Source organism: Lycorma delicatula, chromosome 9 (genome assembly GCF_047948215.1).
Source record: "Lycorma delicatula isolate Av1 chromosome 9, ASM4794821v1, whole genome shotgun sequence".
NCBI classification, from domain to species: domain Eukaryota; kingdom Metazoa; phylum Arthropoda; class Insecta; order Hemiptera; family Fulgoridae; genus Lycorma; species Lycorma delicatula.
In genome coordinates this window covers 1,028,930-1,101,018 of record NC_134463.1, presented here as the reverse complement: position 1 = coordinate 1,101,018, position 72,089 = coordinate 1,028,930, and the positions used below count along the sequence as shown (strand labels likewise).

Sequence of the window (72,089 nt, the reverse complement as noted above, 5' to 3'; positions counted from 1 at the left end):
ACAAATTAGGTAATGCAATCACACAACTGAGACGCATGACTGGCAACGGGAGTCAAACTACAATCAAAGCCCATGAAAGGGAACTTAAAGAAATATATGAAGACTTACAAAGACTGTGTGAAGAGAAAGCGGAGACATGTAATCAGACCACTCAGACTGAAGGTCATTATATGGATGTTGATCTATCAGACGAGCAATTGATAGAGAGACTGCCCTCCAGATGGTCAAGGTGGGTGATGAACAGGATCACTCAGGTTAACGCAGCAAAACCTGGAGAGGGTAGTTGTCACGTTGTAGACTTGAATGGCATAAGACCAAACACATATATGCAGGAGCAACACCTGGTGCAATGTTTCTTCAGGAATCAACGATACTCGAAGACAGTAAGGTCACAACTAATGGTACAAGATACACAGTCATCTATTACTCCAGTTGCGGGGATAAGGAAATGGCGTCACACGTACTTAAGGCACTAAGAAGAGTAGCGGGTAACTCTGAGTCTTCAGTTTTCGTGATACCAAATGGCCCTCCAGGCATTTTGATTAGGAAAATAGTAATATATATTTTAAGGAAGGGGAAGACCTTACCAAGGATGGTCCTCCCCAATCCAAGTGACAATGCGAGACCAAGATCCAGATCGGCGTCTGTAAGGCGAGGAATCCCACCGGTCGCCGAGAGTAAAACCATTGTTGTACAAGGACAAGGGAAAACATACGCTGATCTATTAAAAACTATGAAAGAGAAAGTTAAATTAGAGGAGGCTGGAGAAATTCTTTCTATAAGAAAGGGTAGAGATGAACAGCTAGAAGTTAGGGTAAGTGGAGTACAGAAGGCAGGGGAGTTTTCTGCAATGCTGAAGGATAGAGCAGGGGATCTTCAGGTCGATATACGTAACAAGGGAGACCGTAGAACAGTTGTACACATTAAGGACATGCTTGGAGATACTACGGAAGCTGAGCTAAAAGAGGCAATTGAGAAGGTCCTAGGAACGGGTGAGAGATTTCAAATAACCTCTATGAGAGACGCATACGGTAGTACCAAAAATGCTACAGTAATTACTACTCAACCCAGCGCAACAAAGTTAATAACAGCAAGACTGAGAGTAGGCTGGGTTTGCTGTAGGGCATATATCCGCATCGAAAACGAAAAATGTTACCGGTGCTGGAGCATGGGGCACGGTAGAAGAGAATGCAGGGGCCCTGACCGCACCAACTTATGTTTCAACTGTGGTAATACGGGGCATTTCATCAAAGACTGTAGGCAAGCAATGAAGTGTACTTCTCGATCGCAGAAGTACAGAACACAGAACCGGGAGTGTGAGCTGCAATAAACATAATGATTAAAATATTATTAAGTAATAATAATAGAAGCCTACTATCAGGAGACCTGACGCTGGAAATAGCCACAAGATACAATGTCGACTTTCTGGTGTCTACGGAGCCTAATGTGTATTCGGCTGCCAGAGGTCAATGGATACCCGACAGGAATGGGGCTGTGGCCATCAGAAGAATACTCGATAAAGTGGATTACAACTTGTACAGCAGAGAAGACGGAATAATAGCTATTGAATTAAGTGACACGATTATTGTGGGTACATACATCAGCCCCAATTGCACTATAGAGTTTTATCAAAACCAAATATTTAACCTACAGCAGATCATGACCAGATCGCGGAAAAGAGTGGTAGTGCTTGGAGATTTTAATTGTAAAACTACTGTAGCGGGTGCCAATTCTACAAATGCTAGAGGACTTGTTGGAGGTTACGGGTGCGTGCTGTATAAATGATGGGGCTCCTACATACAGCGCAAGAGGTTACCAATAAACAATAGACCTGGTAATTGTGGATAGTAGGTTTAGAGCAGATACCGTCGAGTTTGGTGTCCTTACCGAAGAAACTGGTAGTGATCACAAGGCCGTATTGGTTAACATCAGAGATTGTCCAAGGCGGGTAAGGCAGGATAATATTATCTCTAGATTAACGGATTTCCAGATACACCGGGTGTCAAATAATGCGGCAAATAGGATTAGGAACTGTGAAAACATAGAACCGGAGAAATTTCAAGAAATAATCAAAGAGGAAATTGCTAACATACCGCAGTCCGGTAATAGATATCATCCAGTGTACTGGTGGACCAGAGAAATCGAAGACCAAAGGAAAATCATGCAGCGTCACAAAAGAACTGCTCAGAGGTTGCGAACAAGGAATAGTAATGATGAAGAAATTCGACGTGCTGCCCAAGACTATAGACAGGCCAGGAAAAAGCTTAACTTTCTCATTAAGCAATCTAAGAGGAATAAATGGCAAGAGCTCTGTAACGAACTTGACACTGACCCTTGGGGGAAAGCTTTTAAGATAATTACCGAAAGGCTAGGTAGACAGGTGCCAAAGTTCAGTAAGGAGGAAGCGGAACGACAAGTTAGGATTCTTTTCCCTAGACCTGAAAATCTGAATAGGGAAACAATTGTTTGTGAAGGTGGCAGATTCACAGAACAAGAGGTAATGGAGGCCAATAAAAAGTTGAAAAACCGGAAAAGTCCAGGGCCGGATGGCATACCTGTGGCCATCATCAAGACTATAGCAGGAATAATACCCTGGGAAATTGTAGATCTGGCTAGTTATGGTCTACAAAACTGTAATTTTCCTGGCTGCTTTTTAGCAGCCAGGACGGTTTTTATACCCAAGGCGGGGGTAAATAATGGATATAGGCCGATTACTCTTATTAATAATATGGGAAAGATGGTTGAGAGGCTGATAGAAGGCAGGCTTAGGGCAGACCTTGAGGAAAAGGGCTGTCTACATCCACAACAATATGGATTCAGAAAAGGCCGATCTATCATAAATGCCTTAGAGAAAGTTAAAAATTGGGCTTTAAATAGCAGGAGCGGTACCTGGAAGACCAGGAAAATCCCCCTCGTGATAATGCTGGACATTAGGAAAGCGTTCGGATCAGTACCCTGGTCATCTATAATTGATGCATTGCATGAGATGCGAATAAGCGAATATCTAATAAATCAAGTTAATCACTATCTACATCAAAGGTTTCTTGAGATCAAAACTTTGGAAGGTAAGGCAGTTTTCCAGATGTTTGGTGGCGTTCCTCAAGGTTCTGTGCTGGGCCCAACCTTGTGGAACATTTTTTATGACGCAGTCTTCAGACTGAATTATCCTGAAGGAGTTACTGCAATTGGCTATGCTGATGACATAGCAATCCTCGTTGAGGATAGGGATGTAGATAACTTAGAATGCAAAGCCAATCTGGCATTAGGAATTATAGATGAATGGTTACAAAGAAGCCGACTACAGATAGCCCCAGGGAAGTCCAGTTGTATTGCCCTTTCCGGCAGAAGACCTATTAGAGGTATAAATTTGAATATCAGAGGAGAGCCAATTATGCAAGTCAATGAGGCAAAATATCTGTGAGTCATACTCGATAAAAATTTGAGATTTAGCAGACACATCGATATGATATGTAGTAGGGTCACTCCAATGGTCAAAGCTCTGAGAGGACTCTTCCAGAACCGTGGAACACCAAAAATAGAAACTAGGAAATTAATAACTGCTGCAACAACATCAATTATATTATACGCGGCCCCGGTTTGGGGACATACAATTAGTATTAAACGGAATAAAGGAAAATTGATAAGCGCGCATAGACTTGCACTGTTGAGGGTGGCCGCTAGTTACAGAACGGTGTCCTATGACGCGCTTTGCGTAATAACAGAGGTACTACCAATAGACCTGCAGATTAAAAGCAGGATGCTTAGATATGAGGGACTACCACAAGACGAGATAGCGGCTCAATCGGAGCAAGAATGGCAGCTGGAATGGTCACGCTCAAGAGTCGGGGATTGGACTAGAAGACTAATCCCTGATATAGGTAGGTGGTATGGAAGTAGACGCGGAAACGTCGACTTCTATATGACACAGTTATTATTGGGGCATGGATCTTTCGGGCAGTACCTAGCCAGAATTGGAATAAGGGACACACCACAATGTGTTTATTGTGAGGAAACAGATAATGCGGAGCACACTATATTTGTATGTCCTAGATGGGCTGAAAACAGGAGGGTAATTATAACAAATCGATTAACACCGGATAATCTAATTAATTGGATGGTACAAAATCAAGAGAACTGGGACTGGTTCAGAAGGTTTGCTGTAGAGATCCTGAGAACTAAGGAAGAAGAGGGCGGTAGACTGTGATTAAGTTAAGTAGGGAAGGGTGGACAGTCTCTCCGTGGAGGGCCCGTATGCCCTGGTATGCGGGTTCCTGCGAAGGGGGAGAACTCCAGGGGAGATGGGAATAAAAGAAAAGACCGAATCCCGGCCAGCGGTGTGTCTCCCTGCGGGCGTCTAGGCGCTTGTGGGGTGGGTACCGTCGGTTAGAGGCATAAGGCGTAAAGACCGAGACCCGGTTCCCTGCGGAGGGGCTGGGGGACGGCATCGCCGGACCTTGGCCCTAACGCGGGGAATTAGAGGCAGGCAAAAAATAAAACAAAAGATCCAAGACCGGGGGGGCCAACCTGCCGTGCCGGATGTAAAGCCGGTGGGTGGGGACGCCCCCTTTGAGTAGAAGGATACTCTCCCCGACTGAGTATACTTAAATGGATATCCGGTCGGGGAGAGTAGGGGGGAAAAAAAAACGGATGAATGAAGATGATATGTATGAGTATAAATGAAGTGTAGTATTGTACATTCTCAGTTCGACCATTCCTGAGATGTGTGGTTAATTGAAACCCAACCACCAAAGAACACCGGTATCCACGATCTAGTATTCAAATCCGTGCAAAGATAACTGGCTTTACTAGGACTTGAACTCTCTTGTAACTCTCGACTTCCAAATCAGCTGATTTGGGAAGACGCGTTAACCACTAGACCAACCCGGTGGGTTTAGAATGAATATCTTTTTTTCTTTTTTTTTTATTAAACACCCCCAACATCCCCGGCCACCGCCGTTAGGCTATGCGCAGGAATGACAGAGTGTCGTGGCATTTGACTGCCCCCCTGTCTTGCCTTTCTGTGGCATCCCATCGGGGTCCTCTCAGTTTCATCAAGATGCAGTAGCCCACCCTTCTGGACGACCACTACATCCCTCCACTGAGAGGCTACCCTTCCCAGAATGAATATCTGGGTTTTAAATATTAAACGGAAGAACAACTCAGTTTTAGCTGTGCGCAAGCTCATAAACTGTTTCCTGCACCTTCTGCTTGGAAGCGCTAGTAGCAAAGATGGCGAACCTCCCTCCCTCCCTCCCTACCATCATCCCACCCTTCCTCACTGCAAAAAGCGTTTTTTTCTGCAGTTTGCAAAGAGTGAGTCTGTAATTACCGTTCAACATGCGTTCCGTTGTGATCCTCCGACTGGTAACAATGTTCATAGATGGTATAAAAATTTGAAACCACTGGCTGTATTTGCAAAGTTAAGAGTACACGATCTGAGTCTGTCCAAAGACAATGTTAAACGTGTAACAATGTCTTTTTTGCGTAGTCCTAGGAAATCCGTTACAAAGGCTAGCCACAAATTAGCGAATCACAGGACTTTACTTGGCAGTCTCCTCATTGGCATAATGGTGTATATCATTGATTCTTCCCAAAATTCTCCTCGAAAATTAAATTCTCACCAACCGCTGGATCGGTCGCCGGGAACCAGATCACAGGGCTTGTAGCCGTGGCTTACACTTTCGCCTGATCTTACCTCGTGCGATTTTTCCCTGGGGGGTTAACAAAGGATCGTATATGCCACCGTTACCAGCTGACCTACCCGAATTGAGACACAGGATTGAAGCAGCTGTCACACCAATTACTCCAGACTTGCTGATTAAAGTATGGGATGAACTCTCGTATCGGCTGAATGTGTGCCGTGTAACCAATGGTCCTGACATTGAACACTTATAGGAAAAATTGTGAGTTGCTATTTCATTTCCTGTATAATATATTATTTTAAGTAAAACTTAATAAATATTACTAACTTTAAAAACTCCGATATTCATTATGAAAATCTTTTTTTGTTTTATTCTTACTTTTTTTTTTATAAAATCGAGTTTCTCTAGAATGCGTATATAAATACTTTTAGAAAAACTTGTAACAAATTAAACGTCTGTTTAAATCAATAAGCATAATATTATTTATATGAAGGTTTATACGCAGAATCACTACTGTAACAGCATATTGATGGAATTTATATTTTATATTAGATATAATTCGTAATGTTTTATTTTTACTGCAAAAGGATGAAAATGTGTTGAAGAGATGTATGTATCTCTCCGACATAGGAACTCATTTACCAATTTTTATTTGTAATTTATTAAATTCTTCAATCCTACAAGTGACACAAATTAATTTAAAAAGAATTTTTATTTTAAATTACAAAATAATATCTTTAATTAAACCTTCAGCCTAAAGAAAATCCTGGCATCAAAAATCATGTTTTCTGCTTTTTATTATTTCGTAATAAATAACATTCGGCTTAGAAGTAACTAGTCTACTATTTAAATCATCTTTGTAGAAATAGCTTCATTCGTTTACCTGAAATGTAGGAGTATAAAAAATAGGTGCAGTAGTAAAGAAAAGAATTTGGCTTTTGCGAAGATTAATCTTATTTTAAAAGACTTTTACTTTTGCAAAACGATGTAAATTTTATATTGAAAATATCATCCTACGACTTTTACAAAAAATAATATGGATTGAAAAAATGTGTGAGATATATTATTACCACTTCATTTAACCTGATTTTAATTTTTTTTTTCTTCATATAACACCCCACTTTTATGGAATTTTACTGGTAGTTTGTAATGGTCACGACCGACCAACCTATATTATTTCAATAATAGGTATAATTGAAGAGCATACCGCCCACCTTATTTTTAATACACGGATTAAAAAATATGATTGAAAGCAATGGAAATGGAACGGACGCTATCCGCTATTGAAAGATACAAAGATCGTTACCATGGTAATATTACAAGGTTGCCAATGTTAACATCAGCGCGTGAGAACAAATATAAACATTGTACTCCTTTGATGTACTTGAAGTGTACAACATTTTAAGATAGATCAGTTATAGGTTTGTCAAATTATACGCCTGCTCTCCTCATCTCTCTTCCCCTACTCTATGTCATCGTACAACAATGTGAAAAGTATACGATAATATGTGTGGGAAGGATAAGAAAAAAATATCTCTGTATCCTTCTCTTTTCAAACATCAGTCCCATTTTTAAATCGTAAAAAACTGAAAATTAAGAAGTTAATAATTTCATGATTGAAATTTAACTGAAAGGTTAATTTTAAAAACTTAAATTGATGTTAACAATGCTCTAAAAGACAATTTAATTTATAAATTAGAATAACAAACTTTCCACATAAAGCGTAATAAAATTACATGTAATCATTTTAATTTTATTGGATGTATTGAATTTATAACGTTACGACTCAGGTTTCATTTGCTACTTTTTTATTAAAAGGAGAAACTTTACACTTTATTAAAGGAAGACTTAAATTACTGGAAAATATTAAATTATTACTGGAAAATAAAAATTTCCAGTTTCTTCTTACTCTTTTATAAATTCTCACTTTTTTCTTACTCTTTATAAATTCTCACTATTTTCTCACTCTTTATAAATTCTCAGTACTTTTATTAATTGAATTTGTCTAACGCCCTATTTTTATTCAGTCTTGTTCCATCCTCCAAAAACTCAACTTGTGTTTGTTACGAATGTATAATTAATTTATATAATAATGTTATATATATGAACTAAAAATTAAAAGACAATAATAAAAATAATTTATAAAAGAAATAAAGAATTTGAATGAACAAGGGAATAATAAAATATTTAGAATAATTATTCTAAATTAATTGTATTATGGAATACTTGGTTCAATACCTCGGTTAGCGTTGAACCAAGTTAGTTAGGTATTGAACCAAGGTGCTATTTTATTCTACATATAATAAATAACCGCTTATATTATTATTAAAAGTTCTAAAATAAAATAGTTACTGGTAATAATATTACATCACTTCTAATGTATATATTTTTTTAATTTAAAACCAGTAGAAACTTACGTTTATATAAATACTAAATGAACTAATTCAATTACAGTGGTTACCAATCTTTACCGCTTAGTCGAAAGGCAATCAAAATTTAAAAAAAAAAAAAAAATTAAATATTTTTTCTACTTGATAAAGAATTTTCTTTTGAAAAGTCAGTGCAATTTGTCTAATATATTTAAAAATTAATGTATGAAGTTGTTTAACACTATATTTGCTTTAATTATTATACAATGAATTTTTTTTTTCAAAAATATCTTTAAATAAAGAATAATTAAATCGGAAAAAATAACTGTTCAGTGAATCCCTCATTCATAGAAGTGTTTACATTCTAAATCGATATGAGAAGTAGTTCGGCCAAGAATTTAAGACTTAGAAAAGTGATCTTTTCAGTTTCCTTATCACCGTTTAAAAAATTGGGGATAAATAATTTTAATGTGGTAAAATTTCCCTAATTTTTGGCACTAATAAAAATTCAATATTTTTGTGAGTCATATTACATAAGTGATAGTAAGTAAACTTTTGTTTAGAAATCTCTGATTATGAATAGATTATTCTATTCTCTAGAATTTTCATTCATCCACAGTAAATACTGTTGAGGAGTAAAGTAAGCATTAGAAAGTAACATACTTTCTATCGCTAAGTCATTCTTATTTTTGTTAAAATCAGCCGATTTTTATTATTAATAATTAAGCTTCTTTAATGTTATTTATTTTGAATAAATTATTACTTTCTTAAAAATTGATTGTAATGTAAAGTAATGTCAAAAAAATTGGCGTTAGTTGTCGGTAATACTAAAATTTCTTTATTTCATGTAGATTTTACAGTTTAATGATAAACCTTTCCTTTCCGTCTCTTATTTAATAGATCAATTCTACGCAGTAGAATTTTATAGCAAGGGAACATGATTTCTCGCCTTTTATTTTGTGTCTAATTACAACAAAAAACAAAATTGGGTTTACAGAGTAATTTATTTGTTTTATATGAAACGCAAAGATATTCTTAACAAAACAAATTCACAAGGAAATCTAAGCACTAATATTTACAGAAATATATTTAATTCTACGTAAATATATATATTTATAAAACTTTTTCAAAAATTTATTTTTAGATAAAGTTTGTATTGATACAAAAGACAATAATTAAATTGTTAATCACTTTTGTAAATACGATTTGATCTAATTGTATCCCTCATGATCCTCCATGTAATTGGATCTATAGAGTGTAGTATCCCTTGAGAATCAACGTATACTATTGGGAACAAGCGGCTTTAACAGTTACGTGATGTTAAATGTACCTTGCAAACAGTGTAAATAGGCATACAACATTGAAATCGTACATCGTTTCATAGGCTTGTTGAATTCAAAATCCATATTACAAACCAAGCACCTACCTATTATAATTAATTGTAATACAAGATATCACTTCAGCATAACATCAATTCATTAATACAATTAGTAAATTATATGCTAATTATGATAATTATTAGTTTATTTTCGATAATTGTTTATTTTGTGTTGGGATACTTCGATTTTTTTTAAACTCTTAAAACAGTGGTTTCCAATCTTTTTTCAATTACAATTTTTTCCATGACGCCCTACCCTAAGTAAAAGTATGACTACTCTTAAGTAAGAAAAAAATAAATAAAACACGTGTATCTTCATTATTTAACTTTTTTTTTTACTTTATTAATAATTAATTATAAATGTCTTGGTTCAATAAATTATGAAGTTTTACAATATTTTGCGGTGCCTTTGTGAAGAGGCCGCGGTTCCCCGAGGCGCCGCGGCGCACAGTTTGGAAATCACTGTCTTAAAACATTGTATAATAAATAGCTGCTGCTCGCGGATTAGCTTGCGTGGATTTTAGATTTTTACCTAGAATAAGTTTTGAAAATAAACATTAGATTTTTCTTAAAATTTTACCAAAATTTAATGGGGATACTGGAAAATTGATCTATCTACATTGATGACTATTTTAATCTTGACAGATTGTTTCTAACGGTTGGCTTTACCCTGGAAATGTTTACTGCTGTTTTTGAAGACTGCGATGTTTAACGTTCACGAACGGTGTGTTCTTTTAGGACAGTAGAAAACACTACAATGTATCCCGTTTTACTTAAATTATTTTCATTCCCCATTTAAGGTATTCCTCTCAATTTCATTACCATATAAGGAAATTAGGAGAGGAAGCAATCGTTTCTCGTGTCTATTCTCATCCCTTCACATTTTCTTCTCTATATCTGCTGCCTTGCATTTTTGTAGTTGGTTCTTCAAAGACTAAGGGAAGAAAACCCGTACAAAAAATTACCTGGTCCTCCAGGTTGGAAGTTGAATCGTTGGACCATCAACTTAACATTCGGAAAATACCCTTTACCACTAAAGATCTTGATCAGAAGCCTTGGAACAAGGACAGCGAAAAGGGGATAAACTAAAATGAAAACGTACACTTTTTATTGCTACGTGGATCGTTAGGAACTGGTAATAAATGTACGGTAGTGTTTCAGGAGTTGGATAAAATGTCGGTGGATGCACGATTTCTCACGGAAACAAAAAAAAAAGGGGGAAGGAGAATGAAATAATTGAAAGGTGTATTAAATTATACAGTAGGGTTAATAAAGATGAAAGAGCGTATAGAGTGGTGTCTACTGGTATTCATCAGAGATTAAAGAAATATGTTAAAAACTGAAAAGAAATCGACGAAAGGATATTAGCAGAGGAGTTTACCATATATGAACGTGACAATAGTAGAAGTGTACGCCCCAAATGATGATACAGACAAATTGATTAAAGAAATATGAGGATTTTAATGCAAGGACAGGGAGAGATAGTAATAGCTTAATCGTTGGACGATGATATGGAGGAATGGGTAAACAACAATGACGGGAGGTTAACAAATATGTGTAGAGGATTTTCTTCAAAAATGTTAAACGAGTATTTCCTTCATAAGGAAATAAACAAGTTCATATGGAATCGACAAAGGAAGAACCTTAGGTCAATTATGGATTATGTTATTCAGCATCAGAATTCCACTTTAAAGGTAATGGATGTTAGGGTATACAAAGGGACACAGTGTGGTTCATATTTTTTCTAGATGCCAAAGTGTTTCTTAAGTAAAAAAACGGGTAGTCGAAGGCTGAGTAATCTGGAAAATGAGAAGTTACCTGTAGTTAGTTATTTTGAAGGAAGTGAATTTATTTTGAAGGAAGTGAAAAAGTGCATTTATCGACAAATTAAACAGAACATACTGCAAGCTGCAAGGGAAGCTTTGGGTGGTTTCCAATCTGGATGGTGTAATAAGGATTTAGACACCTTAGTGTAATAAGGTTTTAGAAGATTCAGCTTAAAAAGGAGTTGTACTTGAAATGGATTCAGGCAAGAGATATTGAAGATAGAAAGGCTTATTCAAGGATAAATAGAGAGGTTAAGAAAGGAGTTGTAAGGAATAATGATTAGGCTTGGGAGAAAAAATGTGAGGAGATGGAAAGGTGCACAGGTGACAGGAAGATAGCTCGAGCTTGGAAGTATATTAAAGATTTGCGGAAAGATAGATCAGAAAAATGTAAGTCAGTGAGTATAATCAGTTTGGGAGAGTGTGTAAAGGAGGATAACCTAGTTATTTTGGGGAAGTAATACCGGTTGTAATTTAGATTACTAAGAATGAATCGGTGAAAGATTTCCGAAGGTTAGCAAATTGGAAGGCGCATGGACCGAGAGGCATTGCTGTTAGATTGATGAAGCATAGAACTACTAAATTATTAGAATGGATTTGTAAAATATTTAAATAAGTGTTTAATGGAAGGAGATGATATACCAAAAGAATGGAACATTGGTTATATTAGTTCAGTATACAAGAAAGGAAACAAAAATGTCTGTAATAATTGTAGAGGAATTAGTGTCACTAATTCTTTGGTAAGGTTGTACGGTCGAAAATTAAAAGAGAGAATTCAAAGCAATATTGTTGATCTAGAAGAGTGTAATGGTTTTAGGGCCGAGCGTTCATGTCTTGATAATATTTTTACTTTAATACATGATTGAGAAAAGAAGAGAGAGGAACTTGGCAGTTAACAATAGTGGTACGAAAGGTGTAGAGCTTGGATCTCAGTCCGATATAGTCCGTAATCACAATACCGTTCGCTTCATCTTTAGATTTTAAGGACCCTTTATGGATGAATAGTTTGGGTGGTCTTTCGAATAAGCCGACGTATCAAAGTAACAGATCTACACCTCTCACATCCTCGTAAATGTCGTAGGTTCCGATCTCGTAGATGCAGCTGTCGGTATCCACATACAGTAGCTGTATTTTAGATTCGTATTTTGGCTTCATCACTGAACAATGAAAGTTACACATCAGTGGTTTACTTTTGTCTATCAACATTAGTTCGACGTGGATGGAATTATCGAGATAGAGGGTATCTTTCCATATTTCTACTCCGATCAAGTTTTCTTTAATACGTTTTCATATAATACGGTCTTTGAATGTCGACTCGGTGATGAGTTTGAATAGTTGTTTTCAATCAGTTAGTAGTTTGAAATTTATTCCATTCCGGACATTTTCCATGCATTTGCCGAACACCTAGTTCTTCATTAGCTTGTAAAGTTTTTCTCGAAATCATTTCCAAACGTTTTGCTTTAAAGCAGTGTTGAGATCAATGTAGCCTTTTCGCTAGACACTCTGACAAAACTGTAGCACCTTATACATCTTTTCCAAGCCATTTCTGATGGCCTGCTTTGGCACTACATACTGGGAAACGTAGTTCTTTTTCAGAAATAGTGAAGTAAGTAGTTTGCTTCAGTCGGGACCGGGTGGTTTTTTGTTCGTTCGGTAGGAATTTCAGTTCGTTGTGTTAGTTAGGGGGATGTGGAGGATATTCGACGTCGACCTCAAGCAGATAACCGGTTCATCGTCGCATGTGACATTAGATTATCCAGTATACATTCGTTTCCTCGCCCATCTACTCATTTGAACTGCGACTGAGGAAAGTGACGACGATACGTACACCAGTCGTAAAAATTATTGGAATCAATGTAAACTATATAACGATCGGGTAGTCTCGGATCACAGATGGATTTGTGATACAGGTTGTTGGATACGGCATGTTTCTGTAGCAGACGTCGTTACACCACCTTTATGCCTGATTCTATGAACGTGCAAATGTAAATTTAAATTGCGTTTTATACAGCATGGCGTTGAAACCCAGCCCTAGAGCCGATACAGAATGGGTAGCGAGTAAATTGTGTGTTCAAGCATAGCGATCGAAAGTTTTCGAAGACGTCAGCCAGTAACGGGACATCACACCTAAGATACAAGTCTGTATTTATCTAAGTTCAACAGTTGAAGCGATTCCACACATTTTATGCATGAGAGTAATCGTCAATCGGAAACGTGTGAATCGGTAAGGAAACTGTATAGCATTGTTTCGTTGGCAATGCGGTTTCATCCAGTCTAGACCAGAAGTCGGTATACTGGTAAAGATATATACCTCTTCTTGTCACTAGCGGAAAGTCGTATACACTGAAATGACTCCGGGATGCTGGAATGAGACTTTCAGTAAGTTGGACACCTGTTTGTTCAAGCTGGACGCCATAAATACGAATGTGTCCACGTACTTTACCGATATGTTTTCGCTGATCTTCTTAGTAAACGCGATGAACTTTTCCGTTGTTTTCGGTATCACGAGTATAATTTTACCGTCATAGTTCATCTTTCTGACGATAAAGTGCGAGTCATAGCCTGACAGACTGTTGATGAAGACAGGGAAACTGTTTTGCGTAGGTTTTTCGCCGGTTGCAATTGTTACAGAGTGTTGCTCTGAACCTGCCGTTGAAATGATAGTGGTCTCTCACCTTCTTAGCCTCAGAACTGAATGGCATCTTACACATTTTTCAGCAGTTATTGGCTGTGTTGTATCTCGTCTTTAGGTGTAAATACTATTTTATACTATTTTTTATTTAGTTTCATTTTATCTACCACTTTCGACGTTATATCGGCTAATTGCCGTACAAAGTACTGTGCTGCGTCAGGACCTCTGTACAGCAACGGTGTTTGAGGTAATACCTAAGGTATTACCTCATTACCTTGAGGTAATTCTAACAATTTTATCCTATCCTGCTTTGTTCTTGATTCGTAAGGAGGAAGAGACCATTATCGTGGCCTGATCTGTTTTACCGTTTTCTCTGGTAACTACACCTTTTTACAGTTTACGGTTGCACGGAGCAACAAAAAATCAGCAATAACCAGATGTTGACTGTTGTCCGCCTTAGGAAGAAGAAGAAAAGCTTTTTTCGATCGCTTCTTCCATTTTACCTATACCGGTTACCGTAATATTCCCACTGAAAATTTTTATATAATCTTCATTCCGTATAACATTTGTTTTCTGTACAAAACCACATTTGTACACTGAACAAGGATGAACGTAGTACAGCCCATCTTTTTCTTTGAATTTGTAAGCTGGCTTTCTATATCTTCCCTGATGTTAACCAGAAATGTGGTATCGTTTGCTTTATCATCAGAAAGGTTTTTGCATTGATGTAATTCCCAGATACATTTCTGCGCGGCTACTGTCCAGAAGTTGAATACATTTTATTCAGAGAGATCTATTCTGGCCTGTTTCGGTAGGACTGATTCAATATCATTCAGTAAATGTATATTCTCTGAAAACTGGAAGCGGTAGCCGACGTACACGGTGGATGCGGTAGGCCCGGTAGACTCTCTTATCCGTTCCTTCTCCCCCTCCAATACCCCGACTCAAACACCGGTCGTAGGCAACACCTGTTGCGACGTCACACGACCTTGAACTGGCCACCACCGGAACTGGTCTTTGCACCTACTAGACCGATCGACCTCTTCGAATCAACACATACCTCTGACATCACACGCTCGACCCAATATCTCTTCACTAACCAGTGATGTCATATAACCTTTAAATGCGTTTGAACCAGTCTATTACATCTACTTGCATTATATTTTTTCTCAAACTTTCAAGAAAATTAGTCGGAAAACAAAGGGTAAAACCAATTACATTCCTGCAATCCAGAAAACGTGTACTTACATTCTGCTGTAGTTTACGTTATTTCTCAAAATTTTGTTTCTTATTTTTATCAATAAGATAAATATAAAAATACGAAGGTTTTCGTTTTTTCCGTTTCTTATGAACCTTTTAATACGGACAAAACTTTACGTTGCAGTAATCCTTACCTTAACCTTGAGAAGAAAATGTGGGAAAAAATTAAAAATTAACCATCTAGAAAAAATATGCCGCATTAAAAAATTAAAGAGCAACATCCTTTCAAGCATTATTTAAACTCTTGACTTTTAGAAGTCAGCGTCAAATAAAGGGTTAGTAAGAAATTGGTAGTTGATTTTTATTTGACCTCAGACTTAAAAGTCAAAATTTACAGTATTATTATTATTATTATTTATTACATTTTAGGGCGTTTGTAAGAAGGTTTTATTATTAAACCAGTTTACTTCACAATTTTTATTTAGCTTTTTCCCTAAAAACGTTAAAGGAAGAATCTTCTTTGCATATTAACATTATTAGCCTATAATAAAATATTTATAATTGATAATACATATTAATAGTAATTTTAATTTTTATAAAAAATAATTTGAAAAATGGATCAAAATAAATAAACGTTAATGATTGTTGCGTTTATATTATTGAATTATAGTTTATAGCAATTTCTTTTAATATAATACTGTATAATTTTACTTGATATATATAAACATATACTCTAGTATCACCATATTAAATAATTTGAAATTGATGTAGAGGGAAAAGTGAGTGAAATAACTAGTATCTACTGAAATAAGATAGGATTTATAGTGGGGAGTATTTATCATAGATTACGATTATGTTTTATCATTGAAACTTACTCTACTGAAAATCTAAAAAATTATTTATTTAATTTTTTAATGCGATTAAGTAAAACTTACTCGTCTTGATCGCAGTTACCAAAAAATTCATAAAAGATATTAATTTTTATGTTAAAAATATATTTTTACTTTCTTGTACGTAAAGAAAGTAAAAACGTAAAGTAAAGAAAGTATTTTGATCGTGAAAAAAATTCGGTTTTCAGATTTCAACGGAAATATCTATTTTGACCATCCCTGAATCCATTTGGTTAGTTTCGGCGTGACGTCTACGTACGTATGTATGTATGATTAGCCGTAATATGTTGAAACTTTGGGCTTAGGACTGTTGTAACATCTAGTTTTGCACCTCCCATTTTGACTGCAATCGGCTGAACCAAAAGTGTCCAGAAAAGCAAAAAATCCAAAAAAAATTTGGATTTTGGTTTCTTAACTGCAGTAATAAGCTCTCATTGAGAGCTTTTCAACAATACATTATAAATGGTACTTATATTCATTGGTTCCAGAGTTATAACCAAATAAAATTTTAATTAATGAAATATTTTGATTTTACAAAGGGATCGGTTTGAATCAGATTTCATTCCATTTTTTTTTTTTAACCTCTCATTGTAGTAAAATTTACGATAAATAATTCAATAAAAAAAAACAAATATGGAAAAATATCAGAAGTTATTAATGAAATAAAACTTTATGTACTTTTCATTAAAAAAAAAAGTGTATATATAATTTAATAGCCGTACAAGGAAGACATGTGATGTCCACATTAGATATTTTAATAGTTTGCTTTATTTTTTATTTAAAATTACAAAAATAGTGCTTATATTTAAACGTAAAAAAGTGCTTTCTTTTAATTTTCGAAACACTATATCTTTCAGCATGTTGACATACATTCCATAAATGTTGTTGTAAATATTATTATAATTATTAATTCTGATATTTATGAGGATTTTTTTTATTTTATATAATTCATAATACTTTTCTTACAGATTTACAATACAATACAATACAAAATAGATTTGCAATAATTGAAGCTCATTTATACGATTATTCATATCTCGGATGATGTAACTTTGAGTATAACTCTAACAAAGAACTTTTCAACTATATATATATAATGAATCAACCGCGTATCAAAAATCTCTTAATCTTATAGCATTATATATAATGGTATCTTATGGTATTATATAATCTAGAACGTTATGAAGTACTAACAATCAGTAAAGAATTATATAATCTTATACATCAGTAAATTAATCATGATTAGATTATATTTAATATTTTAAGTCGCCACATAATTTCGAAATATTGTACGTGAGAATATCGAAATAGAATTTTGTATTACATGTAAGATGCCATGTCTGACTGGAATTTGAAATGAGCATTCAGGATGAAATACAGAGACGCTGCCCGTTACTTTCGGTAGGGGAGGGGGAGTAGGATGGGAGAGTACAACTTTAATAATTAAAATTTAATAGCCAAAAATACTTATTTTTTTTTATTAGACAACTCATATAATTAAAAAAAAACAACCGTGAAATTTCTTCTTATAAAGAAAAATAAATCATACACCGTTCTGTCCCCCCCCCCTCCAAAAAAAACAGACTTTCGTTATTTTTTTATTTTTCCTTTTGTTGAAAATGTATAATTATAAATGCCCAAATAATAAATCATAAATGTATAATCATTCTTTCTAAGAATTTACAACAAAAAATCTCATGTGGACACTACGTGACTTACTTGTACGCCTATTAAATTACATATACACATTTTTTTTAAATGAAAAGTACATAAAATTTTATTTCTTTAATAACTTCTGATATGTTTATTAATAAATCAGTATATTTAAATTAAAAAATTAATTAATTAATTAAAAAAAGGAGATACAGTCTGATTCGAACCGATGTCCCTTCCCCTTATAAGATCCAAACATTTCATTAATTAAAATTTCATTTGGCTATAACTCTGGAACCGATGAAAATAAGTTCCAATTATGATTATATCGTTGGAAAGCTTTCAATAAGAACTTATTAATGCAGTTAATAAAAAGTGTAAAATCCAAATTTTTTTTGATCTTGGGCTTTTCAGTCGATTCCAATCAAAAGAGGAGGTGCACAACTAGATGTTACAGTAGTCCTAAATCCAAAATTGCAACATCCTGCTAATCGTTTTTGAGTTATGCGAGATACGTACGTACGTACATATATACATACATACGTATGTACAGACCTCACTCTGAATCTATTGAAAATGAATTCGGTATTGGTCAAAACAGATATTTCCGTTGAAATCTGAAAACCGAAATTTTTCGCGATCTCAATACTTCCTTTACTTTGCACATGGAAGTAAAAAGGACTACAATAAAAAAACAGAGAAAAAAGTATCAACTCACTCATCCGTGTGACTCGCTATATGAACGGGTATGAAATATACACTAATAACAGTCAAGAAAACCTCAAATTGTTTTCAACCTTAAATTAAGCGCAACTCAAAAACGATTCTACCAATTATCATAAAATTTTCACAAGGACAACTTCAGATACACTACTACAGCATATCTAAAATTCAATGAAATTAATCAAATTTTTTTGGAGACTTTGAAACCACAAATTTACAAGGAAATCCGATTTTAAGTAAATGATATTTTCGTACTTCTCATACCTCAAAATTTTAAAAATATCTCTTTTCACCACCCTCTCAAAACATGCGACCGAAAGTAACACGGTACTTTTCTCTAAAATTCTGTAAAAAATTATAATATTATATATATATATATATATATATATTTTTAATTTATTTATTTATTATTTTTTTTTTTTTGTTATATGTTAATATATTAATATATTCCCTGAATCTTTTCGAAATACCGAAAAACTTAATGAATGCAAAACTTAATACAAAATAAAGTGAAAATATACATAACAAAAAAAAAATTGGAAATGCATACAAAAATTTCATACTCTTAAGAATATGCTATAACATATGGATCGATACTATCAGATCTAGCTGACTTAAATTCCCTATGGCAACATTCACTGCAGTAAAGAAAAAAATTTAAATATTATTGTGCCAACTAAGAACTACACTTTATTTAACCGAGATCTACATAATTTCAGTTTCCATATATTCAAAATTACTCATTTTAATATCTTATTAAAAAACTTGTTTAGTTTCAGTCGGAGACCTTACTGGAAAAACATAAAACTGATTACTAATTTTCATGAATTTTGGAAAAATTTATAATTTATATACCGGGTGATATTTAAGTATGGAAGCAGCTGTATACTGCACATATAAGAGATATTTGAAGGTAGAAAGAAATGGTGTTCTACAAAGTTAAAAAAAAATCTGCATTATGGTGGGTTTTTAATTTCTGTCCGCCATCTTGAAAAGATAAAAACATTAAGAGAGAATGATGAATATAAAGAGAAAGAAAATCTTAAAACCAAAGAAAGAATAAAAAGGAAGAAAATGTTGCAAACCAAAAAAATAAAAATAAAACGGAAGAAAATGTTAAAAATATTAAGAGAAGACAGAGGAAGAAAAGATTAACACCAAGGAAAGAATAAAAAGATTAACAGAGGATGAATATAAAGAGGGAAAATATGAAAACTAGAGAACAGGGGATGGTGAATGTAAACGAAGAAAATTTTAAAACTAGAGGACATATACACAAATTAAAATCAGAATTACATCCAAAAAAATGTAATGAACTGTAAACCGTACGGTAAGAGTCTCGCAGATATCATTTCTTCCACCTAAAAAACAAAGATTTCTGTAATATAAATAAAACTGTTTTTAACAAAATGATACTGATATCAAAAGAGGTAAGACACTAAATTTCTATTCTCAAAATGTGTTATTAATTTAGAATTTTGTTTAAAAAAAATACATGTTTTAATATATCTAATAGACAATAGTTATACAATAACCAGCAGACCCGGCAATGCTTCGCTATTGCTATATATATATATTTTTTTTTTTTTGAGAGAAAGAGAGAGAGAGTTTAAATGAACACAATTGAAAATTGATGAAAAAATTAAAAAACTGAACTTCACTAATTTTACCTTTCACTTATTCTCCTTCCCCTTTTACCCTTCTCCCTCACCCATCTCCTTTTTACCCTTTCACGTTTTCCCCTTTCTCTTTCCACCTTTTCCCTTTCCGTTTTCCATTTTCCCCTTTTTCCCTCCCTTTCCCGTTTTCCCCTTTCTCTTTCCACCTTTTCCCTTTCCGTTTTCCATTTACCCCTTTTTCCCTTTTGTCCGGGCGTAAATCGGTCCATTAGTTTTTTGGTCTTTAGCGGACACACATACGAATATGCCTTTTATATATATATATATATATATATATATAGAATAAAAAGTCTGTTTGTATATTTGTTTGTTTGTTTCATAAATATCTTGACACCGGCCCCACCTAGCGGATATAGTTTTTGCAAAAATATTTCTTTTCACGTAACTAATATTCATATTCTGAATATAAACCAAATCGGTCCATAAATACAATTTTTCTAAATATCTCAACCCCAGCGCTATCTAGCGGGTTCATTTTTTGCAGAGATAATTCTTTCCACGTAAGTAACATGTATTCTGAATATGAGGTAAATCGAACATAAATACAATTTTTCGAATTATCTCGACGCCAGCACCACCTAGCGGGTCCAACTAATTCAGAAACCTTCCCTGGCATGCGTCCAACCATTCCCCAAAGTTTCATCGCTATCGGATGAACGGTTTAGGAAGGCATAAGAGACATGCAGACAGACAAAAATTCATTTTTATATAAATAGATAAATAATAAGCAGTATTTAAGCGTTCCATTTAATGAGCAAAAAATAGAAAAATCTGTTAGAAAACTCTTACCGATTTCATTTATTAAACAAATAATCATAAGAAGTGTATTATTTCTGTAAATGTTATATTGATTGCATATAAATGAAATCGGACCGGTAAGAGTTTTGCAACAATTTTTTTCTTTTTCTTCTTATTATGTGGAACGATTAAACATTGTTAATTATCTATTATTGTATATTACAGCACTAGATAGGGAATCTTGGAGTGCTGCATCAAACCAGTCAAATGACTGAAGACAAAAAAAAAGACAAAAAAAAAATTGTATATTACGTACATTTAATATGCATTTTTTAAAACAAATTCTAAATTAATAACCGATTTAAATAATAGAAATATAGTGTCTTACCTTTTTGATACCAGTTTAATTTTGTTAAAACAGTTTACTTTTTTTATAAATTACTGGTTGTTATCTTATGGATTATTAAAATTTATTGCCTTAGAACAAATAATTGAATTTCACGGCCAATTTTTTTTGTTGATAGTAATATCATTCACTTCATACCATATTTTTCCTTTTTAATAAAACTAGTGTAACTACTTCAAGAATCGAAGATTCGTGATGTAATATTGCACTTTACTTGTAAGTGTAAACCTCGATTTTTATCGTATCTGTGGACACTTTTTATATTATTACTAGCTGACCCGGCAATGCTTAGTTATTGCTAAATTTGAGTATATATTGAAGTATAGATTAAATGAACACAAATGAAAATTTGATAAAACATTAAAATACTGAACATTACGGAATATCACAAAATTTAACCATTCCCTTTTCCCTTTTTCCCCTTCCCTCTTACCCTTTATCCCAAAAAATATTTCTTTTCATGTAACAATAAATATTCTGGATATGAGCCAAATCGGACCATAAATATAATTTTTCGATATATCTCGACCCCAGTGCCACCTAGCGGGTACAGATTAATTCAGAAACCTTCGCGGATGGGCGTACAACTCACGAATGTTTCATCGCAATCGGATGAATGGTACAGAACGCATACGGGACATCGGATGAATGGTATATGAGAACGCATAGGAGACAAACATTCATTTTTACATACTCGTATATAAAAGATAAAATGAACATTTTATTTCTCCATCAATTAGTTCAAATATTTCTAATTGCAGAATAAAAACTTTACCAATCGAATTTATTTTTATTTAGTCTTTTAATAAAACTAGTATAGTCTCATGTAAACTAATACTTATATATATTTTTAAGATGATAATTAAAAAAATTGTTTCAGCTTCAGTACTTTCATTTACATACGAGCATTTTCTATTAAAACAAGCTGTTTTAAATTTTATTATTTAAAGTACATTATCAAGTTTTTGTACGCTGCCTAGTACTATCAGTACTACTATCTAGCGGCGTGATTCGTAAAGTCATCTTATAGATCTATTACATATACAAATATGTAATAATGCTTATTAAATTATTATATTCACACTTTTAAAAGTACATAAAATTTTATTTCTCTAATAACTTCTGATTTTATTTCCTTTTTTTATAGTAATTGAATTATTTATTGTAAATCATTTTTTACAATCATGGATTAATAATTATTAATAAATCAATATATTCAAATTAAAGTTAGAAAAACTAAAAAAAGATAAAAAAGAATCTTAAAAAAAAAGAGTTGAAATATGATTTAAACCGATGTGTCTTCCCCCTATAAGATCCAAATATTTCATTAATTAAAATTTCATAACTCTGGAACCAATGAAAAAGTACCACTTATGATATATTGTAAAAAATCTCTCAATGAGGGCTTATTATGTGCGTACACACATGCCCTATGCGCTTTTCAGTGTTCGATGCATTTGCCGCTTGATTCAATAAATACTTTTTTACTGTGTTACAAATATTTTATTACACAAATCCTTTACATTTAGATACATTGATATATTTTTATTATTTGTATCCTTTTCATATTATTATTATGTACATATTTATATATTAGTTTCACTGTTTTTACATTTATTACAAATTGAAATAACCTTTAATATATTTTAGTTTATCATCTCTTTTAGGTAATGAATTATATCTTTGAACTGATCATTAATACATTTAAAAACACAAGAAACTATTTAACAATAGTATTTTATAAGTAAAATAATATAACATAATAATATACATAATTGTTTGGTTTATATAAGAAAGGATTTACATAGATTGTTTATCATAAGAAAGGAGGATATGAAACTCAACATAACTGCCAGTAAAAATTCCGAGGATTTTGGCTATGTTGCATGTATTATGTATGTCTGTAATGTGTGTTTATGTATGTAGTTAATATGTAAATTGTATATAAACTGTAAACCGTATAAAGTAAGAATAGTATGAATATAATGCAATGATTATATTGATATGTATCTACTACTTTTTTCTTTTTCCTGTCTACCCTCTGGTAATTACCTTTCAGATAATACTTCAGAGGATGAATGAGGATGATATGTATGAGTGTAAATGAAGTGTAGTCTTGTACAGTCTCAGTTCGACCATTCCTGAGATGTGAAAAACCATAATGTTGTAATAATTTGAAGATATCATTCTTTGAATGAAATATCAAAGGTACATGTTGGTAGGCTATTTGTTATTTCTGTTAGAATTACACATTGTAATTGGAATGAAAAATTCATATATAAAGAATGCAGTGTCAATTCAGTACTATATTCTGAATGAGAAAGTGTATTTATTCCTAAGATAGGAATATCACTTTTTATCAGTGGTAGTTCTAATCTTCATGTGAATTCATAAGTACAAAAATTCACTTGACTGCCAGAATCTAGTAAAACTCTGGCATGTATGCGTATTATTGGCAATACATATTAATGTCGATAAAATTATGTTTTTATTTGAATGCAATTTAAACAATGTGTGATTATGATTTATCAGACTTATCACATAGAAAAACTTATCACAAGTTAAGAACAACATTTGTCAACTGAATGACCTTTGAGTAAACAATAGAAACAATTTCTGATGTTCCAGAAATTCCTTCCATTCAACAGAAAAATTTCTTACAACAATGGAAATTATGATTAGAATTAAAAATTAGACATTGTTTATAATTAAATTTCGAATAACAGTAAAAATTACTAGCTTATACTGCTTATTAGCATTTACATTAAAATATTTAGTATACGATTTAGTTCCATTGTTATATTGTAGTCCCTTGGAAATATGTCTTGGTGGACTGATTTAATTCCATTGGTCTTCTGAATTTGAGGAATTCTATGAAATCCTTGAAAGTGGGAAATCTGACTTGAAAGTTTCTCCTTCCATAATCTGGACGTATTGTAGTCTAACTTTGATGTCAATAATTAGACAACAATAAGTTCATATGTATTGACTGGATTTTCATTGCTTCAAGAGTAGTGACATATGAAGATACTTCATTGACAAAATTGGATAAAGTATCCAAATTTTCTCGCTTTATGGAATTTAGTTTTAAAATACAATTTGTATTATGAGATTATCAAAATTTTATTGTCGAAATGCATTTTTAATAGATCTAGTACAATTGTATAATTTTCATTCGTAACTAGTGCATTTTTAATGATAGCTATATCTTTCAAGGATGTATGTAAATAATTAAATTTTTGTAAATTACTTAAATCATTTTGATTATGCACTAAATCACTAAATAAACTATAATGTTGCCAGTCAAGAATATTATATCGCTTGTAGTTGTGTTTGCTTAGTTGTTGTAACTACATTAATTTCTTGATAATGGTTGAATGCTTAACATTATCTATTAAACGTTATAGTTTACATTCGAAACTGCATAAATCGTCTTCAACCTGTACAGTGTCTGTACAAATATCGTCTTCCTCTTCAAGTTGTGTTTGAATGGCATCATATTTGCCTTGCAATCCTTGAATGAAGGTATCTTAATTTGATTCTTAGAAGGGGAACATCAACATTAAGTTGAGCTACATTATGTTTTTCTCTAAAAGTACCAATTCTTGTTACAGAGGATTTAATTGATCCTCTTTGTCTAATTAATTGTTCTCTAATCATTCTTAATTAACATTAATAAAAAAATTAAATAAAAAATAAATAAACTACTTGATAATGAAGAAAAGTTGTCTATATTTCAATTGGCAACGATAAAACTTCTGTATTGAGCCATAAATTGATATGTTAAATATTTGAGAGATAACCTGAATAGTGTGTAACTGAACCATGCCACAATAAATTAAATCTTCATGTATCCTTCGTAAAGTGGACCAAAAAAAAATGTGCGAACACGTCCCCTACACACTTTCCAATATTCGAGGCATATGCCACTGGATTCAATAATTACTTTGTTACTATGTTAAATATATTCTATTATGCATAATTCATATACACTGAGATACATTGATATATTTATAATATTTGTAATCTTTTCTTATTGTTATTATATTAGTTTCAATGTATTAACTTATATTTATTAGAAATTGAAATAACCTTTTAATATATTTTAGTTTAACATCGTTTTTAGGTAATGAATTATTTGAACTAATCATTAAAACATTTAAAAACACAAGAAACTACTTAACAATAGTATTTCATAAGTAAAATAATATAACAGCTGAACTCAACTTGGATTAGCATAATTGTATAGTTTATAAGAAAGAAGAAAGGATTTACATAGACTGTTTATCATAAGAAAGGAGGATATGAAACTGAACATATTACTGGAGTTAAGAAACATCCAAAATCCAAACGTTTTTAGATTTTGGGCTTTTTTGGACACTTTTGGTTCAGTCAATTGCAATCAAAAGGGAAGGTGCACAACTAGATGTTACAACAGTCCTAATTACAAAATTTCAACATCCTATAGCTAATCATTTTTCAGTCATGTGAGGTACATACATACTCGTACATACGTACAAACATCACGCCAAACTAGTAAATTGGATTCAGGGATGGTCAAAATGGATATTTCCGTTGAAATCTTAAAACCGAAATTTTTTGCAATCACAATACTTCCTTTAATTCATACAAGGAAGTAAAAAGAAAATAAATCTCAATAGTGATATTTACCTTAGATACTTTACATGTATAATAGCCATAAAGAAAACTGTGAAAAATGCTTTACAACAAAAAATTAATGTACCACTTTGCATGTAGGAAATATTCTCTTTCTCCATCCAGAATATTAGTATATTACTTATTATGGAGTAAAACTGAAAAGTTATAATACAATGTTGTAATTGAACGTGCTTCGTTTCATTTTGTGATGTTTCGTTTATCAGATTCAATAATTGCAAGAAATGTAATGGTTCTATTGGTAGATGAATGCATTTTTCTCATTGAAAATTTCTTTTGTTAAGATGATAAGTATTCTGATTTAGTAGCACAAGTTTTCTGATTCGGTGGTGCACAAGTTATCTGAAAAATTTTCAAATACTCCTGTTCCTCATTGCAATGCAGTTTAATCGAAAAATCTTGGGGAATAGGCTCTGCTGAAGACACTGATCGAAGTGGAAGACCACATAAACTAAACGAACAGAAGCTTCTTGATATTTCGGATGCTATGGCCAAATACATAAGTTAGCTCAGCAGCAAGATATCAGACTTGCTACCACAGATAAAGCTGTATGAAAAGAACTGAAACTTTTCCCCTACAAGGTTGTGTTCAAGAACTGAAACTTACAGATCATACCAATAGACTAAATTATTGTTAATGGTTTAAACGTTTTATTGACCAAAATTCCATAGGTATTTACAGCTATTTTTTCCTCTTTATAAATAAGAATACTGTCTCGTCTTCTTCGTTTTTTTTTCTTCTTTATGTAAAATAAATGATGTAATTCAGTTAGTTCATCACCAGCTGATTGCTTTATTTATTATTTTCATTAATTACTTTCTATTGTTGATTAAAAGTTAATACCATATACACAGTATACATGTATTTTCACTTCTTTTTTGTACAACAATGTGATACAAAAAATATATTATACATCAGAACATATAATTCATGAGTTATTTATTTAAATAGTGAAAATGAATCAGTGACACCAGATTCAGCAAAACACATCAACATTTTATCCTCTGGCTATGGATATTCAATTTTCTATGCTTTTCAACAATGGATATCTATTCGCAAGAATGGATATCTTCATATCATTAAAATTATATTTCACATTATTTTATATTTAATTTTTATGATTAATAATTTACATTATCAATATTATAAATAAGGAAAGGTTACTAGTAAAAAGAGTCCATAACAGCCTTTGTAGCAAGGATTAGTATGTTCACTGATAAATTACAATATTTAATAAACCATAATGATAATGAACAAACATCTACTGAAGACATTTCAAATACACCAATCAAATACAATTACGACTAATTACTTTGCTTTTGTTCACAGTTAACATCTTAGGAACATTTTCATACAAACATAGGAACATTAAATACAAAACATACATTAGGAACATTTAATACAAAAAACAGCTGATTTAGCAAATTTACAAAAACTCTCATTATTTACACCCTTCTCTAAGAGATGAACTATTGGCCATCGTTAAAAATCTATTACCACTGAGAATTATGTAATTGCCTTAGATTTACTAAAAACAAGATAGGAAAACAAATATTTAATCACATTTCACAATGCTTATTGCATCTTAAGATTGATTTCATTAAGGGAGAATCCCTAAATAGTAATTTAACCAATACTTTCACTAAATGTTCTACTTTCAATGCTAACAAGCAATATGAGATATAATGTGAATTATTATTCAAAATCTAATCTTAATCAATATTTATTTTGTAATTTAAAATTTTACTTATATCATTGTAAAGAATTTTTAAACTTGCCCATTAATGATTGAAAAACCTTTCTGGAAAATAATTGTTTTTTTTTTTGTGTAAGAGCTATTCTATTAATCAATGCTACTTTAAGAATCTATGTAAAATTTGCGCAAAAAACATAATACACTTATTCATATGGACAAATTTGATGATTCTAAATTAGGAATTAATAAGTTTGAAATTAATACATATTGCTCATTTAAGAATCATTCAAAAGAAAACGTAATTTTGTCAACAGCTGTGTGTAATGCCATTGATATGCATAGTAATGATATGCACATATGATGTGCCATTGATATGCACATTCATGTTGAATATTATTGGATTCCAGTAGTCAAGTGAATTTCTGCACAAATAGTTTTGTCTGAAAGCTAGGTCCCAAACTTATAAAGAATGATCTTCTTATTGCAGGCATAAACAATTCATTGTCACAATCAGAATATAGTGTCAAAATTACATTGTGTTCCACATATAGGAACTTTATTTTCAAGGTTCAATGTACTGTCTTACCGGACATTACTGACTTCCTTTATCTGCATTTGATACTTCACATTTTTGTTTACCTAGTAATATATCTCTGGCTGTTCTTAATTTTAATGTACCAGATACCATTAACATCCTGATAGGAGATCAATATTAGTCTTATGCTGCCAGGGAAATTCATTTGAAACTATAGATATCCCATTACTCAAGAAACTAAATTAGGATATAAAATTTGTGGTTGCCTTCTAAAGGAAAAAATACTGTAGCATCCTTTCTTGCTCGTAATAATGATGAAAATCTCTCAACTGTAGTTGAGCAGTTGTGGAAAACAGAAGAGATTACCACTGATAAATCAGTTAATAAAGGTTCCAAATGTGAACATTTTCAGTTTAACATTACTCAAAACAATCATGGTAGATTAATTGTAACATTGCCATGCAAATCTAATAATATTCAATTAGGAGATTCCTTTGTTAGTGCTAAGAAAAGATTTTTATCTTTAGAAAGGAGAAAACAACCCTTAGCTTAAAAGGACTATTCCACTTTCATAGAAGAATATTTAAAGTTAGATCATATGTCACTACTCAATTCCAGTGATTTGCTTATCGACAGATATGTGTTATTTACCACACTGTGCAGTATTTAAACAATCAAGTCTGACTAAATTAAGAGTTGTCTTCGATGGATCAGCGAAAACCAACAGTTTATCCTTCAATGATACATTGTTAGTTGGACCTGTGGTTCAGCAAGATCTATTTTCTATATTATTTAGATTTAGGATTCATAATTGTCATCAGACATAACAAAAATGTATCGTCAGGTTTTAGTCAAGCCTAGCGATTCAAATTTACAATGCATATTATTTACAACGCAAGTCTCAAGATCAAAAAATAAAACATTACCCATTACGAACGGTTACCTACGGAACCGCTTGTGCATAATATTTAGCCATTAGATGCCTAATTCAAATAGCTAATGAAAATGAACACGATTTACCGTTAGCATGCAGGGCTATTCAATATTTTTATGTCGATGACCTTATTACAGGTTCAGACAATCTAAACAAAACTATTCAATTAAAAATTGATATTTCCACATTATTAGAATATTATGGTTATCCATTCAATAAATGGTTTTCAAAAAATCACTTTATTTATTCCTATGATCATGATTCTTTTACTCTTACAAACCAAGAACAGTTTAATTTAAGAGTTCAATGGAACAATTCCACAGATACATTATATTTTCAAACTATTCAGTCTAATAACTATAATTATTACAATAAAAGAAACTTTCTATCTATCATAGCAAGTATATTCGATTAGTTAGGCTTTATTTATCCTATTCTATTTTCTTACTAACATTTATGAAGTACTATGGTAACTTAAAATAGGTTGTGATCACACATTATCAAAAACTATACTCATGCAATGGCTCAATTTATGCAATCATTTACACTTGATTGAGTCAATTATGATAATCAGACTTATAAAATCTGATATTAATAGTCAGGTCAAGTAAATTCAGATACATGGATTTTCTGTGCTTCCATAAAGGGATATGGTTGCTGCATTTATTTACAAACAGTATTTGCCAATCATATAATAACATCTAATTTATTGTTCCAAATGCAAGCTTGCTCCCCTTAAAGCAAATCACTACTCAGGCTTGAGTTATGTGGTTGTTTATTACTGACTCGTTTGTTAATAAAAACTAATGCATTAAAGGTACTTTAAGGAAATACATTTCTATATTGATTCTACTATTATGCTTTATTGGATGTATGGAAAACCATCTGCCTGGAACATATTTATTAGCAACAGATTTTCTGAAATACAACAAAATAGTGCAAGTGCTATTTGGCATTACATCAGATCTTCAGATAATTCAGCTGACGTATTGTCCAGAGGTTGTATCGTTCAATCATCCAAACATGGACTGTTTTGGCTCTCATGATCTTCAACCTACTGGCCAGACAATTATAATCTTAATTTTAATAAATGCAATATGAATTCTGAACAACTGTCAGAAAAACATGTCAATGTCATGCATACCTGTCGTAGTTGATTATACAAAGATTTTCATTCTTCATACATTACTCTGTATCTTTAGTTTTTGTTTTAGATTTATTCGTAATCTTAGAAAAAATCAATCTAAATGAATTTCTTAACTATATAAGAAATAAACCTTATTCTTACAACAATCCCAATCCATGCATTTTAGTAATGAGATAATTAGCCTTAAACATAATTAAATTATTCTTAAAGTAAACTTATTTCTCTGGGCATCTTCAATTTTTTTGTTTAACACCACTTTTTCAGTACCACTTATATCACTTACTAATCTTAATTTTACAGATTTATTTTTTTATTAAAGAAATTACCATGAAGATACCTATAGTTTGAATATATTCCTTGTATTTTATAGTTAAAATTTATGTGTTCATTTGAATAACATAAATACTAAATAATATTAAAATATTAATCTAAAACATGTTGGCATTTCTGTCGTACCAGCTGTGAACATTTTTTCAAAGAATTTTGTTTTAAAACTAAATTAATTTTATATTCCATTTTCATAACAATTTTTCTTGATTTATTAAATAATCTTCAAACATATTTGGGGATCAGATGTTCATTGCAGAGTAACCATAGCACAATCTCCTTCCAGAGTTCTTGGTAAAAATTTACTAATAAACATTCATATAAAATCTTTTTCATATTCACAAAAGGTTTATTACGTGTTTTACTTTCAAATCAATAAACAAAGATTATATTGAAACTTGCATAACACTCAATGATAAAACAACAAACTGAAGTATACTAATTAAACTGCAGTGATGGCACTAAATACTGTATTGGGTAGAAAGATCCACATTTATTCAGACATGAAAACACTAAGCAAATGTTTCACTTTAAAAAGCTAACAATGTTTTAAACATAAACAAAATCTAATTTATTTCAAATAATCTTTAAAACAAACATAAGTTATAGTTGTTTCTGCAGTCGTCAGCTTCAGCAAACAGTCCTAATAACAACTTGCAATCTTCTAGTATTATTACCAGTGGTTTTATTTTAGACAAGATATATTTAAAATGTAGACCAAATTCTATTGTGGAACAAATTATGTATAATTGTTTTTCAATTTAAAAAAGCTACCAGTAGATACAAGTGATTGTAACAGTCATTGAAGATAGCCTTAAAGCAATTTTAAATATTTTAATGTTAATTTTGAAAAACTCTATTTAATAAATCTGCCTTTATTAAAAATTTGTAATACTACATAACTTCCATCAGACTGTTGCACAAAAGTATATCAAATTTGTAAACATAATAAATTTTATATAAACACATGCAAAATGATTAAATAAATAAACACAAAACAGGTCAAATTTGGTATTAGACTCCTTACTAAACAAATTTTCTAGACTCTCCAAGATGAGCCCATTATCATTGATGATTTATAAATACTGAAAAGATCTTATGGAAGCATATTTCCAGATATTTCATATTTGAAATGTTTATTCTTTTTAAGTAATCCCTAATTTATAACATAAACATAAGCATAAATGTCATAACCCCTAACTTCACAAACTGAATAATTTGTGCAAGAATAAAACTACTTGAGGAAAATCATATTAGTATAAATGAAGAAGAAAAATAATTTTGAGAACTGGATGTGAAAAAGTAGCAAATACATTTTTAATAGTCAGAAAATAAAAAAATTATTCAAAATATATTTCACTTTGATTGTTGATTGCAATAGATACATCCATAAACTAGAAATTAAGAATTATGAATTAACTGTAAATTTCAATTATATCAAATTTTCTGAGAATTGATCAATTGAGATTTCAGAAAACAATTAAGATGTTACATAGTACAAATATTTTTATAGATGAATGAGTTGATGAAATTTTTGAACTATAGTTACTCTGAATTGAGCGTAAAAGATAATAAAAACATTTCTTAGAAAAATCAGAATTCATACACAAAACTAATTGTTTCAAAAAATAAATTTCTTGGGCAGAATGAGGGATTTCTATTAATGTTTTATCTGGTTCAAAACTAATGCAAGACAAAAAATATCATTATTAGTAAGTATTTCATATACTCTTTCTCATACTTACAGTTCATGCAGAACAGTTCTGAGAATGTAAATATAACAAAGTTAAACATTTTCACAAGTAAATTTAATTACATATTCTCCTACTACAACATTTTTTTTGTTACATAACAATAAAATAAATCATTTCAAGGACTTCAAAATTGTTATACTAGGATACAATTATACTTTTATTTATGTTGGAAGAGGGAAAATCTGCAACCAGATGCCCAGCAGCCCGTACTACTGGGTGTGTGGGGTTCCCTGTTAAGGCAGGGACCCACTAAAAACCTTCCCCCTCATGATGTGGTGATGGAACTACCCAAGGCATCGTCTCCGCACATGACAGTGGGTTCTTGTGCTGTTCTTCCGGAGGGTTTCCAGCATCCCCCAGGGGCACCCAGCGACGGCGATCCTGGGAGCAATTATTGGGCAAAATTTTTGCCCAAGAATTGCTCCCATATTTAGTTTCATTGATGTATCATTGTATAAAATCTGCCAATTTTTTTTTTTGTTGAAATAACCTCCTGTATTGACCAACTTCCTTTCAGGTGAACAATAAAAATTAGCCACCTTTATATGCCGTTCATTTCCACTGGTAAAACAGATATGTAAAATGAAATACAAATTTGTAAATTTACTTCTAAATTCTGAGAAAACATTTATCCCACTCTTTGAAGTACTAAAGATAACTGTGTTGCATTTAAAAGTACTCAAAATACAAATTGCTTTTACATTTATTTATCGCCTACAAAGTGGTTTTCTTTTCATCTGTCAAAAAGTACAAGCTCTATAGTAGTACAATGTTTCACTTACTGAACTTAAAATATATGTATATAGTCGTTTGTATATACATATATAAATATTTAATCGTAAATGGATTTGGATTATTTAACGAATGTTTTTATTATGTTCTTCTGATATATAAACGGTGGTGATATTCCTCTTCGGTTTGGTCACAATTATTTTTCTGATCGGTTGTCTATCTTAGTTAGGTAAAATGTAAAGTTTGATGTCTTTGTATGATGTAATATTAACAGCATTCTGGGGCGGTACTTATTTTATCGGTCAAAATTTTTTGTATCCTATTTGGTATGTTTTATTCACACCGTATGGTCGGTTAAAAAAAGCAATATCGATTGGGTGGAATTTTATGCGGTTGTCTTCTTACGGGTCATTTTCGTTTACAACATTGATTGTTGCGCGTATTTTCTTTTTGATCGGTCAGTTATTTTCTTTCTTGTGATCGGTAAGGAAAAAGTAGTATTCTGAATAGTTAGTTACTAAAGTAATCTAATCTGTAGGGCGTTGTAACTTCAGAGAATGAATATGAATTGTTATCCCGACTTTTCCTTGGGATGAATAGTATCAAAATCGGGGACGTAGTTCATTCTTATTTACACGAAAATTATTCTTATTAAAAATTATTATAATTTATACTTACAACAACTTACCCGACAACCAAAGAACATCGATATCCACGATCTACTACTCAAATCCGGATTTGAACCTGAGAACTTCGTCTTCGAAATCAGCTGATTTACGATGACGAGTTTACCGCTAGACCAACCCTGTGGGTTAGAGGGTTTTTGCTTTTTCGGAATAAAAAAAAACTACTTGATCTGTTGCAATCAAATTTTTACCCATTTTTCTTCGAATAACAGAGGGGTTTTTTTGATAGAGTTGCAAAGATTTTAATTTTCCTAAAGATGGGAATTACGATGAATCATTGTAATCCTTTTTTAAAAGAAAAATCCATCCGACATACATTTTTTTAAATACTATTTTACTGCAAAATGTTTTAATTGTTAAATAACGCTTAGTGATATTTAATTAAAAAATAAATAAAAAGCAATTTATAAATTTTATATTATTAATGTAGTATCTTAGTAATGTACATTTTGTTTAAAAATTCAGTCTGCAATGGAGCCGGTTTGTGTGAGGTTTCAATAGCTCGAAAATATAATAAAAGAATATTCGTAGTAGAGAATTTTTAAGCTTTACTGAATCAAAATATTAATAAAAACCACAGAAAATTACTTTTGGAAGAAAAGGATTACGATCAATTCTATAAATTATTTGCATTCATTTTATTTAATTATGAGTTTCTTCGATTCCTTTACAGTAACATAAATTTCAGCGGTACAAAATGTTTTTCAACAGCTAAGTACACATCAATTACAGTAGTTTATGCTCTATGTAGGTTTTAAAATTTATAATAAAATTAAGTGTTTGTATTTGTGAGCATCATCGTAATTATTACAATATTTTTCTATTCTTTTAAATGAGAAAGGAACAGGCCAATTCTCCATACCTCTTGACAGCAGACATTTTATCTAATGCTGCGTTTTCTTTAACATAACTGTTGTTTATAATTATTTTATATAAATTGATGAAGCTCAGAGTCTAAAATTATTGTTAAACTGTCAACCAATCAATCAGAGGTTGATATTTTATTTAAGTATATTGAATTACTATGGAAAACCTTTTTTCCGAAATAATATAATAAAAAGAAAAAGAGAATGTATTTCTTATAATAATTTCTATCAGTATTTAATTTTCACAATTATATTTCTGTACATTTCAAACACCATCGTACTTAAACTATAATAATTTAAAGATAAAAAATACTTCAGTAATTATAATTATGATAAAAAAGTAAAAAAATTGTCATATAATTTTTTTTTTTTTGTCTCGGTCATTTGACTGGTTTGATGCAGCTCTCCAAGATTCCCTATCTAGTGCTAGTCGTTTCATTTCAGTATACCCTCTACATCCTACACCCCTAACGAATTGTTTTACATATTCCAAACGTGGCCTGCCTACACAATTTTCTCCTTCTACCTGTCCTTCCAATATTAAAGCGACTATTCCAGGATGCCTTAGTACGTGGCGTATAAGTCTGTCTCTTCTTTAAACTGTATTTTTCCAAATGCTTCTTTCTTCATCTATTTGCCGCAATACTTCTTCAATTGTCACTTTATCCACCCGTCTGATATTTAACATTCTCCTATAGCACCGCATTTCAAAAGCTTCTAATCTTTTCTTCTCAGATACTCCGATCGTCCAAGTTTCACTTCCATATAAAGCGACACTCCAAACATATACTTTCGAAAATCTTTTCCTGACATTTAAATTAATTTTTGATGTAAACAAAATATTTCTTACTGAAGGCTTGTTTCGCTTGTGCTATTCGGAATTTTATATCGCTCTTACTTCGTCCATCTTTAGTAATTCTGTTTCCCAAATAACAAATACTCCGTAACCTTTCTCCTTTCATTTTTATATTCGGTGGTCCATTTACATAAATTCTAGTATATTTTATTTCTTTAGTTTTGTTCGTTTTATTGTCATGCGGTAGATCTTGCATAGGACTTCATCCATGCCGTTCATTGTTTCTTCTAAGTCTTTTTTACTCTCGGCTAGAATTACTATATCATCAGCAAATCGTAGCATCTTTATCTTTTCACCTTGTACTGTTACTCTGAATCTAAATTGTTCTTTAACATCATTAACTGCTAGTTCCATGTAAAGATTAAAAAGTAACGGAGATAGGGAACATCCTTTTTCGGACTCCCTTTCTTATTACGGCTTCTTTCTTATGTTCTTCAATTGTTACTGTTGCTGTTTGGTTCCTGTACATGTTAGCAATTGCTCTTCTATCTCTGTATTTGAACCCTAATTTTTTTAAAATGCTGAACATTTTATTCCAGTCTACGTTATCGAATGCCTTTTCTAGGTCTATAAACTATAGAGAAGGTCTATAGACTAGGTCTATAGAGAAGGAATGTGTAAAATTGAATGTGTAAATTTATTGTCTTTTCATTTACTTATTTTTATTTTTTTCTAATATTGGTAGCATTTCATTTTAATAATTAAATAGAAATATTTTAACATGATTTGAAATGTGTTGTCATATGAAAAAATAAAAGAAACTCAAAAATAAAGAGAAAGAGATGAGTTCCGGGGCAATTAGAGAGATTGTTGTAGAGGCTACAGATTACCAATGTCTGTAATCAGTCAAACAAGAAGAGTAATGAAAGTACGCGGGGTTAAAATGGTACAATACTTGTAGAAGAGGTGTGAATAAAGGAGATGATGCAATGACGCGGCAGCTATTTCTTAAGTAATACACCAACTGTCAGTTCCAGGTTCGGTCAGGATCTTTATTAACATTATTAAGGGAAGGAAATTCTAAACTGCTGTTGTTCTACTGTTGCTTTTCAGCCATTTCTCTACTCTTCTCCTTACTTCAACGTAGTTCAACCGTAATTCAAATTTTAAATTGGCTATACCTACTGTCTGACTTGCTGATTGAATTATAATGCCTTATCCTTCTGTCAGTTAAGATTTATTTCTTCTCGCTCGATCTTTACCGCGACTACCACTTTCAAACACAATTATTTGTTACGTTGGTTAAACTGTAACTTCCTTTATGTAATACACAATGCACCAACTGATTGTCCGCTGATGTCACGTTGACCGTTATTAACAATGTTCATTATATTGTGTCCCCATGCCACCTACATTAAAAAAAGCCTGTGTTGAATGTAAAAGCTCTTATTTGTTCGTAATAGGTACTACCATTTTTTTTTTAATTTCTGAACTAAATTATTAAAATCTTATGTTTGTAAGATTTAGACGAATGCTTTAAATAATTATTACTTTAGAATTGTTGATCGAATGTCTTCTTTGATTAATTTTTTGAACAATAATAATTTTTTTTTTATTTTGAAAATTAATTATGTTACAAAAATAAAACTTAAATAATTACGTTACTTTGAAAATAATGTTTTTGGATTATCTTAAGTAATTATTTTTTTATTACTTTTATTTTGAAAAAATTGCTTACTTTTATAGGACTAGCAATATTTATCCTACCCTACTAAAGGGCGTTTGTATGTGTGTCTGTCTGTCTGTTGTGTATCCGTCCTCCTTAGCTTAGCACATAAAACACCCATTCCGTACAACAATAAGTAATATTGTTCTCAGATTACAGGCACTGATTGTACCGATCACTAGCGCAAAATTGCGATTCGTTAGTACATGTCCCGTGGTGGTCAGGTGTATACTTGTTATATTTTTATATATTTATTACTTGTACTTATTATTTATACTTTTAATATATACTTTTAATATATATTTATTTCCTTAATCAATATATATACGAAATATATGTCACTAATATATATTTTATATTATGTTTTACAGTTAAGGAAGAATTCGATTGTCATGTTTTTAAGAAATTTGAGCATAAAGATGGTTTATGTAATGGAACGAGACCTATTGTTAGAGGAATGGAGAATAATGTTTTAATGTGCAAAATTTTGATTGGAGATAAGCAACGAGAAACAGTGTATATTCCAAGAATAACTTTGACTTATGAAAGTACAAAAGTGTCATTAAAGAGACTTCAGTTGTCCGTGCGATTAGCACTCCCCGTGATTGTTTATTTTGACTATTTGGTTGGGAATTCAAAAATACTGGTAGCATTATCTCACATCACTTTATGTTCAGTACAATCCTACTTGATAGACGGACTGGACACGAGTTTAACTTTCATTGGTGAAGTTACCCGGGACGTAAAGGTGTATTAATGTTTTTTATCATGACCAGCTTATAAACTGTTTGTATAATCTATCTATCGCTTCCTCACCAGCACTGCGCAGTAATTCTACAGGTCTATTTCAGAAAATATTTCACACACCTATCGACCTTTCCTTTCGTATTAATCGGTGTACCGTCTTTGTTTACACATTACTAGATTTTAATTTATGTACAAAATACGTTTCCTTAACTTTCCTGTATGATACGTCTATTTTACTAATGATCATTTCTCTTTCCACTTCTGAACACTCTTCTTTAATCCACACATTTTTGGGTAGTTTGCACTTACTGTTTATACATTCCTTAATTATCGTTAGTTCCTTTTACTTTCTTCATCGCTAGGATTCTTATTTTTTCTACGTTCATACATCACCTGAAATATATGCCCCTGATATCCAAGGTTTGCTACCAGTTTTCATTGTTCCGCCTAACTTCACGTTTGCTGATTTATATGTTTTATTATTATTTTTTCAATTTACATGTTCATATAATTTTACCACTGCCATATTCTGTTTCGTCCTACGTAGGTAACATTTCATATCTTACCATATGCTTTTATAAGATTGATCCTTTTAGGATAAGTAAATTACATTCTGTGACACTTGGGGACGGTCGAACGTGTTTACATGTTCCCGCCGTCATAGTGGAAGCTCGATGTGATTTACGCAGATTTGAGTGGATGTATTTATAGGTCAAATTGTCGTTTCTTACGATTCGTTATTTGGTCTATAAATGGTTCACTTCTCTGACGTATGTGGCTACAATTTCCGCACACTAACATGCTCGTAGAGCTATATCATAGAGTTGGTGGGTCATTGAAGGACTTGCCGTAATTAGGTCTACGATGCGACTGGTATCGCTTAGTAGTTCCTTTCTCGTTATGGGTATAGTATAAGTGATGAGACACTGCAATGGTCACATATAGAAAGAGTACACACATGTACAATTTGAAATTTATCGATTAGTCGGTCTACTGCGGGCGTATTGGTGCACTATGTTTCGGTGTGGTGTGTCGATGGTCTGTGAGTGGATAGTGTGGTTTAGCTGCGCTATAAATTTTATAATTTGCATGTTTACGTGTAAAATCTGCATTAGTTTTATAAAAGTATATTGTGAGAACCTTTCGTCCCCGTAATTTTTTAGAGATTTTTATTCCGCTTAAGAAGCTATAGATTACTTTTTATTTTTTTTTTTGTTTTCAGTCGTTTGACTGGTTTGATGCAGCTTCCCAAGTTTCCCTATCTAGTTCCAGTCGTTTAATTTCAAAATACCCCCTACATCCTAAATCCCTAACAGTTATTTTTACATATTCGAAACATTGCCTGTCTGCACAAATTTTCCCTTCCACCTGTACCTTCAATATCAAAGATGCCTTAATATGAAGCATATATTGTGAGAACTTTTCATGTTCATATTTCTTAGAGAGATTTTTATTACGGTTACATTATTTGTTGGGAACTTAAAATTATTGGTTGCATTAAATCACATCCCTTTATGTTCATTAGAATCCTACTCGATAAGGGGACTGGACTCGAGGTACATAGAAGAGGTGTGAATAAAGGAGATGAGACGATGGAACTGACGCGGACGCTCTTTCTTAAGTAACACACCAACTGTCAGTTCCAGATTAGGTCAGGATCTATATTAACATTATTAAGGGAAGGAAATTCTAAACTGATGTTGTTTCTACTGTTGCTTTTCAGACGTTTCAGCCATTTCTCTACTCTTCTCCTTACGTCAACGTAGTTCAACCGTAATTCAAATTTTTAAGTTGCTATACCTACTGTCTGACTTGCTGATTGACTTATAATGCCTTATCCTTCTGTCAGTTAAGATTTAATCTTCTCGCTCGATCTTTACCGTGACTACAACTTTCAAATACAATTATTTGTTGTGTCGGTTAAATTGTAACTTCCTTTATGTAATACACAATCCACCAACTGTTTGTCCGTTGATGTCACGTTGACCGATATTAACAATGTTCATTATATTGTGTCCCCATGTCACCTACATTGAAAACCAACCTATGTTGAATGTAAACGCTGTTATTTGTTCGTAATAGGTACTACCATTTTTTTAAATTGTTGAACTAAATTATTAAAATCTTATGTTTGTAAGATTTAGACGAGCGCTTAAAACAATTAATACTTTATAAATGTTGAACGATTATCTTCTTTGATTAACTTTTAAAACAATAATAATAATTGTTATTTTGAAAATGAATTATTATTTTGAAAATAAAATTTAATTATTTAATTACGTTACTTCGAAAATGAAATTTTTGGATTATCATAGGTAATCATTTGTTTATCACTTTTATTTTGAAAAACTTGCATATCTTTATAGTATTAACAATATTTATCCTACCCTACTAAAGGGCGTATATTTGATAATATAATATAATATTTTTGTTGTGTGTCTGTCTGTCTGTTGTGTGTCTGTCTGTCTGTTGTGTGTCCGTCTTACTTAGCTTAGCTCATCAAACATCAGTAGTCCGAGTGATGTCATTCCTTGCAACAATAAGTAATAATGTGCTTAGATAACAGGCACCGGAATGTACCGATTACTAGCGGAAAATCCCGATTCGTTAGTACATGTCCCGTGGCGGTCATGTTTTATACCTGTTATATTATTATATATTTATTACTTATACTTGTAATACATGTATATTTGTAATATATATTTATTTGTTTAATCATTAAACTATATATATATATATATATATATATATATATATATATTTCGCAATATATATATGCGAAATATGTTACTAATATGTTTTTTACATTATGTTTTGCAGTTAAAGAATTCGATTGTCATGTGTTTAAGAAATTTGAGCGTAAAGATGGTTTATGCAATGGAACGAGACTTATTGTTGCAGGAATGGAGAATAATGTTTCTTGACTGGAGATATATAAGGAGAAACAGTGTGTATTCCAAGAATAACTTTGATTGATGAGAGTATAAAAGGGTTTTTATAGAAGAGACTTCAGTTTCCTGTGCGATTAGCTTTTTGTATGACAATAAGTCTGAAGGAAAAACTTTTGAATTGGTTGGTATTGATTTGGTAAGAGCAGTTTTTAGGCATGGACAATCGTTTGTTGCGTTATAAAGAGTAAGAGCATGGAGTGGAATGAAAGTTAAATTTTCTTCACAGCATAGAGATAAACGACTGAAAAATGTTTTCCGAGAAAATTTGGATGATCTAGGCTGATAAGTGAAACAATGATTTTTATTTATTGAATAGAAGAGTTTTTTGTTTGTATGTTTACTAATAAGTTTATTTTACATTTATATATATGTAACTCCCGACGCCTATGCCTTTCTTTTTCTGTTTTACCTCCGGAACCACCGTAAGGTATTACTTCGAGGATGAGTTAGGATGATTGTACGAATGTAAATGAAGTGTAGTCTTGTAGAGCCTCAGGTCAACCATTAGGAGATGGGTGATTAATTGAAACCCAACCACCAAAGCACACCGGTATCCACGATCTAGTATTCAAATTTTCATAAACTAACTGCCTTTACTAGGATTTACTAAGATTTTTTTGCCTTAGAACTCTCGACTTTGAAATTAGCTGATCTGCGATTACGAGTTAGCCACTAGACCAGCCCGGTGGGCTTTGTGTAATTTGAGTTGTTTTCAAGGAATGAAAGGATCAATTCAAATGTCGACTTCTAATGAAACTGGAAGAAGCAGTCGAAGAAAACGGCCAGAATTGCCAAATCGCAAAAGAATCGTGTTAACACCATTACGATTCAAGGTCTCACAGATTTTTGGTAACTCGTGGAAATTATTGGAATTGATGCTTCCATCTCCCGTATATCCCTAATCGTGCACCATCAGGTAACCATTTATTTCGAAGTTTGCAAAACTCACTGATTGGTAAAACTTTCACTAATTATGATGACCTAAAATGTCATTCGGTTCAGTTTTTTCCCGATAAGGACCTTATAAGGAGTCTTATGAGCGCGGAATTGCGAAGTTGCCAGAAAAATTGGCAAAAGGTTATTAGAAAAAATGGAAGATATATTATTTGTATAGAAATAAATTGACTTTTATTTCAAACTACAAAGCCATACACCATCATTTATTAGCATACCATGGTTGCACGCAACCAAAGTCTAAACCATTTAGAACTATAATTATTATTAATAATGTCAACCATAATGATTTTAATGATTGTTCTAGATAAAAATAATAAAGAATTTACCTTTTCAATTGTACCCGAATAAAAGGTCTATAAATAAATTAATCCTTTAAGGTTGTCACATTATTCCAAGAAAATAAATTATATAAAGCAATTTAAAATATAAAACCGATTGTCAAAAGATAGACAAAAAGGTGATCTATTATCTATCATTTAGTTACTAGTGTTGAAAAACGTTTGTTTTGATATTTGGGAAGAGCAGTGGACTGAATAATATCATAACCAGAAAATGTTGGCGGGATAAAGTTTATTTAGGGATGCTATTTTTAGATACTTTCAAGAAAGAGTATGAGAGATTATAAAACATCTATATTGGAGATAGATTAGGGAACAGACAGTTGATGACAAAGAAAAAAGAAAAATAACCTAATTTTTATTAGAATAAAATCCTGAGCAATTGTTCTCGGTAGAGTAAAAGGGAAGAAAAAATGAGGAAATATGTTGAATTCATTGATTATTTTTGAAGCGGATATCATTATAAAAATAATAATCAGCAAAAGCACTTTTCAATCATTCAATAAATAATCACAAAAATTTACTGATGTGGAGGAACCAGATGAAATACGGTAGTTAGAAAAACCCAGATTAGTAAAGTGGGGTAAACCAAGATATTAAAATATTTGAAGTCAATGAGACTATGATGAGCTACAAAAATAATGAAAACAGGAAGCTGACGAGCGAAGCAATGAGTTGATATCGGTTCATTATGAAAATTGTGTTACGTGTGTAGGTAGACAGAAGTGCCGATCTCCGTGGCACGAATCGTAGCGTCACGGCCTTTCATTCGAAGGTCCGGTGTTGAATCCCAGTCAGGCATTACATTTTCACACGCTACAAAATTGCCGTTTCATCTCATCCTCTGAAGGAAAACTTACCGGTGATCCCAGAGAATTAAAAAAAAAAAAAGAAAAAAAGGATAAGAAGTAGATTAGATAAGTCCATGCTATCTCTCTATAGATGTATCAGTATCATTTCTTATTTATTTTCTAACAGCAATACATAAAATTAAACTAATAACTTAATTGTCATCGTTAAATATTGTCAATGTGAGAACGTAATGAATGAAATATATCATTATACTACACAAAAATAGACTGAATTTATGTTTCGCTGACTATACTTTTATATTTTAGGACTTTTTAAAATGAAGATATTCTTTTCACTTGAAATCTTTATTTATATATATTTTTTTTAACGAAAATATACTTAAGTTTCTCTTTTTTTAAATAATTGAAGGGAAAAAATTGCTATATAATATAACTTGGATGAAAGCCAAGAAATTTATTCTAACAATACGAACATTACAGATAAAAAAGAAATATTATTCTATATTTTAAAAATAATTCCGTACTTTGACTCTCTTAAGTAGGCTATGTCAACATCATACATATAATCTTACTCTTAATAGTTACTGCTGATGCAATCAGCAGATGAAAGTTATTAATTTTTTTTTCTTTAAGGAATTTTTATTACGCTATATTTTTTTAAAGTTTTAATATATATGTTAATTTTATAATAGTTTTTTATAATCACAAAAAAAAGATTAATTAATTACCGAATTATTTTTTATAAGAATAATACGACAAATGAAGTAAGATAATTTTATTAATTAATATTTACGAAAATATAGCGGCCTTATAGTATACCTAACTTATTAACATTACTTTATCTTGATTGACTACCTCCTAAGTATTTTCAATAAAATCTGATAAAAGAACATAGCCTTTAAAGAGTGATTCACAGAGAATGTAACGAATATTCAGGACATGTTCTACTGGTGAATTAAAATGCAAAAGAAAGTTCCATAAACGCTTCATTAGCTAGTGTCGGCTGGGAAAAGTTAAGGAGTAAATTTAGTGGTGTTATGTGAAAAAAAAAACTGAAAAAAAATTACCTGAAAAATTGAAAAAAAAAAAAAAATTTCCAGAAGTATATTTTATTTATCTTAAGAAATTTGTGATCCACGACGTGTGAAGAACGAAAAGTAATCAGTTTCGATTGTAAAAAAATAAAAATTTTGAAGCTGAAATTTATAACCCAAATATTATATGAGTAGAGTGGTCCCGTTCATTCGAGAAGGGCAACCCGATGATTTGATTAAAAAAGTTGACGATAAAGTTCGGGAAAGCCGGCCCTAAAATCACCTATTTGCATATTTCACTAAAAAATGAATTAATAAAATTTTATTTATGAAATTTTTACTGAAAAATTTGATTGTTAAAGCTTGCAAGCCAGGTGAGAGGCGAGATGTTAACAGGCGCACGCATGGAAAAACGTCATGCTGCAGCGCGTGGATTTTTGCGACGTTACAAAAATGAAGGTAATGAATCTTTTGGATATACTGACATCGGAGATGAAACCTAGATTTTTTATTCGAACGTCGAAATAGCAATCAATCGGATGGCAGTTTTCATCATCTTCTACACCGAAGAAGTTCAAAGTAGAACGTTCGGTAAAGAAGCTTACCTACTGTTTTTTTTTTTTTTTTTTTTTTTGGATAAAAAGGGTATCTTGCTTGTTGAATTCAGTGATCGTGGAACAATTATAAATACTATGATACGTATCGCGAATTCGTAAAATACTCTTAGAAGAGCTGCAAGAAATAAACATCGTGGATGCTATCCCGCATTTTTTTCTTTTTCGTAACAATGACGGCAAATCAGAAAGTGAGGTGATGGAAAAATTTTGTAGAATGGAATTATGTAAGAAACTCGTATATAAATGTAGTTTTTATGAGTAAAATAATAAAGTTTGTTATATTTTTTAATTCTGTTTTTATTCCAAAACGTCCCTTACGTTAAAAACAAGCTTCGTATATAATACAGTAAGTAGTTTTCTGCAAATTTAATATTTCGATACCTATTGATAATTGGATGTTATGGTACAGCTCTTTTACCAGCACAAAATAGTAAAAATGACACTTCTATATAATAGATCAACATTTCTTGACAATTAGAAACCAAATGTCAAAATTAAATTATGGCTGACTATCTATATGCAAAAGGAAGCTAATCATTATCTTACTCTGTTACAATTATCTTACCCCATTATCTTACAACAAATTTTTCAAAATTATTATTTTACTAGCCGGTCAGATTCCGCCCTTTGGACCCTGCTATGTTCATTTTCCTCATGTTTGTGTGAATAATACTGATAAATAACAAAGCCTGAAAAGCTCTCTTTTCTCCAACGATTCCCTCGTTCTTGAGGTAGAAGCGCTGATATGCTCCTGCTGTAGAGGAAGCTACAGCTTCGAGTCTAGCAGAAGCGAACTCGAAGCTAACCGAGAACCAAGCACATCAACTATTTCAGAGGATCGACATACTCTCACTCTTTTAGCGGATTTTGAATAATAAGGAAGGTTACTTCTCTTTCTTGTAACCATACTTTTTTTAACTTTTGTCAATGACATATCAACAGCCAAAATAAATAATCAAAACCAATAAAAGTTTGCTAAACGTGTTCGCTAAAAATTAAGATAATTACAATACTAATAATAATAATAATAATAAAGATAGTGAAGATAATAATTTAAAATATTAAATATTTTACAGAATAGGTAAGATTAGAATGTAGATCTGAACTCAGGATCTTTTCTTACCGTGATAACAGAAATGTAATGAAAGGTAAAACGATTAATTTTGTTTTTCTTCAATGAATACCTTAACCCCCATTAGGAATATCGTGATAGTTTTATACATTACGGGCTTTAGACCACCAGGCTAAACCGGGCTGATCTAATGGTTAATTCACCGTAGCGAATCAATTGTGTGACAGCTGATTTTTTAAGTCGAAGATTCTGAGGTTCAAATTCTAGTAAAAGTTAGTTGCTATTATTCGGATTTGAATACCAGACAGTGGATACCGGTGTTATTTGGCTGATTCAAATCCATGTAAAAATAACTGGCTTTGCTAGTACTAGAACTCTGGAACTTTCGACTTCCAAATCAGCTAATTTGGGAAGACGCGTTCACCACTATACCAAGCCGGTGGGTTTCTGCGAAAATCTGCATGTTACTCTGTAGCATGTAGATTTTCGGAGAAGCTACATGTTCTCTTTTCCATATTTTAAAAATACTGATAGTTTATTAATGCTAAAAATTTGTATTTTGTTTATATTATACTACTGAAAATGATTCCATTGGAATTGAAGTAACTAAATAGTGTTTTTTTATATAAAATATAATTTCAATTTTGAAAATATATACAAGATGAACAAGAAGATAGGGAGAAGAGTGGAGTATTGCAAGACGCATAGCGACAGAATCATTGTAATAAGGATAAAATAAAACCTAAACCGACAACGATTGTTAACGTCTATATGCCTACAAGCGCCCATGATGATGATGAGGTAGAGTGTGTATACGAAGAGATTGATGAAGCAATTAAATACGTAAAAGGAGATGAAAATTTAATAATAGTTTGAGATTGGAATGCAAGCATTGGAAAAGGCAAGGAAGGAAATATAGTGGGTGAATACGGGCTGGGCAAAAGGAATGAAAGAGGGGACCGACTTATAGAGTTTTGCACGAAGTATAATTTAGTAATTGCCAACACCCAGTTTAAAAATCATAATAGAAGAATATACACTTGGAAAAAGCCAGGCGATACTGCAAGGTATCAGATAGATTATATCATGGTTAAGCGAAGATTTAGAAATCTACTCGTTGACTGCAAAACTTACCCTGGAGCAGACATTGATAGCGACCATAATTTGGTGATAATGAAATGTAGATTGGGGTTTAAAAACCTGAAGAAAAGGTGTCAGATGAATCGGTGGAATTTAGAGAAGCTTGAGGAAGAGGAGGTAAAGAAGATTTTTGAGGAGGACATCGCAAGAGGTCTGAGTAAAAAAGATAAGGTAGAAAATGTAGAAGAAGAATGGGAGAATGTTAAAAAGGAAATTCTTAAATCAGCAGAAGCAAACTTAGGCGGAATAAAGAGAACTGGTAGAAAACCTTGGGTTTCAGACGATATATTGCAGCTGATGGATGAACGTAGAAAATATAAGAATGCTAGTGATGAAGAAAGTAAAAGGAACTATCGGCAATTAAGAAATGCTATAAACAGGAAGTGCAAACTGTCGAAAGAAGAGTGGATTAAAGAAAAGTGTTCAGGAGTGGAAAGAGAAATTAACATTGGTAAAATAGACAGAGCATACAGGAAAGTTAAGGAAAATTTTGGGGTACATAAATTAAAATCTAATAATGTGTTAAACAAAGATGGTACACCAATATATAATACGAAAGGTAAAGTAGATAGATGGGTGGAATATATTGAAGAGTTATACAGAGGAAATTAATTAAAATTGTGTTATAGAGGAAGAAGAGGAAGTTGAGGAGGAAGAAATGGGAGAAATAATACTGAGATCTGAATTTAAGAGAGCATTAAAAGATTTAAATGGCAGAAAGGCTCCTGGAATAAACGGGATACCTGTAGAATTACTGTGCAGTGCAGGTGAGGAAGCGATTGATAGATTATACAAACTGGTGTGTAATATTTATGAAAATGGGGAATTTCCGTCAGACTTCAAAAAAAGTGTTATAGTAATGATACCAAAGAAAGCAGGGGCAGATAAATGTGAAGAATACAGAACAAATAGTTTAACTAGTCATGCATCAAAAATCTTAACTAGAATTCTATACAGAAGAATTGAGAGGAGAGTGGAGGAAGATTTAGGAGAAGACCAATTTGGTTTCAGGAAAAGTATAGGGATAAGGGAAGGAATTTTAGGCCTCAGATTAATAGAAGGAAGATTAAAGAAAAACAAACCGACATACTTGGCGTTTATAGACCTAGACAACGCATTCGATAACGTAGACTGGGATAAAATGTTTTAAAAAAATATGGGTTCAAATACAGAGATACAGCAACAGCAACAGTAATAATTGAAGAATGTAAGAAAGAAGCCGTAATAAGAAAGGGAGTCCGACAAGGATGTTCCCTATCTCTGTTGCTTTTTAATCTTTATATGGAACTAGCAGTTAATGATGTTAAAGAACAATTTAGATTCAGAGTAACAGTACAAGGTGAAAAGATAAAGATGCTACGATTTGCTGATGATATAGTAATTCTAGCTGAGAGTAAAAAGTATTTAGAGGAAACAATGAATGACATAGATGAAGTCCTACGCAAAAACCATTGCATGAAAATAAACAAGGCAAAACAAACTTAATGAAATGTAGTAGAAATAACAAAGATGGACCGTTGAATGTGAAAATAGGAGAAGAAAAGATTATGGAGGTACAAGAATTTTGTTATTTGGGAAGTGGGAAGTAGAATTACTAAAGATGGACGAAGGAGGAGTGATATAAAATACCGAATAGCACAAGCGAAACGAGCCTGCAGTCAGAAATATAATTTGTTTACATCAAAAATTAATTTAAAGGTCAGGAAAAGATTTTTGTAAGTATATGTTTGGAGTGTCGCTTTATATGGAAGTGAAACTTGGACAATCGGAGTATCTGAGAAGAAAACATTAGAAGCTTTTGAAAAGTGGTGCTACAGGAGAATGTTAAAAATCAGATGGGTGGATAAAGTGACAAATGAAGAGGTATTGCGGCAAATAGATGAAGAAAGAAGAATAATTAAAAGAAGAGACAGACTTATAGGCCACATACTAAGGCATCCTGGAATAGTCGCTTTAATATTGGAAGGACAGGTAGAAGGGAAAAATTGTGTAGGCAGGCCACGTTTGGAATATGTAAAACAAATTGTTAGGGATGTAGGATGTAGAGGGTATACTGAAATGAAACGACTAGCACTAGATAGGGAATCTTGGAGAGCTGCATCAAACCAGTCAAATGACTGAAGACAAAAAAAAATACAACTAAGGCAATTATGATAGTATTATCATAATTTGCAGGTATATTTTGTACTTAGTGAATTGCGTACATAAGCAGGTATTGTGACGGGCGTCGGATTTTTGTTTGGTTGAAGAAAAACATGGGCAGCAAAAAGTTGGGGAAGATACTGTAAAAGGGTTGTCCGCAGGGAAGTGTGTTGATCAGTTATTGTGAGTGGTAGGGCTTGATTCACTTCTGAGGCTGAGGTTTCTCAGCCGGTGTCGCATCGTTGCTTATGCTGAAAATGTTATCCTGCTCGTCGAGAGATTTCTACATGTTTTTATTGTTGTTGAGCAAACACATTTTAAAGTCATTAAAAAAAAATTTATAAACAAGTTATTTATAATACTTTATTCAGTCTTTTTCTCAGAAGTTTGTCTTAAATTATTTTTTTTATACTTTTCTGTTCTCTTGTCAACATTTCCAGTTCCTTGTTTGTTTCTCACTTTTTCCATTCAGCTAATCATTTCCATATGTTATCAAACCCACTTTTAATATTTCTAGTGTCCAAGCTTTTATCCTATTTGATATCTTACTACATAAAACATTAGCACTTTGCAGATTTTTCCTTAATTATTTATACAGGCTTTTATATAGCAGACATTTTTTCCACTAAATACTTCCAGAAATATCATCCATTTTTACTTCATAGTTGCATATTCCTAAACAGATCTACTTGGAATTTGGACACTCTACCTTGCTGATCTGTCTTCACATTTGCCCTCCTCTTTTGCATCATACTCATGCACTCTTTACTTTTCACTTCATTCTTTCAACTTGTAATTTAATACTATTCTGTAATGAAATTGAGTACATTCATTTGAATGTAAGAAATCTGCTGTATGCACATCAGGTTTCCAGAACTCTACTGATCAAAAATAGATACATTCATCCTTTATTATTACCAGATACATAGATATATTTGACCTCAGTATTGTTGGACAAATATAACCAACTATTCACATTGAAACTAGTTTTTGTTTCATTTGAACATTTTTTTAGTAATTTTCTCCAAGTGTATATTAATGGAAGATGTATCTCTGTCTAATTCAATACCAGAGAGAAAGAAACCAGCTAGGTCCTATGTGCAGATAGTTTTTCATTCTTTTTTATCAAATACTCTTTTCTTTTTTTTCAGTGTTCCCACCTCTGGTGTGATTTGGCCTCTATGTCTTTTGTAAAATATTTATGCCAAATTTTGTGTAACATTCATATACAAAAGGTATAGATAGGGCTTTTCGTATATATTCTTTGCTCTTCACAAGAAAAACAGAGTTCATGAATTTAATCTTTGAATTTAACTAGGTAGAGCAGTTTTAATTGGTAAAGATCCTTATCCAAAAATAAAGATAATTAACTTTTCATACCATTTTTTAATGTTAACTATGTCTAGTATATTTCCATAAAAACCACTCAGTTCCATTTATTTGATATTAATATTACATATTAATATTACAAATTAATATTACATATTAATATTACAAATTAATATTACATATTAATATTACATATTCATATTACATATTGATATTACATATTGATATTACATATTGATATTACATATTAATATTGATATTGTAATATTAATATTAATATTAATATGCCCTGAGGTAGGTAATCCCCACGTCCGGAACACAACATCTACGTTCCACGTCAAGGGCGGTAACAGCCGTACTTATGTACAATACATATAGCTGGCTAACGGGGCTCCGAGTAAATTCCTCGGATATGCTTTTCTTTTGACCTGTTTCCACCTTCAGGTCCCCGCATGGATTGGATTTTTCGGCTACCTGCAGGATATGAACAATTTGTTGATTAGGATGTGGACATATACCAAACTTAGAGCTGGCGATGTGGCGGCCACGGTCAAAGTTATTTGCAGGTGTAACGGAGACCTTTCGTCGTCCACATGCCCCCCGCGATGGCAAGCATGTAGTTAAGGTGCCCATGTTCGGAGCATGGGAGCCCTGAAAGCTTCGGTGTGTAGGGGCCAGGAGTCAGTGCAGAGACTGCGCATCCGCTCTCTGCCAGGACATATGCCGGTTCCACCGGAGTACCGGAACGGACCTCCAGGGTTGGTAGCCCTGGAGTGGGGGTGTACCCCGGCGGCTAGCCTTACTACAGAAGGGATTATTTGTTCATGGAAACTGAACAACTAAACGTGGCAGAGGGTTCACGCAAACACCCTCGTTTAGAACCGGCCGTTTCGCCTGAAGCAAAACGGAGAAAAAGTGCGGAAACTAAAAGAATTGAGATTGAGGCTAGAAAAATCTTACAAAAAGCTTTTTTTAAAACTAGTAATGTACCGAAACCCAAATATTTGGTCATTACAAAGGAGGATGGAAATTTCTCGAGGGTGAGTCCTTTTCTCATCGCTCGGGAGATAACCAAATGCGCTGGTGGACCTGTAAAAGAAATAAGGAAGACCTTCATGGGACTTCATGTTGAGACTGTAAATGAAGTCCAGTCTCAAAAGATTTTGGGGCTTAAAAAGATTGGAGAACTGGCTGTACATGTCGATCCCCCATGTCGAGGATTTATATAAAAATTTTTTACTATCTCTATAAGAAGTAGGTGGCAGTTATAAGAGAAGAATGTGAAGTAGAGGATTTTGATTCAGAAAAGAATGAAACAAGGATGTAGCCTGCCCCCATTACTTTTAAACATTCAACTTGTACATGGAAGTAGCAATTCAAAGATTGTAGGAAAAATATTTGAGAATAAAATAAACTATTCAAGGAGAAAAAGGAAGATGTAAAATTATTTGCTTATGAAATAAGCAAATAATTTTGCTTATTTAGAAAAATCATAAAAATATATAATTTTGTCCTCATAAGGATCATAAAATAATTATAACCATTATAATTTTGTCCTTTTGACAAAAACTGAAGATAAGTTAAAAGAAATACTGTAGGTCATAAATGTGTTGGTAGTATAAAAATTCAATTTGAAAAAATAAATAAAGAAAGGAAATAAATAATGATGGAGACAGAAAGAAGATTGGACAATAAGGATTTAATGTTAAGGTAAAAGAACTCTAAACTAGAAATGGGAGAATTTTGTTTTAGATAGTGAAATTACAAAAAAAATGAATTAACTAATGAAGACAGCAGACCAGAATAGCAAGAGGAGATTTCATGCAAAAACAGAATTCTATACAAATACAAATCTAAGAATTAAATAGAAATTCTTGAAAATATTTGTGCAAAGGAAGTCCAGTACTTTATACTCATGAAACATGAGAAAGGAAAAAATAGAGGCTTTTAAATGTGATGTTAGAGATGAATGTTGAAAAATCATGAGTTTTAAAAACTTTAATCAGTTAAACTGGCAAAAATAATTGTGTTATTTCTTGGCACACACTTGATTTTTCTGTTTACCTTTACTAGCTTATCATTTTTTCTGGTTACACATAAATACGACTAAATACTGAACTAGAAAAAAATTTAACTAGCAAGAAAATAATAGAAAACCTGTTTATGTAAAACTATAAAAATAATCTTTTGTTTTTCTAAAAATCTTTTCAGTAAAGACATTTGTAGCTATAATATTTTATGATTTTTTAAACTCTTTACATTAAAAGATCTACATAAAGATATTTATAAATATTTCCATTACACTGATAGAATCATAAAAATGTCATTCAGTCATAAAATATAAATCTATTTTTAATACTATTTTTACTGATTATTATACTAATGACAAATTCACCAATATAAAAGCCAGATATTTAAAACAAATACTTTTTTTTAGCAATGATAATATACTTTTAATATTGCTAATAATCAAACTAACAGAAATGGTTTTTTTCTATTTTACCATTTCTTTATTGATTATACTTCTTGTTACAGGTAAGTAAAATTATAATTATTAATATCATTGTGAATAATTATACTGTTAAACAAAATATAAATAAAATATATTAAAGGGTATTCTCTGATTATTATATTACTGTATTTTCTTTACTAATATAAAAGTTGACCAAAAATGTTGCATGTAAAATATAGTGGTATAAAAGATTTTTTTCATGACAAAACTGCTGTCTCATTCAGAAATGAATTAGATGAAACAAATGTTCTATTCTGTACATGTTTGATAATTTACATGTTCACTGCTTATATAACACAACATTGTCTTAACCATTGTTAATGAAATTTGCAAGAAGGTTCAAGTTTGAATTATTAAAAAAGACAACTGATCACTAATTTTATGAATAGAGAAATAAAAGTGTAATTTTTTATGTTCTTGATGAACCGATTTTAAAAGTAGTAAAATTTCAGTAGTAAAATTATGAAATCTTTTAGTTATACCTGAGATTATTTTTACTCTATGTTAGCTTTTATTCTACTTTAAGCTCCTTTAGAGACTACAACTGGGAATACCAAGTGTTAAGGTGTTTACGGATGTAGCCATGGTGTATGCATTACAATTATAAAGATTTGTTTTTGTTTATGTTATATTCAAGCAGTGTTTATGATAGAAATTTGTGTTTGTTCAATTAAAATGTTGTATGTTTTAATTTACTTTTTTATTCTTTGTTGGGGTAACAAATTGAAAAGATAAACTATATGTAGTTTTAAAACCCGCACATGCACAAATAAATAAAACATGAAAATCTTGCATTTAAGCATCAAAGAATAAGAAATGGAATATTAGAGTGACCCAAAACGTATGTTTGCAAAAACACATAACCAAAACAATTAAAATTATACGTGCTCTTTTAAATCACCATAAACAAAAAATTTCTTTAAAAAATTATTCAAACACCTGCAGCACAATCCAATAGCACTGTAATACTTATTATTCCCATCAGCAGTCCTTGAAGAAACTTAACATAGAGTGAATGCTAGTTCCAATGCAGGAGAACTTTCTATAACCATCATCATAATGAAGGTAAGTTTTAAAATGTTTCTATTAAAAAATAGAAATCAAACAATTTGGATAAATTTGAAATTTTTAACTAGAGATCTACTCCTATGCAAGTGAAACAATTTTGTTATTAAAGCTTACTCAAATTTGCATAAAACTGCCTCCCACAAGTGAATGCAATTGTTTATGCCTAAAAGTACACTCCAGCTAATGCTAAACAGTTTTAAATATGTTATATTAAAATCAAAAATCACTAAGGTTACCACATAAGTGATAATTAACTAGTAACACTGTTAAAAAATTACAATTACTTATATAAATATGTACATAAACCTCAAACAGATGAGGATTATCTAGATTGTGAGGTGTGATTGGAAAGTTTTAAGACCGGGCTCATAATTTCAAAATGGCAGTACTTATATGCTAATGTGATGGATCTGTCAAAATGGATGTCCACCTGACTGAACACATTGACTCCAGCTGTGTTTCCACTTTTGGAAGTATTCCTGGAAATTTTCTTTCTTAAGGGTTTAAGAACTGTATTTGCCGGATGTCGTCATTAAGTTCCTTTCAGCAAAATTTCAAGTTAGGAAATAGGTTGTAGTCGGCAGAGGCTAAATCAGGGTGATGGGGGAGATCTTGAGATCTTTTAAGTCACTGTTTTTTCTGCTGACCTGACAACAATTTTGAAATGAATTTTGCATATACTTGATGAGTGTTCAATTAAATCTTAATAAATAATAATCAATAGATTTTAATCAAATCTTCAATTAAAATTTATTGAACTGCGTAGAAACTTAAATTCAGTTCATCAGTATTATCCGAAATTGTAAATAAGATTAGAGTGCACTAAATCGTGAACTTTCACAATGTTTTTGTTGATTTTTGAAGTAGAAGGTCGGTCATACTGAGGGTCATTTTTGACTGATTCGAGGTTATCTTTGAATCTGTTAAACCAGACAAAAACATTTGACCAGGTCAGACATTTATCCCTAAGACTATAAGAGTTCATAAGTCTCAAAAGCTGATTTCTCCAAAAGCTCCAGGTAAACCTACCCCTTCCTATTGAGCAGTGGTAACACCTGTCTTGAAACTTTCCAGTCCCACCTCATAGATTATGTTAAAGTATAAGATTACTAAAATATTAGTTTATCACTGATTTTTAATTTTATCCGATATATAGTACTTGCATGAAATCTGAGAATAGTTAAACAGAAATGGTTTAAAACAATAAAGGTGTAAAATTAGATTTTACAAATATTTACTGGTGTAAAAACCTAATAAATCTAATTTTAGACTTAGCAGAAATTCATCCCTGTGATGAGACAACTTAAAATTTTAACTTCTTTATTGAATATTTCATTTTAAAGATCATATTTAGTGAAGGAAATATTATGATAATAGAAACTACTGATACGAAAATATGGTCCCTATACAAATATTGATTGGTCAAGTGTTAGAATAGTCTAAAGAAAGGATTTTGAATTTCTTACAAATGAAACAAAATACACAATTTTTTTCTTTTTAAGAATTTTAAACAGGATAAGAATAATTTAAAGTGTTTTTTTTGTAAAATTTTAAACTATTCAGTGTGTAGATTTTACGATTAATTTTACATTTAATTCACTGCAATTTTGTGTGGCCAGTAATGTACAGTAATCTAATATATACTCACACCTTACTGGGATATTTCTGCACGTGTTCAAAATTTGTATCTTTCTTTCTTATCAAATAGTGTGGAAATTTTTCTTCAGACATTCACACATCTTTAAAGTAAAGTGAGGTAAACCTAGTGCTCTGTGTTGCTGTTGAAATCGTAATTAATCTAAATGGTTTGAGTAGCAGCAATCTGAACAGTGGTTCACATTTAATTGAATGATAGATGGTCTGAATTCAGTGTTGTAATTCCTTCAGTACAAAACGTTATTGATTGTGATCCAACAAAACTGATTCTGACATTTACTATCTCTAGGTGCTGATTTTAACTTCCGTCGGTTTAGTACTGATAATTATGGCAATTAATAGTATAGCATAAAACTTATTTCACTTGTGATATTATTAATAAAGTTTAGATTTTCTTCATTTGCTACTATTTACAAACAATATTCATATTACCTGTTGTATATCTAAATTCTTGTGGACATATCTAAATCTCAAATAATAACTTCCAATAATTTGATAATTTTTTCATTAACTGTTTTACCTTCCTATTCAAGGATAGTCCTTAATACTGTCAGTCTCTTCAAAATGTGTAACTGTTCTTGAAATTATACATTTAAATGTGGAGGAAAGATTTTTAACAGTTAGTCATTTCTTCAAATCGATTGTAACCGTAACGTAATTATTAAGATGAATATTCCTTCATGATTGTTTTAAATTAAGATTTTGTTGTTAAACAAATATAGAGAAATATTACATTAAACTAACAAGAAGGTATTGTTAAAGCAAAATTGATTCTCATTTCTACTGTGAACGGATCCAAAATATTTAACGTTGTGTCTAACTGAAAACATTTATTTAGTTAGCTGAGTAGAAGCTAAAAAAGTCAGTTTAATAATGAACATAAAATTTACCACTTGCTACCAAACATTACAAGTCTTTGTCAGGTGCTGAACTTTTATTAAATTAGTAGTTATGATGATTTGGATAATAGAAACAATAAGAAATATTATTTTTATATCAATATATCTTGTTCTGAAAAATAGTAAAAAAAGAAAAGGACTGAATAAAAAAGAAATTTAAGTTGGCTACATTGGACATTTTGAAAATTTCCCTAATAGGCATGGAAATTATCAGTTACTTAGCACGAAGTTAACTTTCCCCTTACTATTTTTTTTTTCAAAAACCAATTTGCCTACTCATAGATGCAGATGACAAGTGACTGACTAATGTGGAGAGAGAATGGTTATAACTGTATGATTTGCAAGTTTAAATAGTCACAATATGCAAGGCATCATGTAGCAAATGGCATCTCATAGTAGATTATAGCAAAAGAACAAAACAAAATTCTTCATTTTCAACTGAACCATCTTAATATTTACACACACACGCGCGCGCGCACACACACACACACACACACATATATATATATATATACCGCACCACAAGGCACAAGGAAACAAGGAAATTAAGATTAAGTACAAATTTGCAATTAAGTGACTTTCCTCCTAAATACTTCTAAAGAAACGTTTAACTTGTTAAATGACATATGAGTGATATTATTACATGAATTTGTATTTCAGATGTTTCAATGACTGGTAAAAAAAATTGGTTTCATGTTGACACTAATAAGACCCCACAAATATTTAGGAGTTTTCCATATCAGGTAAATGAACTAAGAAAATTAAAATAATTACTAGTTAAAGTATCTGTTAAAAACAAAAAACACATGTATAATTTAAATAAATTTTCAAAATTTAGTTTTAGTGTTGGTTAAATTGCTAAATAATAATAACATTAGTCATACAGTTGCTAATAAAATTGAGTTGATATGATTATATTTACTTTGTAAAACCAGAATGAGCTGACTAGATTGCCAACATTAGGTCAATAGAAGGAATAAACAGAAAAATGAGCTTATTCCAGATTTCTCCTTCTCTGTTAAAAAATTCAATTAATAAAAAATAAAATTGATTACAGTGAGTATTTACTACAAGAAAAATTTATGAATGATGTCATTTTATATGCGACAGAATACTGGTCGAATAAGGATGAAACTGATTTTTGCAGAATCTTTGAACATAAATTTGCTAACAGAATTTTTTAATGGGATAACAGTAATCTTGATAAGATATAGTAGTATTCAATTCAGAAATATTGTAATTGAAGAGGATATTATTTTTAATCTAGTATGGCATTTTAATCTGTTGAAATCTTAGTTGTAATGTTGTAATATGTGTTTGTGAATCCCCATCTGGACATATTTCTGTATTTCTAAGTAAAATTGATTTTTAATATAATCCCTCAGTTTATTTGAGGGTATTTATAGTTGGTGATTTTAATATAAATTTCCCCCCCAAAAAAGGCAGTTATGCATTAAATTTCCAAAACATACCTTTCACATGCAGCGTTGTTTAGATCATATTATAATTAACATTTCAAAATTTTTTCTGATAGTGATATGAAAATATAATTTTTAAAGATAGCTTAAAAGGAGGCTTTTAATTAATTAATTTAGTTAATAATAGGTAGCCTACAACCAGATTTTTAACAGTCTATTAAATCATTTAAATGCAAGAAAGAAGGAGCCTTGGAATAACAATTAATGGAAAATTTGTAGATAACAAAACTGAGTTACTAGTAAATATATTACAATATTACTTTTCCTTTAAATGGAAAATTCCAAAACTATTCAATCACCTCTTAGATTATAGCAAAAGAACAAAAAAAATTCTTCATTTTCAACCGAACTATCTTAATATTTACACACACGTGAGCGAGCGAGAGCGCGCGCGCACACGCACACACACACACACACACACACACACACACACACACACACACACACACACACACACACACACACACACAAGGAAATTAAGATTAAGTACAAAAATGATTACTTAGAACAATGATTACTAAGAACAATGAAAACAAAATAATCATAATATATAGAAATGATAAAAAAAATGTAGTAATAATGATATGTTATTTAAATGTTGTAAAAGGTTGTATAAGATCTAAGGTCTTTGGTAAACTTTGATGTAAAAAAATGAATGATAATAAACAAATTACATCATACAAATAAATAATAATAATAATAATAATAATAGGAGTAAAACTTTATGGAAGCTAATTAAAAGAGGCACAGATACTGAATAATTTAATGCAACAAATACAAAATTCCTGAAGTTTTCATTATGGTTCTAACATTACTGATTTACAACAAGCAGCTATGGTATTTATTAATTTTATTAATTGCTTGTAAATGTTAGCCAAATGGTCTTTATATAAAATTTCTTATAACAAAATCTATAACATTACCATTGTAAACAACTTTCTTTTGTCACTTACTATTGATGTAGTTTTTTAAAATAGTTTACCATTTTAGGATAAAAATTCTGCAGCTGTGAACATAAGTAATTCTTGTTCCCTCACTCTCTCTCTCTCTCTATATTATATATATATATATATATATATATATATATAAAATAGATAGTTAGGCTTAAAATGAGTTAACTAAGAGACTGAAGATTTTTGAACTTACTATTTGTAACCTATTTATTTTGGAGGTAACCTAATTTTAGAAGTATCTTCAGTGAAGTTTCAGGAATTAATATGTATATCTTACTCGTTAAATAAAATTTCAGAATTGTGCTTACTTTTAAATTATATGAATAGAAAATTATAATTAAAAATTTCCATTTATTTTGACTATTCAATCATTTAATACAAATGGATTACCCTATCCAAATTGCCTCTTATAATTTTCAAAAATTATTATTATTCAGATAAGGATAATAAGAATCATTATGAGTGTTAAGTAAGTATAACCAAAATAACAATAATCTAATAAGGTGAATATTCTCCTTGCATTCTCACTCTATATTCTTAAATTGTTTCTTTTCATTCATTCAAAATTAAATTATTCTAAATATTCCAGTTTGTGTAATACTAATTCTCATACTTAACTTTTAGAAAACTAATAAAAATAACTAATGTTTGACTCAAGAAAGAATTTAACCATCTGCTCACATCAAATTTCTTCTAAGAAATTTAAAGTCTGTGTAATTCCATCAAAGGATATGTTTTGTAAGGTAGAATGTCTAAATTATCCGATAATGTAACTTCTAGCACTTTTGTATAATTGTAATTCTTAGATTAATTATGTCATATATTAATAATCGTATTTAATATAATAATAGTACTGATAATATATTTTAATTATAATATATATGAAATTTTTTATTTGAATAGTAAGAGAAGTTTATATAGTATAGATTTGTAAATATCTTATTTTACTGTTGATAATTTTATTGTAAAGATATTCATACACAATTTTTTTATAATCATTTTCATTTGCTACTGTTATTATTAAAGTAATATAGTTCTAATTGACTGGCTTTAAAAAAATAAATAAAACTTAATATTTAAATCAAAACAATGAATAATTGTCATGATTACTGTAAAATATATAAATTAATGTTTAGTTTGAAATCAATTTAATATTAAATACAAAATTTACATTTCATATTACCAAGCACAAGTTTTGAGCTTGTATGGTGAATTAATCATCAAAAAAAGAAAAAAAAATCAAATCTATAAGAAAAAATCAAAATGTATAAGAATTATTTATGTTTTATGTTGGATACTTAAATAAAATTTATTTTTTTTAAATAAAATTTAAAAAAAATAAATTTTGTCATGGTATTTAACAAATTTATCACAGCAGTTAAGTAAACGTTTTGCTAAGAGAATGTATATATCTGGTTAATTTTATTTTATTTAATTAATATTTATTTTTCTTTCCTTGCTTAAGGTTTCTTTAATTCTAGATGTGCCTAAAATTGTGCCTTCATTTCACTTTTGTAGTGGTTCAATCATTAGCAAATATTTAGTTATCACATCAGCACACTGTTTCTATGAGTAAGTATTTAATATTTTAGTTACTTAAATTTTATACAATAAAATTATAAATTACTTATAATTTTTAATTAAAAAACTGGTGTTTCAGAATACTAATTCTATAACATATAACAACAGTTCATCTATAACATTTGAAAGAAATATTAAATGAGACTGGAAATAATTTTTATTATTCAGAGATATTAATTAAGAAATTAACAAAACGCCAGAGCAAGGAATGGCACACTCACTTCAAACTCACCACATCCCAAAAAAGCAAAAATGAGGAAATAAAAATCAAAACCATGCTAATTTGTTTCTTTGATAGCAATGGCATTGTCCATAAGGGTTTGCCTACAAAACAGACTGTAAATCAATATGTTTACCAAGAAATTTTTGAAAGACTGTGGAAAAGAGTTGCTCACATGAGACCAGTCATCAAAGACCTGGATGCTGCATGACAATGTACCATGTCACACTGCACTCTCAAGTAATGAGTTTTAGGCAAAGAAAAATATTTCTGTATTCCTCAACCACCTTATTCACCTGACTTTAGTCCCTGTGACTTTTTCCTGTTCCCGACTTAAAAAAAAGCACCTCAAAGGAAATCATTTTGGAACAGTAGAAAACATTTTTAAAAATTTAACTGACCATCTGAAGGATATTTCGGTTTCCGAGTTCCAAAACTGCTATGCAGAGTGGGAAAACCATTTGAAGTGTTGCATGGCTTCCCAAGGGAACTACTTTGAAGGTGATACGAGTCCATTTGTAATTGGATTGTAAATAAAAAGTTTTTCTGAACCAGTCTCATTACTTTATTTAACATCGTATATACAATTATAAAATTAATAATATCACTATCGTATATAAAATTAATAATATCACTAAGCTCTCATGATTATCAAGATGAACTCAGCACAATGAAATGCATTTCTATAAGTAGTGGATACAATATTAAAAGATAACACTAAATTAAAGATAAAAATAACCAAGATAAAAGAAGTAGAATTATTATTATGTCAGATGAATATACCAATCTGCTTATTTATTATATATTATTAAAAACCAAACCAAAAAGCTCAACAAAAAAAATAGAGAATTAAAATTACAAAATCTATAGGATACTGGTTTTAGAATTGTGTCAGCCTAGATGTTATGATTGCAATAAATTTTATAAATCAAGTACAAGGAAATTCGTAGACAGATGTAGAACCATTTATCTATAATTAATACGATTAATAGAAAGTCAAATTATCCGTTTCCTTAATTATACCATCTTTTCTAAAATATTTATTCCAGCATTCTTATGCAGTAAAGGTTGGTATGAATGTCAACAAGGAATTCAACATCTATAAAATATCATAATTCAAAAATAACAGTCTACTAGCAATTAACTAGGTATCAAATCTAAATTTGTGCTGTACTATTATTTTCAACTCCAGTTGGATTGTATCCAAAATAGGATTTTTACATCATTTCATTATTAATTTACAAACAACCAATTAACAGCGCATGTACAAATCTACTACCAATTTACTTGTACAATCATATGTTTTCATGTGTAATATTTGTTATATGTAATAATATATATTTTTCAATGTTCTGCTGGTATTACAAAAAATGTGTTAATATACAAAACTGGTTTAATCTAATCGCATCTAATGATGACAATTCATTCCTAAAATACGGCATTAGACAGAAAGAAAGAATATTTTTAAGTCGAAGTATTTTTTTTTACAAAATGTACTATTTTAGTATTTTTTTAAATGAAAATTTGATTGTCTCGTCAGGTTAGTGAATAGGAATATTGTGTAATTACTAGCCCATAGTTGGTCTGCAAAAGAAATTTCACTAAAAAATAATGAATGTTTATGTTAATATCTTTTCAGTAAATTGGATCGTTTGCAGTATGTACATCTAGAAGCAGGGGTTACAGATAAAACTGATAGAAAAAATGTTGTAAGAAGAAAGATTAAGTCAGTTAACATGCACAGTAATGTTACAGTGAGTTATCGTCAAAATGATGTTGCTATTATTGAGGTAATTAATTATCTCCCATAAATTTAATGTATAAAAAAATGTATGTACCTATTAATATGGATGTATTACTAAAATAAATTCTCAGATTTATGAGCTCTACCAATTATTAAATTAATTATAATAACCTTTAAATGATGTAGCTTTTGACTGATATTCATAATACCAAATATATTTCAATATCTGTTCTAAAGTTTGTATTAAACTAATATGAAACTGAGTATACAAACCAACACGCGCAATATACAGTCATCTCAATTTAATGTACCTTCAAACAAATATATAATAAACTTAAAAATTCTGACGGTAACAATGAATCATTGTTTGCCATCCATTAACCAGCATTAAATATTGATATTCTAGACCATTGATTATCAAACTTTTTCACCCACCGCTCACATTGAGGAATCAAAGATTTTCTAGCGTTCAAAAATTTTTAAACTTACCATGTTTTAAAAATAATAATTGCAATTGCTGTTTTTGAGATGTTTTAATTTTTTGTGCTAGTGTAGTAGGTATATAATTGTAGTTTGACATATCAGGAAAACATCATGTTTATCTTATTATTTTAATCAGCCATCACCTTCCTAGACCGCCTGAATGCCCCCAATTTTCTGTAGGCCTTCTACCGTCCCCCCTGAAAGCCTCCAATGCCCACAAGGGGGCATTATTACCCACTGAGAATGAATTTTCTAGACCAGGGATCGGCAACCTATGGCACACATGCCACACTTGGTGCGCTAAGCAATTTCTAATGACACGCAGAAGCTCTAAGTTTTACATATCAATAATTTGGTTTTGACACAAAAGTCAGAACTATAAACCAGCTGCATCATGAGTCAGTTCTCAAAATTTAACAAAGTGTCATTTCTTTGATTCTTTCTACTTTGTATCACTCGAACTACATTGATATTGTTTGAAAAATATATTTGGCAGTATGGCAACTCAAAACTTTCCCCAAATCCCATAACACATATCACAATTAAAGAACACTCATCACTCTGTGAGGGAAATTAGGTTTCAGAAAAAGTTTAGATTATTATAGGTTATGTTGTTTTTTTAATAAGTGATATTAATTGGTGAGTTTTAAAATAAATATATTTGAATTATAAAAACGGTAAGTCCTACTTAAATGATTTTTAGACAAATTTAACCTAACCATTTTTTATTATTATTTTAAATCAGTTAACTTTTATATATAAATATCATCATGATGTTTGTTGATTTATTTATATTTTCAGAATACCATTTGTATTAAATATGACAGAAAAGAAAAGGAAATTTGATCATCAATTTCAAGAAAATTGGAAAAATGACTATGGATTTGTAAAACAAAAAGATCGTGCTGTTTGTGTTTTCTGTAGCGCAAGTGTTGTGTGTCGCACATCTAGTGTAGAAAGACACTTTAAAACTAAACACCAATCTAAGTTTAAAACCTCAGAAGAAAAACGTGAAACCATCAAAAAAGCTATTGCTGGTTTCAAAAACCAACTGGTATTTTGAGCCAAGCAGTTGGAACAAAGAATAAAGCTACTGAATGTAGTTACAAAATAGCTCAATGTGTGGCTTTTAAAGGTAAACCTTTTACAGATGGAGAATACATCAAAGAAATCTTTTTGAGCAGTGCTGAAATTTTGTTTGGTGATTTATCAAATAATGAGAATATACTCTCTCAAGTTAGAGAAATACAGTTCCTGTAAGATCAATTGAGAGATGCATGACTGACTTGGCTGAAAATGTAACAACTAACCAAACAATTGGATTCAAACAATCCCTAGTATCTAGTGTCACTCTTGATGAAAGCATTGATTTAAATGATTTGTCATGCCTGAGAATAATAACATTTATGAAGAGTTGTGTGCTTATTATCCCTTCATGATATAACCAGAGCAGAAGACATTTTGACAGCATTTATCAGTTATTTTGCTAAAGATGACATTGAATTGAGAAAATTATTCTGTGTGACAACTGATGGTGCTGCTGTAATGGTTGGCAAGAAGAAAGGATTTGTAAAACTTCTTGAAAATCATATTAACTTCAAACTGTTACATTTTCGTTGTATTATGCACCAGGAGAGCTTATGTTCAAAGATCTCATCTCTGAATTTAGTCTCTGTGATGACAACTGTCGTTAAGATAGTCAACTTTCTTGTTTCTCATTCTTCACTGGTTCACAGACAATTCATGTCTCTTTTACAAAAAATTGACTGTGAATATGGAGATCTGTTAACTGCAGTGTTTGATGGCTTAGTCGAGGTAAAGTTTTAACTAGATTTGTCTGTTGTCTTGAAGCTATTAAGGTGTTTCTTGACGAAAAACAGCAAAATTTTCCTGAATTGAAAGATGAAAACTGGTTGTTAAAGTTGTTTCTGACATAAATACACATTTAAATGAGCTGAATTTGAAATTATAAGGACAGGGTCAAACAGTTCTTGATCTTTTCTGCTATTGGAAAGTATTTATAATGAAATTTAACATTTTTTCATGTAACATCAACATCAAAGCATTCAACAACTTTCCAAATGTGAAGAATCATTCAAATCAATTTGAAGTGAAGATAGATGAGCTTCAGAAATACATCGAAGCACTCAAAGCAGAATTTGATAAATGAAGTCAAGACTTCCACATTCATGGACTTTTATTTTCATACCTCATTAAGTCTGACATACTTGATTTGAAAACTATCCAAATGGAACTTTTTAGTTGGATGGATATTGATGATTTTGAAATGTAACAGATTGAATTTAGGTCTTCAGAATTATCATCAAATTTTGTTGAACTGAGGAACTCTGGAAGACAAAAATTTAGAAAAGTCTGCTGCTATTCACAACTGTTGGACAGTCCTCCCGAGATCTTTCATCTGTTTGATGAAAATTACTTTTGGTTCTCTTTTGGCTTTTGGTTCAAACTTATTACTGTGAGAAAATTTTCTCTCACATGAAAGCAGTTTTAAATCCACAACGAAGTTGCCTAACACCTGAACATTTAGAAAATTGTGTAAAACTCAAAGTAATAAAGTATGTTGCTAATATTGAGCAACTGGCTAAGACCATACAAGGGAAAAGCTGGTTTTAATTATTATTGTGTTATATTACTGTATAAAATATATTGTAAAACAGGTATATTGACCTTGACTTGTATAAAAATACGAATGTTTTTGGCACACGGAATGATTTTAAATCCTTAGTCGGCACTCTGTTAACAAAAGGTTGCCAACATCTGTTCCAGACAAACCAAAAAAAAGGGCAAAGTCTTTCTCAGACATTTTTATATTTGAACATCATGAAATTTACATACACACTGATATACTAAATGAACAGAAAATTCAAATCCGACAGATGCCTCAGCCACATTCTAAATACATTTCTACCTAACTTTAAAAAAATACCAGCAAAAATTTAACTCGCACAAGGATAAGAACAACTGAACATCAAACATTGTAAAGTACACATAACAGCAATTGAAAGTGTTATGATGTGAGTTTTTAAAACTGTGTATTTAAGAATTTTGTTTTAGTTGTCATTTAAAAATACAAAATTAAATAATTCTTCTGATTTGTTAAATATGAACTTGTTTGGAGTTTTGCTGTTTGAATGATGAATTCCATTATTTACTTGTCTATTAGCTTTCAGTTTATTATTTTTTTAAAGTTGGATTGAATAGTTATGTGAAGGTATTCTTTTAATTACTCTTGTAGTAATATAAAAATATTTATTTTACCATATGTTAATGATGGTGAAAGTAAATGAAATATAATTTTATTTTTTATTTTTTTATTATAGATAAAAAAACAATTTGCGTTCAATAAATGTATTCAACCTATAAAAATTTCTGAAGAAAAAGTGAAGATAGGTACTGTATGTAAAGTAACAGGATGGAGTAGTACAAGTCAGGTATACACTTGAATAAAATGCATACTAGTTTTTGTTTTTTTAAATTTGGAATCTTTCATAGATTTAAAAAATGGCATTATACTATAGTATTCTTATTATGAATAACCTTTTGCTTCATTGGTGTTAAATTAATGCATTGGCCTGAGTCTGGGAAACATCATCAGCCTAACAGTAATTGCATAATTTGTTATGAAATATAAAAAAAGTTATAGGTTGAGTGTAATTATGAGGTGGTGCAGGGAAAAGTATTGAACTGAAAAATTGAAATTTTATAGTTTTCACTGCTATTATAAGCAGGTTTAAATTTTAACTGCATTTTATCTAAGTGCTTAAATGTTACTTCATCTTAAGTATAACAGATCAGTTGCTTATACACATTTAACCTTTTGGCTGCTCAATTATAATTGAAAACTCATTTTCTAGAACCCAATCTTTTTTTTTTTAATACTACTTGTAAATAATATTTCAAATATTCATAAAAAAAAGTATCAGGAGTAGAATACTAAATATTTTGTTTATTTAGATAAATACAAATACACAAGCTCACACCAAACTTCAAAATTGGTGGTTAAAGAATTTCAGTAGGTTATAAACCTAAACAATACTAATACATATACATACATCTGTAACTATATGACAGTATTTATAAATAAAATTTTTGTTTTGTTGGACTCAGAAACCTCATCAGGATGAATTCAGTTTTGTTACTTTCCTTCTTCTATATACAATAGGAAAGGTTAAAAATATGCATTAAAAATGTCACAAACTTAATGAATTGCCATACTAGTTTTCCTTTTACTAATAAATCCTAATGAACAATCATAACTAAACAACATTTAAAATTACAGACTTAATTATTCAGAGTGAAAATTGCTATACAGTTTCACTTTAAAAACTGATGAGAAAGCCATAATTTAAAAATTGAAACATGCTTTGTGGTATTTAAATTTTTGCTCTTAAATTTATATACAAAGTGTATTACAAAGTTCTTATGGTACTGGACCTACTTTACTCAATATTTCAGGTCAAAACCCATAGAAATCATTAAATCTGCTCTTAACTAACATCCTAAAACTTTCAGTACAGCCTCATTTCATTAGGGGTAGCTGAAATACAAGTGAAATCTTTCATTAGGTATAACTTGCATATGAAGAAGTTTAGAACATTTATATGAACTTTATCCATTATTTTCACAAGTAGAAAAGGTTATGAAAGTCCTGAGAGAACTTTGTGATATGCTTTTTACATTACAGTTAACATAAAAAATTTATTTTTATTTAGACTTCATGTTTTTAATAGTGATGCTTTATTTATCTGTTTTTTTTATATTTTTATTAGCATCTACAGGATGAAAAAGGGCTTATAGCTCAGCCAATGAGCTGTCTACATTACCGTGAATTTTATCGTATGTCGGAAAATATCTGTTGTGATTATCCTCAAATCAAACATAATTTTTTTGTAAGATATATATATACATACACATATCTTAAATACCATAAATCTTACTTTAAGTCTGAGATTGTTAAAAATTTAAATAAATTTGTGAAAATGATTTTGAAGTTTTGTCACAGAATAAAGTAATTTTAATGCAATTACATTTTTCTCTACAGAATATTATTGGACTATGTTTTAATGTGCTTGTAGCAAACTGGATACATGTGTGTGCATGTGTGTGTGTGTGTGTGGGGGGGGGGTATGTACCCACACACACACACATGGTAGAGATGGGAGTTTGATTCTGCCAAACAAAAATGTACTTTTCAATGAAAATAAAACAACTGTACAAGCTGTTGGGAACTAACAGGTTGAATTATTAATCTATTATTGTTCACACTTATTTTTTCATTACATTACTAAACTGTATGTCTTTTTTATTTAAAAACAACAGTTTCATTTTAATATTTTTCCAATGCATTTGCTACATGCTCTAGGACATTTTTTAGCCAGCAAATACCATATGTCATTTTATCAAAATATTTGACAATTTTATGACCATTTTATTATGCACTTATTTATTACAGAATTTTCATGAATAAGATTTATTTGGTTTTTGAAACTGTTCGATCTTAGCATAATTAATATAGATAAAACAATAGTTTTCTGGGCAAAGACCTGTTCTCAGCAAACGACAAACAGTTTATTCACGTTATCTATTTTCATTAATTTAACGTTCATTAGAGTAAGCTGACAGTCATATGTGGTGAGTCAACATGTTTGATATGCAGTATTACTATTGGGCAGAAAACAACAGTTTAGTCAAACTATTTGATATTTTCTGACACATCACTAGTACATGGTGTACAAGCATTTGTGAAGGCTGTGTATTGCACTTGGTGTATATATTATTATTATTTGGTGTACATATTATTTGTATCATTTATAAAAACGCACATGACATGTAGCAGCATTTACCAAAATAAAAAATTATAGTTTTAGCAGTGAGAGATAAATGAAAATAAAATTAGATAAATATTTATTTGAAAAGGTCTGTATCATAAATTGTGATGCACTATTTATATTGTAGATAAAGAATTGTGACCAAAATTTATTTATAAATATAAATTAATCAAAAATTGAAAATTAGTTTTAAAATGTAAATGGATCAAAGTTGAATTTAATTAAATATATATATAAATTAAGAGATCACACACTTATGTTAATTTATTTTGACAAATGAGTTCAAAAATTGTAAGTAATTTTCCTCAGTTATTTATGTAAATATGCTTTCAGAAGACCTTTTCTGATTTTTGTCCAGTTCTTTTGATGGTAGTGTAGTGATAGATGATGACTCATGTTTTGAGTTAGAAAATCAAAAATATGTTAAATGAACAGGATTGGGGAATCCAAAAATATGTTAGCTGAACAAATCAACTTAAATAGATGAAGTACATACTGGTACATTACTACATCAATGGTAATACAGCCATCAGACCAATTGTACAGACACTGAAACAGTCCCAAATTGAGCCACAAGCAACCATAATATTGTAAACCTGAACACTGGTTGTACAGTCACAGCATAGAAGACCTAGTAGGGACAGAATTGCATTCAAAGAGTGTACCTCTTTCCCAACAATGGTGAAGAAAGGATCAGGGTTAAGGAAAGGAGGAGTGGATCTAGCCTCAAGAGGAACTGCAGTTCAACTATAAATGTACCATATTAAATATATACTACAACAATAATCTATTTTCTTCCAGAAATTAAAGCCTGTTCAGAAAAAAAATGTGAGAATCCTAATGGCATAATAATTCTGTATATAAGTAAGATTTTTACTTCTTTCAACCTCAGAATTATATGGCATGAGGAAATATTGAACTGTAGTTTAAATCATTTATCCAGAATCTTCTTTGTGAGGAATTTTATAAAAAAAGGAGTTTCCTAATCAGTTGTAAAAATTGAGCCCATTTACTAGAATACCATCTACAACACAACTAAGAAATTGAGCTCAATAGTGGGCAGGAAAGGAGAAGGGTAAATGAAAGAGGAACCTTCACCATTTCCCCTTTCCTTAATCCTGATCCCTTTTTTCTATTGTCGAGGAAGGGATACATTCAATTCAGAGACGGGAAGAAATTTAAGCACAAATCTGACTCTTTTAATAATTTGGCTCTTTGAGCACAAATATTGATCTGTTCCCTTTCCTTTTAAGTCCAACTTTTTTTGGAATCAGTGCATTAACGCATTTTTGAAGTCAGTTATGTAAGCATAAACTGAAATATGATTACGTACTCTCAACAGACCTGACTCAAATTTCTGATTTCAATATTATAGAAGTTAAAAATTTATTGTTAATTTTTCTTTATAAATAAAGTAGACTTGAAACACGGATCTTTTTTTCTAATTAATAAAAGGAAATTAGAAAATTGTTTTTTTTAAGGTCTTTTAAATAGTATATTAACTTATTTGCTCTGCAATAATAATGTATATCCACATCAAAAAAAAGTGGATGTAAAATATTTTAATGCCATACAAAAAACAAAAATATTTTAATTTAACCTATATAAAATTAAAGGAATACTAAATATTAAAGTAATAATTTAATGTCTAATGTAATTTTCAGAAATTTGTTTATCTAACATCTATTGTGTTAGTATTTTTGCATAACTCAAATTTTTCTTTTCTTTGTATGTATGTAAATATTATATGCTAATAATAAATATTTCAGGGTGAACCAGGTGGATCATTAGTTTGTGATGGAAAATTGTCTGGAGTTTTTAAATGGGGGTTTGGAGGTCTTTTGAAAGGGATTTTCACAGATACCTCACAGTATATTGAGTGGATAGAAAGTTTTGGTATTGAAATAAAAAGAAATTACAATGATTATGACGAAGATGAAGATGATGATGATGATGATGAAATTGATTAATCAGACTTTGTAGATGAAAATGGTCGTGATATCATTTGTTTAATGTATGTAATTATTACTTTAGTTAAGAAAATTATAAATATTTATAATCAAGCTTCAATACATATTAGTTTTTTTTTAGATATCAGTCATTTGACTGGTTTTATGCTTCTCTCCATTCTTCACAGTTTCATGATAATCTTTTAACCTCTACATGTTTATTGTATCCTGCAAGCTATATATTCATGAGTTCATGAAGATAGTTTATTATTTTATTTAATTTCAACCTCTCTTTTAACTGACTTCAATAAAAGAAGGAGGTTATCAATAAGCTACTTTAGTGATCCCACTGAAACTCTTTTCTATAACTTATAAAAAGTATAAAATTAAAAAAAAAAAATTAAGTCAGTCGCATAGACAGTTTGAAGAAAAAACTATTTAAATTTGTTTCATTGACATTACTGTTTACATTGGATTTTTGTGGCATATGTGTAGCCTAATGTTGTATTCTGTTAATCAAAGTATTTGTAAAAAAAAAAACTAGGTTAATTAATAAAATCATTTCTCTGTAATCCTTTTTATTTATCAAGATGCAGGTTTCTCACCTTGTAGCCTTATCTGTGTTTCTTGCAAAGTGTACCTATATTTCAGACATTATTTTTTACTGTAAGGATGTACATATTGTAAAATTGGTTATTCAACTTGTATTTTGGATGAATCTTATTTTAGATTACATATTGTAAGTTCAGATGTACATCCAGTAATTTTTGACTGGACATATGTTTACATATAACTGGATGAAAGCTGGTGGCAGATGATATGTTAGCAAGACCACTTAGAAATTTTTCCAATTAAATTATCAAAACAGTGGCAGCTAATTACTTAATTCATTTAAAAAATTAATTTAATATGTTTGTACTTTGTATTCTACAGATTTAAAATTTAAATTTTACAATTTTTGCAATTAAAATTGTTGACAAATGCTTTTAATTTCTGAAAAACTTTTCTATGTGACCATAAACTTTCTAAAATTTTTTTAAACAATATACTCTATGTTTTGATTTTTTTTTTTGTATTTTTTATGAAAAATTAATGTATTTTCTAAAAATTTTATATATATATATATATATATATATATATATATAACTTTTGTAGTGGATTTTTATTGTAATTTTTAAATAATTAAAAAAAATTTCATTAATTCTTATAATTTTATATTTTTTCTCTTTCCACCTCTTATTTTCTACCATTATTTCTATAGAATCAACAGGGGCATAATATTTTTTTAAACTCTATTTTGCTATGTTTCTCAATTAAGATTTTCCCAATAAGCGTTGGGTTTATATTGTGTTATAAGATTGCTGCTACAGTCCTTTTCTGTGTTTTTATTGTTGTTGAGCAAACACATTTTAAAGTCATTAAAAAAAATGTATAAACAAGTTATTTATAATACTTTATTCAGTCTTTTTCTCAGAAGTTTGTCTTAAATTATTTTTTTTATACTTTTCTGTTCTCTTGTCACCATTTCCAGTTCCTTGTTTGTTT

The 72,089-nt window shown here is 30.8% G+C and overlaps 1 protein-coding gene across 3 annotated transcripts; it reads left to right on the top strand.

The window, feature by feature from the left end:
* The first annotated feature begins 52,599 nt into the window (after window positions 1–52,599).
* Window positions 52,600–71,592, top strand: LOC142330303 (trypsin II-P29-like). Of its 3 annotated transcripts, XM_075375515.1 has the most exons (7): window positions 52,600–52,687; window positions 56,948–57,030; window positions 60,184–60,290; window positions 62,159–62,309; window positions 66,088–66,198; window positions 67,537–67,656; window positions 70,365–71,592. In XM_075375515.1, the coding sequence occupies exons 1-7, from the start codon at window positions 52,636–52,638 to the stop codon at window positions 70,563–70,565; spliced, it is 825 nt and encodes a 274-aa protein (XP_075231630.1). In that variant the 5' UTR covers window positions 52,600–52,635; the 3' UTR covers window positions 70,566–71,592. The 3 variants fall into 3 exon arrangements, with proteins under 3 accessions (XP_075231630.1, XP_075231631.1, XP_075231632.1); XM_075375516.1 differs by lacking the exon at window positions 67,537–67,656; XM_075375517.1 differs by lacking the exons at window positions 52,600–52,687; window positions 56,948–57,030 and adding an exon at window positions 58,513–58,602.
* Window positions 71,593–72,089: the final 497 nt, after the last annotated feature.

What these genes read in the sequence shown, in the direction of transcription:
- LOC142330303 (XM_075375515.1), top strand. Translation starts at nt 52,636, where the DNA reads ATGGTTTTTTTCTATTTTACCATTTCTTTATTGATTATACTTCTTGTT. An exon ending in TCAGCACACTGTTTCTATGA is followed by an intron (nt 60,291 to 62,158) that starts GTAAGTATTTAA and finishes ATATCTTTTCAG; the next exon opens with TAAATTGGATCGTTTGCAGT. An exon ending in ATGATGTTGCTATTATTGAG is followed by an intron (nt 62,310 to 66,087) that starts GTAATTAATTAT and finishes TTTTTATTATAG; the next exon opens with ATAAAAAAACAATTTGCGTT.